Raw genomic sequence first — 62,236 nt, 5'->3', positions numbered from 1 at the left:
AGCTGAAGGCAGAATGGAGCAGGAAGGAGAATTCCAGAAGCAGAGGCTGGCAGTAAGCCTGGAAAGGAGGATCTCTGACAGCTAAAGGGAGGTACCAAGAGGGATGAGCTGGCGGTATGTATGAGGCGGGGCACCTGCTCGTTTGTGTGCACATACATTCCTGCAGATGTGTGTATCTGTGTGTGTGTGTGCACGTGCATGTGCCTGGTGTCTCTCCATAGACACCTGGCAGACCTGGTATTAAAAGATAAACTGAGGCATACTAAAGATTTTAAAAGTTTATACGAGCGAAATCAATTCAAATTGGGCAGTGCCAAACCAGAAGCACTTAGAACCACTCCACTGATAGAGCTAGGAGCAAGACTTTTGTAGAGAAGACCTGGAAGCAAAGCAAGGACATGATTTGATTGGTAATAGCTGAAGTGGTTGCCTTATTTGGGAAAACCCAGTTGTTTGTGATTGGTTTTCCTTAGGTTTCAATTTTTTAACCCTGAGGCATTTGCAGGCTGGTTTTGGTTTTCCTGTGTAAGCTACTAAGGCATTTGAACCACCTGAGTCTGATGACTTCCATGCTTACATCATTTAAGATAGGCACTTCTGAGTCCCCATGACCCCTGTGCACAAATGCAAAGGGCCAGGTGTCAATGTAAAGAATGTGCCCACAGCCCACCTGACGTGGTCACTGACCAATCAGAATGGACACTGTCCAGCACTGCAGTGTTAAGGGGAGGCCCACGGCCCCCTGGAAGGGGCTACGATGACTGGGGCAGGGGAGGGGACATGTGGGGGGGCTTGGGCCAGTGGCTGTGTACCAACTGGTTCAGATATATTTCAATATTTTAATAACTGGTATAGCTTTCTTTGTGCTCATGGGAAGAACATCAGTTTTGCTGTCCCTCCAAATCAAGGTAGGTGAGTGATTAGGGAAATATGTTCTGGTCACCGTGAGTTTGATTTTCACTAAAGGGAGTGACAGGATCAGATTTCCATGTTCGAAAGGACACTGTTGGCTCTAGATAAGTTATTTAGCCCCCTCGGAAAATTGGGATGACCACGACCATACCTACCTTTACGTCAAGTTGGTATAAAGACAAAACGAGATAACATTCGTACAGGGTGCTGGGCATGGAGGAGTTGTTAATACCACTGGTGTCATCATTGCTATTATAAAAATGACATAGTATATGTTACCAGGTATGGTTTTGGAGGCTACACAGATCTGAATTTTAAGATAACTTAAATAACTTTGCTGTCGATAACTTGTTTAAGTGAAGCTACTCAGCCTCTCTGAATCTCAGTTTCCCCATCTGTGGTCCTCACTAAGGCCATAATATTTTACCATGGGCTTGATCTAATCCTATTAACTATGCCCTACACAAAGGAAGTAATTATAGGTGAGTCCTGTTATTATTGGGAACGGAGGGATGCATCCACTGTTTGTCAGAACCTGAAGGCCTTTAGGAATCACTGGGTTCAACCATTTCATTGTACAGATCGGACAGTCGTGGTCTGGAGAAGTGTGACATGGGACTCACCTCAGGCCTCCTTGGGGGCAGCAGCCTGAGGAACCCACTGAGGCATCAGGCCTGTGGGCCTCTAGCGGGAACAGCCTTCTTCACTTTGCTGAGCCTGCGTTCAAAGCTGTCCTTTGGACTTTGTGAGACGTTGGTGCCATTTACACTTTCATTATTTCAATAAATGTGTGGATCATTGTTCCCATTCTCTACGTACCCTCCCTGGAACCCAGGCTTCTAGTGACTTTACAGGGAGGGGAGGACGGAGGAAGTCATCACTGGGCTCCTTTTCTGGTGGGTGCAGCAGTGGCCTGGCTGGCTTGTGCAGGTCCGTTGGCTACACTGGTCCCATCACCTGCAAAACCTCCTCTCCACATTATGAGACCTGCATAGATGCTGCTGCCTTTAAGTTAGTGGCAGAGGAAGAAACTGAGGCAAGACAAGGCCTCCCTGGATTCTGGGTTTTCGAGGGAAAACCTTTTGAGGGTTGGTGAAGGAGGTAGAGGCCAATGGCCCATGAAGTGTTGAGTTGGTTCTCAAGGAATAACGAGTTTCTAAATTTAGATCATTGGATAATAAAAATAGCAAGAATGTATATAGCATTTCATTGTGTCAGACACTACTCTGAGCAGCTGACACGTATCCTTTTCATGAGAATTCTCTAAGGTGGGTACTATTATCATCCCTATTTTACATATGAGGAATGGAGATACAGTGCCCTCGAAAGGCCAGGAGGGAGCCAGAATGAGATCCAGGTGGCTGGGCTCTGGACCCTTTTTATTCTGTGGCCTCCATTGGAAGATAGGGTTCAAGGACAAAGTGCTTCTTTCCCCTGGGGACATTGGGGCTGAATGCTGAGAAATTCTAACAGTGGACATTTCTCCCAGCAAAGAGAGAAGCCCTCGAGCTTCACGGCGTGGCTGGGCCACTTGGAAAGGCACTTGCTCTGCATTCCATGGTGGCCATGTGCAGTTGCTGGGAGAGCCTCTGGGGAACGTCATTAATCACTATATGGCCCCTTGTGGGGACCGGCTGCACCTCACACAGCCTCTCCCCTCTCACTGGCTAAATCTTTACCGAGAAAGGGACCACGGCTTTCCTTTGGTGGGTAGGCTCCTGGCAATCTTGAGGTGTGTAGTTGGGACCAATTCTGCCCCAAAGTCATCTATAAGGTTTTGCTCCCACTCCCCCATCACCCCTATTACCCTCATTAAGAGCCTGAGCTCCAGTAGTGGGCTATAGGGGGGATCAGGTGTGTGAAACCCAGGCCTGGCCACACAGCCAGAGAGGGCTGATGCCTCAGAGGACAGGCTGCAGGTTCAAGACTTCCCAGAGGAAGGGGATAGACATGATATGGCATGTTGCTGGGACACAGGGGCAGAGAGGGGTGCTGCTGGCAAAGCAGGAGGGCTGAACCGCACCCTCTGGCACAGGTTTATTCTTATTTTTTCATCTCGTGTGCTCAGTTCACCCTGGCCTCTCTGGTACCCCATGAGGCAGGGCCCCCCAAAGCACATGGTAGGCACTTGAAGGAACAAAAAAATTAAAGACAAGTAACCAGCTGGCTCCCTACCCTGACCTTAGTGCCCCAGCAGAGCACCTGGAGCAGAAGGCTGGCCAAGCCTGGATGACTCTGGGGTGGGCTTCACTTTGTGTTAGGTGTGTATGTCCTCAGCAAGCACTCTCTGGATTGGTATCTGAGGGAAGCTGGCCTGCTCGGGTGATGCTGCATTGTCCTCCAGCATCCCGCACCCCCAGCCTAGGGGCCTGGTCTGAGGCCCTGGAGGGCCCTCAGCCCCCTCCCCCCCACATCCTATCACACCCCCAGGCAGGAAGGGGGAGGTGCAGGCAAGTGTCAGCTGGAGGTCTCAGCCCTGACCACACTGACCTCAAAGCAAACGCATGGCCGGGCATTTCCTGGGAGCCTGACCATGGAAGGAAGAGGGCCTCTCCCTTTTCCCCAAGGAAAGACCACAGAAAATTCAGGGTGCCATCTGTCCTCTTCCCCTTCAGGGCCTGGAGGCATCTGGAGGAGGGGCACCATTAGGATTTGTGTATCCTGAGGAATTTTCACTTTGATTTTCTACCTGTGGGCAGCCGGGAGAGCCGGTGAGGAGTCCCTGTGCCAGTGGGCCCTGGGTTCCTTCCATCCTGGCCCTGGGCAAGCCTGAGTCCACCCTCACAGGGCCTGCCCCAGCCAAGGCGGTGGCAGGGGGAGGGAGCGGCTGGGTTCTCAGGGGTCCACGGGCTTGAATTGCAGCCTCTCCTGGGGCTGTCATGTATTCTCACCTCCAGGTCTTTATTTTGTTGAGAACGGCTCACATTTAGCACTTAATTCAACAGCCATGGAAAATATACTCTTTTTTTTTTTTCCTTTTTTCATCTTTTTGACCTAAGATCATGTTGGTGCCAATTTCCTTTAAAATAATTCATTACCTGCAGGCCATTGGCGTGAAATCCCAGCGGTAGCCCCCACCGACCCTCTGTCTGTAATTCCAAGGCCTCCCCTCGCTCACCCTCCCCTCGGGGAGCCTTGGCCTCTGTGTTTATACACTAATGTTTTTTCTCACACATTCATTGTGCGGCTTTCCTTAATTTGGTGTCTCACCGGGCGCCAGCGGGAGGCCACTCAAACATTATGTCAGTGATCTCAAAATTGAACCCCAGGGCTTTCTTCTGCCAGCGGCCCGAGCAGATGTGTGGCACACTTTATTAACTCAAGTACCCGCGAGTTGAAAATTTCATTAGTTTGAGGGGAGGGCTAAGTCCCATCCAGAGACCTGGTCTGGACAGATTCTTTGTGTCAACCTGACCCCTAGCAAAACGGATTATTGTTCTAAGTGAGACAAGTGACCTAATGTTCTGCCTATTACGCACACATGGTCTGTAACCTTTTAAAATATGAGTGTGGGAAAACAGCGCCTTCTGCACATCCCTGACCACAAATTCCTGACAGGTGGCAGCCAGGCTCTTAGCAACCCACAAGGGGCCTGGAATCATCCCGGGGCCACTGCGGTCCCCTTAGGCCAGGTACGGGCCAGGTCAGGAGCCTGCCGGCTGCGGGAAGGAGCCCTCGGAGGCAGAGCCTCGGCCTTCAGTGCCACCCTGCGACCGGCCGGGGCGCAGCCTCAGCCTGGCGGTGAGCTGGGAAGGGCTCGAGGGCAGCCCACCTCCCCTGCCCTCACGACGTGGGTCTTAGGCTTTCCAGCAGCCCCGGGCCCGTAGGGAGAGGGGGAAGGCTTTGCCATGGATACTGGAGATGAACGCGAAACACTGGTTTGTTTGTTATAAGAGGAGAGGTCACCGAGGCTCCCTGATGAGTGTTGGGTGCAGCCACATCTCTGCCGAGAACACTCTGGACAAACCCACCTGCTCCCCTGGTCCCCCTTCTCTCCCGCTGTTCTGAGCCACCTCATGTTTTGCCTGCTGGGCACACATGGTCTGTAACTTTAAAACATGAGGGAAGAAGGATAGCACCTTTGGTCACATCCCTAACCACAGATTCCTGTCCTGTAGCAGCCGGGCTCTGTGGGGGTGAAGGAAGGACAATGCTCAGCTGAATTCGGTGACCTCCTGCGGCCTCCCCAGCAAGGTCTCAAGCTGGGACCTAGGGAAGAGAGAGGTGCTCTGACTGTGGCCTGGGCGTATGCAACGGTAGGGGGCAAGTGGGTGGATATATCGCCAGGTTGGCCCGGGAGGTACCATGTCCATGGAACGTGTGGCTGGAAGTGAAAAGCATTTATAACCAAGGCACTTGGGTAGAGCCCTCAGGGGAGAAGGGCCATAGCAAGGCTTTAACAGACCAGAAGAATGTGCCGAGGAGGGTCCTGAGTAGGAAGGGGAGAAGGTGTGGGTCTTGACTGAGTTTTGGTGGTGCTAAGTGATGGCTGTGATTATCCATAGCATATTTGCTCTGGACTGTGCTTGGGGCTCAGACACAGCACAGTTAGTTCTTAGGCTCAGAGAGATCTCCACTTAGGTCTCCACTGGGGCCATTCATGGAGATGCGCCCTTTGAGGATCCCAGCTCCTGTAGCTGCACAGCAATGCCTAGAGACCTAGGGACACGGCCCCCAGGCCTGGGCTCCGCTCTCCCCAGAGTCTCTGTGACCTGGCCTCCCAGAGAGCTGAGGAGAGGGCTGCCCTGGCCCCTACCTTCTGACAGACACAAAGCAGAGCTGGTTGTAAAAACTTAATTAAATGAAATATTTTAACAAGAAATTCCAAGAACAGAATGCCCTGCTCGTAAGCAAGCCCTCACAGAAATAAAAGCTGACAGGAAGCGTGTGTTCTGTCTGACAAGAGAAAGTTTCTGCAAGAATCAACATGGTGCAGAGAGTTGGCCTGAGCTGGACGAGCAAGTGAGCCAGGATGGTTCCTGAAGTGAGAACCTAGAAGGGGAAGACTCTGGAGAGGTATGGACTCCTGACCATCCCTCATCCATTCAGCGCATCTTCGTTGAGCATCTATCATGTGGCAGGTTGTATGCAAGCCTGAGTGTGCGATGCTATAAACATTCACTAGATGTTTCTGTGCTCCTGTGAGAGGGATATTACAAGATGAAGAATGGGAATCTCAGGGAGGTGATATGACTTCCTAGCCTGAGGTCGGACCTGGGACTGGAACCTAGTCCTTTTGGTTCCCAGGTCCAGGCTCACTCTTTCTTTTTTTCTCCTTTATAAGATTCTTTAAAAATTTCTTTATTCATGAGAGACATGCAGAGAGGCAGAGACAGGCAGAGGGAGAAGCAGGCTCCCTACAGGGAACCCAATGCGGGACTTGATCCCAGGACCCAGGGATCATGACCTGAGCCTAAGGCAGACGCTCAACCACTGAGCCACCCAGGTGTCCCTCCAGGCTCTTTCTAACCCAGAGTGCCCTTTCCACCACAATGGAATTGCTGGCTGGCCAGAAGCAGGGCCACATCTAGGGCTGGAGGATGCCACCGTACCTTCCCTTGGAGGAAGGCACAACCAAAACTTCCTAGAGGTAGGCTGAGGTTCCCTGCACCCCCACTCTGAGGAGAGGGCCCTCAGGCTGTGTCCGGCAAGGAGGGAGCATCAGACCTGGTAGAGAACAGTGGGCCTCCAATGTGGGCACACAGATGATCAAGGCAAGGATGGTCCGGTCATGGAAGACTTCTGAAGGAGGTGGGACTTGAAAAGGCCTTGACTAGTTCCATAGTCAGTGAGGGTGCTCTAGGCACAGGAAGGGAGTGAAAAAAGCTTGGAGGTGTATGGCAAAGCATGACGTGTAGCCAAGGGGCAGGAGGCATCATGGGTGGTGAAAGTGGATCAGCTGACTGACTCTCCAAGGAAACCTTGCTCTCATGTTTGTGTCAGTGATGATGAGGTGACAGGAAGCATCTCTCACTCCCATATCAGCATAGGGCCTCTGTGAAGACAATGCACAAGGCTTGCAAACCAACTCACTTGATTTCTCTTAATCGATTATCCCCTGGCCTAGTATTTCTGTAACAATAGAACCAAATCCTTCTTGCTACGAAGATGGGTTTACTGCATAGTCTTCTAGTGGCCTCAGCAGTACCTGACTGAACCACACTCCATAAAAATCTTGAAATCTACAATGAACATTCATTTTAGGGACAACGGGTCACAGGATAAGAGGAAACTGCTTTACCAGAATATTCGCCATCAGGTTCTCATACATGATAAATTTTAAATATTCTTTGACTTATCAAAGTGAATACCCAAATTTAATTAAACCTAGTAAATGTGCATGTAAGCTGAGACAGGGCTGTGATTGGCTCAGAAATCAGCTTACAACCTAAGTGATTCTTAGAGTAGAAAATTGCCTGCAAATTCTGTCCCCTACCATCCCCCGCCTGTTTCCTTCCTTTAGAACCAGAAAGGGGATAGGCAGAGAATGTTCTATCAGGGGCTTATATCCACAGGACCCATCTCTTACAACAAAACCAAAGACTTTACTAATTTCCCCCGAGCAAGGCTTTCATCTTGACCTTTTAGGTGAAGGCCAGCACATGTGGGCCTCCCGTTACCAATCTACCTTGTCTCAGGAAAATTGTACACAGAGTTTTTGATAAATGGATTCTTTTAAAAACATGGAAGGAGGAGGCATTGCCCTGTTTTATTTGTGAAAGGTGAAAAAAAAAGTTTTTTTTAAAGCTGGCTGCATGCAGTTGGAGTCTGGAGCCTAAAAGGAAGGCACAAGGTTTCCTAGTAAGAAGACAGCTTGTTTTTTCTTAAATGAAAAAAGGTCAATGGACCTGTTGGTGATAAAACATGAGACCTCACCCTGGCCCTAGATAAAACCATGGAAGAGTCTAATCCTCACTCTACAGTGAGAAGAGTTGTCCTCTGTTGGTGAGGCGGACAGGGTTTGGGGACGTGGGGAAGGTTGACTGGGGTCACGCAGAGAGATAGACCTAGACAGACAAGAGCACATGGTTCCCAGGACATTCGTGTGTTAGGGGGCCCAAGGAAGGCATGTGGGATGGAGCTCAACTGGTTTATTCAGATATCAAAGAGGAGGAAGATCTTGAAGGCTGGATAATGTGGGCATATCCAAGCAGCCAACACTTGGTTGCAGAGGGAGTTTTAGGCTTACATTCGGTGTATGTAGGATTTGCTTACAATAGGGCACACTGTGGTCATACTTAGCCCACAGGCTGTCAGTATTGGGAAGAATATAAGAATAGAGACTCAGCGAATACCATCAGGACACGTCTCCAGTTCACAGAGGCAGTGAGGTCAGCAACACAGATGGAGCAGAAGCCAGGCCTCCTGACAGCCAGGGCAGAGCTTCTGAGTAGAGACCTCTGCAGAAACTTCCAGCTGTTCTGCGGGCTGCATGGAGGACTGGGAGGCCAGATTTCCACTGCAGTTTCCCAGGACTCAGTGGGGAATCAGGAGGGAGGATGCCAGTTCTTGGGGGGATGCCGGGAGTTCCAGGGCTGAGAGCAGTTGTTGAGGAAGTGACAGGGGAGATCTCACCACCACCACCCTGAGCAGCCACTGGCAGCTCAGGCTCCTTGGAGGACATGGATAGCTTCTCTTTGAAAGACCAAAGTCAGCCTCATGGACCCTCAGCTCCTTCCTCCTCCCATCCAAATGCTTTTGTGAGAGGAGAGCCTTCAAGTACCACTTCTGTGAGATGGTTAGTCAGTCAACACACAGCACGTGTCATGTTGAGTGAATTATCTGACAGGACTTCATAAAGGGAATGGTTGTTTCAGCAAACTCAGTGAACCCCCAGGAAGGGCTGGGCCCATCATCTTCCCAGCTGTCAGGTAAAACTTGGAAGAAAACTGAAAAGGCCCTAGATGAAGCCCATTGCAAATGGCCTGGTTGACTTCAGGGTTTGGTCTGGGGCAGCAAAAAGAGACCAGTGCAAGCACATGGCCTGGGTGTGCTCTGGAGATGCTCAGAGAAGCCTTTGAGGACTGAGACATTTTTTGCTGGGCCTTGTGTTGAAATATTTCTCTTGTGAGGACAAAAGAGAGCCAGTCATGGAGATAAGAAAGTACCGATAGTGCAGGAGGACCCAGACTAATTCAGTACATCTGAAGTGCATTACTGGGGATCCCTGGGTGGCGCAGTGGTTTGGCGCCTGCCTTTGGCCCAGGGCACGATCCTGGAGACCTGGGATCGAATCCCACGTCGGGCTCCCGGTGCATGGAGCCTGCTTCTCCCTCTGCCTGTGTCTCTGCCTCTCTCTCTCTCTCTCTGTGACTATCATAAATAAATAAAATAAAATAAAATGAAGTGCATTACTGTGGAATTCCCATTTTGCAGAAGAAGAGACTGAGGATCAGAGAGGTAAAGTGACTCTCCACTCTAGCTAGTCTCCCTTTCTCCCTCCCTGTCCCCATGGTGCCCTGCCCCTGGATTTCTCAGGGTACCTGTTAGTCCTCCTCATTTGGCCCCCTCCCAGATTGAGGGCCTCCCCCAGACTCCCCCAACAGTGTCCTGAGTGCCTAGGAGAGTGCCTGGCCCAGTGAAGTGGCTTAATAAATAGCTACTAAAGATATGATTTTTCTCTTGAAAAGGGGGAATTTGTCCACACCCAAAATCCCAGGTTGATGCCATGAAGAGGAAAGAGAAACAAAAAATAAAGTGCTTAATATGTCCCAGGCACTTAAATGTTTGTCTTTTCTATCTTTTACATAAATAAATCATTAACAACACAATAAAATCAACTAATAACATAATAAACACCCCCAAACTCATCAGCTGGCGCAAGAATAAGAATAATGGGACAATTCACATCTATCACAATGTCCTCACCCATTGGGATGGCTAATGGTAGGTGTCAGCTTGACTGGGCCAGTGGGTGCCCAGATATCTGGTCAAGCATTGGTTCTGAGTGTGTTTACAAGGGTGTTTCCAGAAAAGATTAGCATTCGAATCAGCAGACTGAGTAAAGTAGATGGCCTTCCCCAGTAAGAACTGGCACCATCCTATCTGTTGAGGTCTGAATAAAACAAGGAAGGATGAATTTGCTCCCTTTGCTTGAGTTGGGACATCTGTCTTCTCCCGCCCTTGGACACCAGTTCTCCTTTCTCAGGCCTTTGGACTCTGACCAGGACTTACACCATCAGCCCCTGGATTCTCAGGCCTTCCGACTTGGACATGACTAGCTGGACAACACCAGCCTTCCTGGTTTTCCAGCTTGCACATGGCAGATCCTGGGACTTCTTATCCTCTGTTTTTTAGTCAATTCCCATAATAAATCTTTCATATCCTATTGGTTCAATTTTCCTGGAATACTCCAATTAATACACCCATCCTTTCCCCTGCCTATCTCCCCCAGGTATAACCTATCCTGAATCTTGAGTTTATCATTCCCTGTCTTTAAAACTATAATTCTAGAAAACAAATGTTTGCTTTTAGTTGATTTTAGCTTTATTAAAAGTGTACTGTGCTGCGTTTAATCTTCTGGGACTTACTTTTTCACTCCATATTCTATCTGTGAAATCCCTTTACATAGTTGTGTGTAATCATAATTGTACATCATTCATTTTTACTTCTGTCAGTATGACACTCTTAATTTTTCCACTCTCCATGTGCCAGGCACTTGATATACATTCCCTCATTTTCATCTTATTTTTATTTTTATTTATTTTATTTTATTTTATTTTATTTTATTTTATTTTATTTTAGAGAGAAAGAGGGTGAGAGTGAGAGCGAGCAGGAGGGAGGAGGGGCAGAGGGAGAGGAAGAAGCAGACTCCCCACTGAGCAGGGAGCCTGTTGTGGGGCTCCATCCCAGGACCCTGAGATCATGACCTGAATACGATCATAACCAAATGAGCGACCCAGGTGCCCCTACATTCTCACACTTAATGTTCATTACAACCCTATGAATAAGAGGAAACCATTTTCTACACTGCTCAGAGTGGCTCAATCTATTCTTTCATGATATCTATCTATCTATCTATCTATCTATCTATCTATCTATCTATCTATTATCTATCTATCTATCTATCTATCTATCTATCTATCTATCATCTACCTATTTATTTATGAGAGACACAGAAAGAGAGGCTGAGACATAGGCAGAGAGAGAGAAGCAGACTTCCTGCAGAGAGCCCAATGCTGGACTCGACCCTAGGGCCTCGGGACCACACCTCGTGCCAAAGGCAGACACTCAATCACTGAGCCACCCAAGTGTCCCCATGATTCCCATTTTAAAGATGGAATTAGAAAAGCTAAGTAACTTTCCTGAGGTTACAGAACCCACAAACAGTGAAGCCTGAATTTGACCCCGATGTTTAGGCATTCTTCTGAAAAGAGGGAAATACCAGCTGCCCCAGGATTCCCTACTTCAGCTAAGGAGAGCTACAGGTAGTACTCTGCCCTATTCTTACTGTTGTTTCTATGATATTCTAGTACATCATGCAATTCCAGAAGTGCTGTAATGACCACAGGTCCCATCAAGCTAGCTCAGCCCCGCTATAAGTCTCCCGGAGCTGTCCTGGCTGCCCCTTGCTCTATAGGGACTAACATGACAACTTGAATGGTTCCCACTTGAAGCAAGAGTGGAGAAGGGATGGAGTGCACTTGCAGAGCCAGGAGGAGTTGGTGGAGCTGGCTTATTCACTGATTACCCTTCCTTCAAACTACTCCCTAGGTTGAGTCTCAACTCTGAATGCCTCTGTTCAGCATAGCTTAGAGCTGGTCCAGCACAGCCACAGCCCTACCCATAGCTTAAAAACAAGGGTGGGAACATGAACCTACGGCTCAGGGGCAAGGCTACCTCCAAGGCCTGAGTTATCCCTCTCTCCTGAAACTGGGCCTCACAGGGCTGGTCAAAGGTGTAAAATTTTTGATGCAGAGATCAGAGCTTAGTGCCTCATGTCCCAGGCATCACTAACCTGAAGTACTGCTCAGAACTGAAGAGGGCATGAGCCAGCTTGTATAGGAGCAGATGTGCAGGGCCCTTTCCTCTTAGAAACATGTGTACCTACCCCACTAACTTTTATGAGGAATAGGAATGTTATTTGTTGGTGACCACCCAACCATTGCACCAACAAATGGAGTACTCTGAGGGGAGTCGTAGCTGACCTCTTAATGTGAAACAACAAGATGAGGAGATGAGCTAAGAGGTAGGGTCTGTTTCTTCACATTTATCTCTGGTTATTAGACACTTTTAGAGGGAACATCTGTTTGTCCCCTCTGGCTCCCATATTGCAGGTCCTATTTGAGGGCCAGCTTGGCCCTTTCTCTGACTGGATGGGGACTAAATCATAAATTAGAGCCAGAAGGGGGACCTAGAATAAGAAGTCAGAGGGGGCTTTGCTTATATCACCAGTAAAGAGTCATTGGGCTCCTGAACTAGCCAGCCTTCCAGTGAAAAGCAAAGAAGAGGGAATTTGCTCTAAGTGCATCTGGTGGTGCTCACACCCAGTGAACCCATTTATTACAAGGCTTATTCTGGGGACAGCACCACTACTCCAGGCAGGAACTGAGATTAAAACTAAAGCACACAGCTTGATCATGCTTCCAAAGCTCCAGGGACCTGGGCTGGGCTCCATTATTTCATTTCTCCTTTGGTTTGAAATGCTGGTCATTTGTTTTATAGAAAGAATATCTGCATTTATTGTAGGCTTTTCCACATCACCTTACAGTATGTTTTTTTTTTAAAGATTTATTTATTTATTTATGATAGACACAGAGAGGGAGAGAGAGAGAGGCAGAGACACAGGAGGAGGGAGAAGCAGGCTCCATGCCGGGAGCCCGACGCGGGACTCGATCCGGGACTCCAGGATTGCGCCCTGGACCAAAGGCAGGCGCCAAACCACTGAGCCAACCAGGGATCCCCTCACAGTATGTTTTTAAAAGATGTATATATTGGCTCGATCTCAAGATAATGTCTAATTAACTGTAGAAGAAAAAAAACCCTCCTTGTTTTCTTGTTAAGTTTCTAAATATACTTATAAGGTAAAAAAATTAATGCAATGTTTAGGTAAAATTCTCCTTTGTCCCTATTCCTTTGAATATTGTCTCTCTAGCCCAAGTCTCCAGCTTAATAGCCTGCTAGTAATTTCTGCTTGGACACATCACTGCAACTTGAAAGTTACTATAGTCCTTTTTTTTTTTTTTTTACTATAGTCCTTTTCCAGCTGTGATAGTCTATGAGTCCATGCCTTACATTAATAATCTGCCCCCAACACATTCCTCCTGTTTCTATGGATGCCCCATAACTCTTCCCATTGTACAGGTTCAAAATTTTTTAACTTTCAAGTCAGCTTTGCTCATTCTTCTTTCTTGTTCTTCTGGTGTCTCTTGTACCCTCTCCAGTTCTTGGTTCTAGTGATTTACCAAAGCAGCTCCCTTTCTAATAGCGTTTACATGCATCCCTTCTTTTCTAAACAATTATCCCCTTTTTTCTGTCAAATATGCCTTCATGATGCTTCTTATATCTCTGATCCCTCCTCACCATCCCCAGTCACTACGACTTGGTTATGGCACTTAGCATCTTTTATTTGGAAGCTGGCACAGCTTTGTATACATATTAATCCCATTACAATTTATCCTACATGAGTTGCCATATCAGTTTTCTTAAACCACAACTTCTATCACCCTTCCTGCTTCAAAACTTTCATTGGATGCCCTTCTCCAGCAAAGAAGGCACCTTTCACTCTGACCTTTGAGATTTGTGCAATTCTGTCAAATCAGTCTTTCCAATTGTGTCTCCCCTTACTTTTCCTGTCTCTGGCCACTAGATGATCGAGTGTCTCTCATACCCACCCACCCATCTTCCTTTCCGTATGTTTTTCTTCATCTAAAATGCCCTTCCTCCTTTATCACTTGTCAATGTGTCTTCAAGATTCATTCCAATGTTCTCCATGAAAACTTCTTGATTCTCATTCTTTCCTGTTATAAACATTCATAGTACTTTGTTTATACCCATCACCAGACAACACATTCCACCTCTGATAGACAAAATGGACAAGTATCTATGAACTGCATCTTATTGATCTTCGTCTCTTTTTTTTTTAAATTTTTATTTATTTATGATAGTCACACACACAGAGAGAGAGAGGCAGAGACACAGGCAGAGGGAGAAGCAGGCTCCATGCACCGGGAGCCCGACGTGGGATTCGATCCAGGGTCTCCCGGATCGTGCCCTGGGCCAAAGGCAGGCGCCAAACCGCTGTGCCACCCAGGGATCCCCGATCTTTGTCTCCTCTATAGAGCCTTTGTGCTTAGCATATAGAAGCATTTAATGAATGTTCATTGAACTAGATAGGTCTCCCTGCTTCCATTCCCCTTCCTCGCCATAAACTCTTTTAAATTGTCTCCTAAAAATCATGGCACTTTTTTTTCTTTTTTTTTTTTTAAGATTTTATTTATTTATTCATGAGAGACAGAGAGAGAGAGAGAGAGGCAGAGACACAGGCAGAGGGAGAAGCAGGCTCCCTGCAGGGAGCCTGACGTGGGACTCGATCCCAGGTCTCCAGAATCAGGCCCTGGGCTGAAGGCGGCCCTAAACCGCTGAGCCATCTGGGCTGCCCCCACGGCACTTTTTTTCTATACAACATTAAAGGTTGCAAAGCTCTTTCAGATCTATTATTTCAACTGATTTTTTATTAACATCCCTTCAAAGGCAGACAGTATAGATATTAGCCTCACTTCATAGTTAAGAAAACAGGCTCACTGAGGAGAAATAAGTAGTCCAAAGTTACAAGCGAGTAAGGAATGTAGCTGGTAATCGAACCCAGGGAAGTATCCTGATTTGTGGTAGAAGACCAAAGAAGAAATCAAGCAATGTTGAAGCCCTCCCAAGTATCCCTTTTCCAACTTTATTGAGCATAATGAAGGTATTCTAAACCATCCAGGAGTGCCTTATAAAGTGATACCAGCGAGGGAACTGGACAGGTGGGCACTGTGTGATTACATGATCATTTCAGATTTAGGTCTTTTTATTCTTCCTTTCATGCCCCAGATACAGTTATCATTTCATGAACACCAGAAACCTTGGACTCCTCCTTCCCCTCCAAATTAAGCCATCACTCCAGGCTTCCTTTCCACTTGAACACTTAGTACAGTCTTGCTACTCAGAGCTCATCAGGGAAACTCTTCTAGTGCTATGCCTAGAACCACGCATGTGATGCCCTGGGAACTGGGCCTAATTTTCCTCCTTCTATCACATTTGGAACTGACCATTCATTTACCTACTCGCTCATTGACTCAACTATCTGTCCATTCATCTATCCATCCAACTGTCCATCTATCCATCTATTGATTCATTATCTAAGAGACTTTCTTTCAGAAAGAGATCCATACACTGCCATGTAATCCACTTCCCTATGACTATTGCTGGCTCCTTAGTTCCAAAGAATCCTGCTAAGGATTCAATAAGCTAACGTGTTTTTCTTTTCCAGGTAATGCTTGTGTTGTTTTGTTTGTTTTTTTTTGGGGGGGGTTTTGTTTTTGTTTTTAATAGTGGCTTCACCAAGGGAATGTGAGGCTTTAGGAAATAATGGTGGAGGTTGAAGGCATTTTTGGATAAGAAGAGTCATTTCCAAACAGACTTCATATAGGACTTGGAGGGTGTGGTAATCTCTAATTTCCTATTCCCCAGAGGTTACACCTTTTGTTTTGTTTTGTTTTGTTGTTATTCAGTGCCATTGAAAGAAAAAGTAGAGCTCACTTTCCCCAAGATATTAGTGATGTCTGTGCTGCACATGTTCTTTGCAGCCTTCCCTTACTAGAGGTCACCTCAGATGCTCTGACTGGAAGCTGCCAATGTTTAAAAATACAGCTTGAGGTGAGTGGCAGGGGAAACCCTTGGGTTTTGATTATACTTGGGCTTGTTAGATATTAAATTTGGAGGAATAAGGAAGCCCAAGAACACAAATGCATGCTTGGCCTCAGAAATGTTAGAATATATGTCCCCATGCTCCCTCTTTAACTCTTATTTTCTGTGCCTTGAATGGATCCTGGCTAAGCTGCAAGGAGACATCTGAGGTCCCTATTATCATGAAGCCCTTGAGGCCAGGACTTGCTAGCCATCTCTTCTTCATTCCTGGTAGGCTGAGTGAAATAAAGAGTCTGTTGGTTTATCTCAGAGCCCAGTAGAGAGCCTTGCTTAGAGAGGGCAGACTGGTGGGCGAGGAAGAGTATGTGGCACATGAAGACAAATGAGTTCTTCTTTGGGATCAAATTATGTGAAAGCCTTTGCAAATAGTTCTTCCTTTACACTTTTTTTTTTCTTTACACTTGAATACAATCCCTGATATCAGTTACCTTTTATTTTTTTAGGTGGCAAAATATTTCCCTCCTCAATTTCCCCCTTTCTTCTTTTATTCTATTATCCTAAACTCAGTGTGTATTCTTCTAAAAGTGTTGAAATGCCAGAGAGTTGAATCAATACCTTCATTTTGCTACCTTTCAATATGAATGAACCAAACTGAGAGCTATGATACACAATAAAGAATTCATTTATTTGTTCTCCCTCCCCAAGTTTAGTAAAAGAACTCAGATCCTGATTTTCTTTAACTTGCAAAAAAAAAAAAAAAAGTTATTTCCCAGAGTTGAGAGACCTTTAGAGATCTTATTCCAGCTTTAGTGCAGATCCAGTTCATACATGCTTCTGCCTATAGTTAGCTGCTTGCCATAAGGCTGGCTCAGTGTATGGTTTTATCAATACATACAGTTTGAATTTTCTCCTACTGTATGAAAGTTTAATTGGAACAGAAGAATAAATGAAATTGCTATAAGAATTATAAGGTGATAGTAAATTCTCCTGGAGAAACTTTTATGTAGGGGATCATGTTATTGACTGTGGCCGATTGTAGCTCTTTCAGTAATTCAGTGATATATCTCAGAAACATGTGGTAATTTTGAATGGACAGGTCAATCAATCTTTTGGACTCAGTAATGAATTTTTCATAGTAATCAGAGAGTTGGTCTAAAAAATCCTGTAGTTTATATCTGAACTGCTGGTGGTAGTCAGAAATGATTTCCTTCATTGCATTGGCCCAGCTTTTAATTATTTCCTGAGTGCTAGTAGAAAGCTCTGCAATCTTCTCTTTCCCCTTTCCATCTGCATCAATAAGGATGCTAAGGTATTCCTGAATATCTTTTTGCACAAACTGCTCAACTTTACTTGAGAGTTGGGAAACCAAGTCAGCAGTACTGACAGTGTATTTGGAGTGGAAGTCCTTAAGGACATCCACGAGGTTCTTGATCAAGCTGATGATTTCTTCTTCAAGTTCATAGTACCTCAATGTCCAGCTGACCACATTTGAATCAACATATTCTTTGCGAAGATCTTTTATGATCTGATGGAGCTGCTGTAACTGTTGAGAAGCTTCCTGAAGTTGGTTTTGAACAAGTTCATTAAACTTGCCAAAGTTAAGGTATAGGTTTCTTTTCAGGAATTCAAAAACATATGGAATATATTTGTTGAAGATTATGTTGATCTTGTGTTGAATATGATTAATGAGATAAGTAAATTTCTTCTCCTTTAAGCGTTGAATTTCTTCTTCTATCTTTTGGAAAGCTCTTTGTAAATATCTCTGAAGATCACTTAGCATCTCTGTAGTATTGATAGACTGAAGGTTATTAAATGCATCCTGTGGCTTTTGTGATAAAGATTTCAACACTCTCCCAAACTCCAAGATTACATCTATTAGTTTATAGCTCTTTGAATCAAAAGGGATTTTAATCTCTAGGTCCTTGATTAATTCAGATTTCTCCATCAGGTCTTGGAAATAGGAAAACAATATTTCGAACCCACTATAGATTTTTGAATATACCTGGGACAGCACCTGCCCTACTTCTTTCATGACCATAGTGCAGAGTTCATCTTTAGTGTATGTCCCAGGTTTTCCTGGAAGCTGGAATTTAGTGAACTTCAGGAAATCAATCAACGAGTCAATCTGATGACTGACTGTGACTTTGTATTCTTGAGTAACTCCCATTAATCTGTCAAACATGTCTTTCTGGAGTCCCTGGAAATCACCTTGGTCTCTGTGAGCTAATAACATTTCTTGGTACAGATCCTGGGCCTTGTCCTTCCACTGCTGGTAGGTTCTAGTGGTACCTTTGGCTATGCTCTGGAACCCTAAATCTGCCTTATCAATCTTCTCCAAGACACTGTGATAGGCCCAGTCAGCGCTGTTCTGCAGACTTCTTCTCAGTTTTGAAGAAGCATCCGTCAGGTCGAGTCCTGTGTGCTCCTGGTGGTACTTGTTAGCATAGTCATAAAGGGCCCCTGTGGCCTTGGGCACATTGTCTTTGAGAGAGGTTAGTAGTTTAGATACTGCCTCTTCTTCCCAGCTGACTTTGATCTGATTTTTCTCATCAGATTCCCGGTACCTCCACTCAGTTTTGAATATGTTGAGTTTTTTATCTAGAGAGGACTAAAACCAGCAAACAAAACAAAACACACATACACACACAAAAACCAGATGAAAAGAGCATGTTTTTCAATTATCCTGATTACATAATATACTACATTAAAACTTCATTAGCTGTTAAAAGTCAAGATCAGAGGATCTTTCATATTCTGAAGGGATTTATCTTTCATATGTCAGTTCATGTGTTTGTCTTATGGTTAAACCAGTTCACTGTTGTTAATTTCTCTTTATCCTTCGCCCCAGAAAGGATAAAATTATGCATGCCATTTACATAGTAACACTTAACATTAAGGCCTTGTTAGGACTGAAGATTAGAAGAGGAGGAAGAGGAGGGAGAGCGGTAGGGGGAGGAGAAAGTGGAGAAAAAGACAGGAGAAGACTAATTCAGAGAAAAGAGAAGTAGCAAAAAGGAATAAGTCCAGACCCATTGAGCAGAGACCTAGAATACCACTATGAGGAGCCATTCATTCTCAGATTTTAGCAATAGAACCTGCTTGCTTCTTCTCTACTAATGGCATCTTTGATTTGGCCTGACAGAGCTTGTAAAGTACATGAGAGAAATCTGGCATCTCAGTTAATGCTTCTTTTGCAGAGAAGAATTTTGAAGCCTCGAATACTCCAGAAGCCCCTATCTGAAAAGTGTACTCAGCATATGGCAGAGTTTGCTCATGATTTAGGTGATGAGGCATAACTCTCACCATTCTAAATTTGCCATAAAGTAAAAAAAAAAAAAAAGAAAGAAATAATAATAGTGGAAATAGGATGTTATGGGTCCGGCAATACTTAAAATCAATAAAATCATGGTAGTACATTCTGGAGAGTAGTTTCTCAGACAAAAAGTTCAACCTGTTCATTGCTTGGTTTCATCTACTTTGGGAAAGGCTCGAGAGAGTACTTTGCATTAAATTGAATTGATCTGCCCAAATTCTCTTTTCGCTCTTGGGATGTGTAACCCATTAGATGGGACTCACCTGAGGGCGATAGTACAGGTTCAATTTTAAGGTACGGTTATTGTCTTCCATGTCGAAGGCCACAGTGCCTACAGCTGGGGAGGCCACCAAATAGGAGAGGTAATTCTTATTTACTTGGTAGTGCAGATGGGCATCAGTGAATGTTGGGCTGGTGATGTCCAGGCGAATCTCTTTTTTCCAGTCCCTGAAAGCAGAAAAGCAGATGAACCATCATGAAAGGGGTATCAAGATGGGAAAAATGACAATGATTTGAAAAGAGATGAGATTTCCATAAAAGTTCCATACTGAAGTCCTTGATATTTGTTATCTTCTTTATATTCTGCACTGATGTCACGGTGTGCAAATGTTCCCTTTGTCCTACAGACTAACATGCCATCTTCAATTTTGTGTGTTCCCACAACTGTAGAGGAGAAATGTTATATTTTATTAGATTAATAACTGCAGGACATAAATATTTTCATTGTAAAAACCAGGAGAATTCCATCTTAACTACATGCTTCACATGTTTGAAACATGCAGTCCCTGTTTAACAAAAATAAATAGTTAGAAAGAGACATTATTAGCCCTACTATCATCACAGAAAAAAAAATTTTTTTTCTTTAAATCTATTCCTCTGGAATGTCAGTAAATTTTCTACAGGGTGATTTTTACAGGCGGGGTATATATCCTTCTCTTTCTCTCTTTTTAAAATTTTGCTATGGAGAGTAATTATGCTTCCATTCTTACAAAAATATGTAATTATTTATTCACAACTCTCATTGCAAATATAGAGCATATAGAAGAGGAGTCAGGACAATTTCTTACCATTTAGATCATATTCCAGGAACTGAATGGTTGAACTGCATGTGGAATTCAGGAACGTTTCAACATATTCTACTTTGTTTTTCAAACCAGCACTCCAAGTAGCATTATACAGAGGAGAGACCACTCCAAAATGTGCAGTCAGTGCTCCAAAGGATGGAATGAAGATTCCAGCAGGCACAGAGAACTTAATGGAAGGAATCTCAATAGTCTGCTCAGGTATGGTAATAGCTGGCAACTCAAAGTCTGCAAATTTGCTAGCCACCTCATTTAGATACTCAACAGCACTGTCACCTGAACTACTTTGTAGAAGAGTGAACTGGGACACAGTTAATTGAGATGCAGGAACAATTATCTCAAAAAAGGGAACTGAGGAGTCTTCTGGTTCAGAATATTTTGTTAACACATCAATTTTGGGGAACTTCACTTTGGGTAGCATTGGTATATTGAGGGAAAATGGCAAAGTGCTTAGCTTCTTGTAGAGTTTTATTTCACTGAAATCAATTGTGTAGGATGGAACCTGAAGATCTGTAAATGGGACTTGGAATGTAGGTATGACAAAACTTGAATTTAAGTCACTTAGTTTCAGCCTGGGAATAATGAATTTATCAGCCAATTCTTGCACAGGGACAGAGAAATGATAGCCTTTGGGGTTTTTGGTGTATACAAGGGCAGTTGCAGCATGAAGATACTGTCTCTTATCGATGCTGGTGGTGACATCCAGCTTGAGGAGGTCCCATAAGCTCTTGTCATAAATTGGAAGGATGATATCTTTGAGGAACCATAGGGACACTTTTAAGGAACTTCCAACGTCAAGGCGTGCTTCTTCTTGGTCATTGGAAAGCTGTATGTTGTTTTGGAAGAACTCAGAATGAACCTGGACCTCACTTTTCCAGCTGACCTTCTGGTTCTCAGTGTTAGCATTCAGAGACATCTCCTGGTCAAGGTAATTGATTTCAAGGAAGGAATTTGGCTGACTTGCATGGACCCGAACAAGGGCTGACATTTTCCATGGGGAGAGTTCCAGGGTAGCTTTGCTTGTATGCTCTCCAGATGATGAAAACAAGTCCTCTAGCTGTAAGGAATTCTTCATATTGTGTTCCCAGATGGCATAGATGCGTTGCAGAGTGGTTTCTCCAGCAAAATTTTCTTTTACATCAAGGTTCCAGATACCATCAACTTTGGAAGCCCCTTGCAGCTTCACTGAAGTCCGAGTACTCTTGGAATTCAAGTAAGTGCTGGCCTCACTGGCAATAGATCCTGAATATTCCCGTGAAAGGACTGAACCCTTGACATCTCCTTTGGTAGATGACTCAATGGAAAAGTAAGAGGTGAGGCTCTCTAAGCTGAGTTTGTGGTTGACTCTCCCTGTAGCAGTAGAGTAGAGTTTGGGGGAATTGAGATCATATATTAATTCAATGGATGAAGAGACAGTAGGCTTTGACTTGGTATTCCCATTAAGTTCTTGCTTGAAATTCATTCTCAAAATGGGAATTTGGACTTTTGCAGAGGTTGTCACTGATGCCTCCATGTTTTTCTTGGTCAAACTAATAGTACTGTCATGATTGCCCTCCACAAATTTATTACTCAGAGACAAAGCTGTAGCTAGCTTCAAGCCTCTTTTCCTCGTCAAACTTGAGGTGCCCTCTAATTTGTACTGCAGTCCATCAATGACAGAAGAAGAGGATGTTAGGAAATGAGCAACAATATCTGACTGGTTATATAGTCCAACATTGGTATTTAGTGTGATGAGGCCTGATTTAAAGGAAAAGTCATAGGTAATGTTGCCCATGGCTGGAATGAAAATATCACCTGGGGTACTCAATACCTGGAAATCTTTCATGTAAAAATGAATTGGGATGATATGCTTATCTTTGTTTTTCTTATACTGAGACTTTACACTTAAATCAAATGACTGCCTTGTCGTCTTCAAGAATTCCTTCAAGCCTGTTTTTTCCCATAAGGAGAAATCTTTCACGTGGGGAGTTGTGAGTGTTGTGTAAGGTAGAGTCATTTCAGGAATTGTCAAAGGAATGTTGAGGAAATCCAGGTTGGCTTCTCCATTTATTCCTATGTGGGCCTCAACACTGTTCTCATTGTTTCCAGCAGAGAAATTATGATGGTACTTATACTGATTGAACCTGGCACTTGCTTGCCAACCTGCTTGCTGGGTGCTAGGGCTCAAAAGCAGTATATAATTGTTCAAGAAGTCTACCTTCCCAATCAATTTTAATGGAAAACTAACTTTCAAATTCCCTTCATTGTTTGTGGATGCAGTAAGCTCAAATGGCTGTGCTGTAAAGAAAAGAGAATTTTTCAAAGTTCCAATAATTTTTCCATTTAAATGAGCATTATGGTTGCCAGTTATCTCTGCCTTCCTTTCTCCAAGCAGTGCTGTGCCTTTAGCGGCTAGAACGCTGTGGCCTACATGCTGGGATTCAACCTGTGACTGGATTTCAAATTTAGAAAAGTCAGGGAAGCTAGATTCAAAAACCAAGTTTTGGCTTAATTTTAGGTGTTTGCTACTGATCTTATTAGACAATCCAAAGGAAGCCATGGCTTCTTTCATAGTAAAGCTAACTTGTGATTCATGTGCTCCTTCATCTGAGGATGTGTTGCAGGCCCATTTCCAAGACCCTAGTCCAGAAGAAGTCCATGTTATGTGTCCAGATTCCAACAGGGTCTTGATTTCATTACGTAGCTCAGCCTGGCTGGAGAAGTCCAGTTTGGGGATGTTCAATTTGTGGAAGTACTTTGTGCTGCTGTCCAAAGTGAGCTGATTGTTTATCGTGACGAGCACACCATTACTAAGCTCCAGTGTATTTTTTTCTGTGTGTAAACCTGCTACTGTGTTTGATTTTCCCTCAATGGCATTTCCAAAAAACAGCACTTCACTCTCATGCTCTGTTTTCAAGTACTTGCTGGAGAACCTCACAGATTGTTTCATAACCAGTGGACTAATCTTAGGGTCTGAAAGCTGTGCATTGGCTTGAAAATCAAAACTGAGAACTTCTAATTTGGACTCTCCTCTGGCGGTGATGGAAGCTGCGATCTCCGCCTTGTTCCCTGAAGTAGTTACATTCTGAATGTCAGCATTTGCATCTAACGTGAAAAGGGGAGACTGGATTTTCAAAATGCTATGCAGCTTGCCAAAAGTTGGGACTTCAACTGTGTGTGGCATGCGGGGAAGCTGGAATTCTGGTATGTGAAGGTCAGGAACTTGATAATCTTTAAAATCAAAATTTGGGATTATGAATTCTGGAATTGTGATTTCTGGCAAACAGAAGTCTGGCAGAGTGATGCTAGCAAGAATGGTGTCCACTCCCTCCAGGTCCCTCAGGTACATTTCTGGAACTGGCCACTGCAGCTCACTGGACAGCATCTGGTCAATGGTTCTGATGATCTTTGCTTTTAGTTCTACCAAGTCAATTGTAAAGGAGGGCACATGAAAGGTATTAAGGATGGTAAATTCTGGTGTGGTAAACTTGGGTGGAATCTCTATATCTTTCAACTTTTTGAAGTTGATCTGAACTGATGGAACCTTCAAATCTGTCAGGGGCACTATGAAGTCTGGAGTCTGAAATGTAGCTTCCTGAAGAGCACGGAGACTGACTTCAAAGGCAGGCATGGTTCCGAAGGTGGTCTGGATTTCAGGAACAGTGAACCCTTGTTCTACTAAGGCTTTCAAGTTCTCAGCCCAGTATTGGATAGAGTACTGTTCTGCAAAGTCAGTAAGGTTCTTAGCGGCGAGACTCCACCAGTCAGAAATGTAAGTGACAAGTGTGCCGTAAACCTGGCCAACCAGGGACAGGTACCGCTTAACTTCCCGCTGAATGTCCATTTGATACACTCGCTCTCGTATATCCTCTAGGGTCTCTTGGAATTTCTCTTTTATGTAGGTTAAAGATGTTGAATTTAAAGGCTCCTGCAACCAATCGAAGAATAGACTTATTTGGGTGCCCTTAAGGTTTTCCAGATGGACTGAGACCGTGGCTTTGATGTCTTCTATAAATAGTCTCAGTGCTTTAGCTTTCTGTGGAAGTTCCAGGGCCTGGATTTCACCATTGAGTCTCTGGGTCACCTCATGGATTTTGTTATTGGCTTCATCTACAAACTGGTGATAATCAAATGATCTTAATTTCTTTACCAACATGTCAAGGAATCTGTTTACTCCTTCAATGATTTTCTTAAAAGAGAATGCTTTAAGCTGCTTGATAGCATCATCAATACACTTAACTAATTTCTCAAAGTGATCTTTTATTTTAACTTGTTGTAGGACACTGCTTAGCTTCTGAACAGTCTCCTTCAACTTATATTGGTGGGCCAACTGTACCAATTTATCCATTAGAACCTGGATGTGTCGGTCTATTCCATACATCTTAATTAACTTATGGGACATGGTTCCAAACACATTGATTTTCTCAGCTACTTCAAAATCTTTCATAAGATTTACAACATAGTTTCTGACATGCTCAATAATTTCCTTTATTCTTTGAAATGGAATTGTAATTCTCAACTTATCTAAAAGAACTCTGACATCAAGAGCCTCCACCTGTTGTTTTAACTGGTCAGCAAGGTGCTGGATGTCTATATTCTGAATGTGTGTCTTGAGTTGTTGCAATTTCTCTTGTATCTGGATTTTGATTTGATACTTAGTGTCCACATTTTGAATCCAAAATGCAGTGCTATTTCCAATTCTGTTAAAATCAGTCTTTTCAATAAACAAACACACATCATGGATTGTTTTTACTAAATTTACATGGATATGATAATGTTCATCAAGAATTTTCAGTTTTTCAATGATTTGATCAATAATCTTAGCAACTGCTATTTTAAAATCACGTAAATCATAATTATCTTTAATATACTGATCAAATTGTATCACATATGTTTTTAGTTGAGACAGTTTGTCATTAAGGCTGATTTTGGTATTGTTCAGTGCAATTTGTACATCATTTTCTGTAATTCTATAATTTTCTATGAGAGTAATTAGTTTCTCCTTGGCACTTGAAACTTGTCTCTCCCAATTGAGTGAATTCAGATAACCATAGGTTTGCTGTGGGAGTTTGTCCAAGGCTGTTCTGTATTTCTTCACAAATTGATCAATATTGATGAGTTTCAATTCTCTCTGTATGGTTTCCAGTGCTGTTATAATTACCATTCGTTTCTCCTCAAAATATTCTGGCAGGCTTTCAAAGAATGGGAGGTTAATGGTGTGGACATTTTGATTCTTGTCATATTTTACAGAAGCAACAACACTGAATTCTTGGGGTTGGGCAACAGCATCCCTCATCCCTAAAACATCAATTATGTTTATGTATTCACTGAGCAAAAATGGCACTGGAATCGAGAAGTCTATCATGGTGGGTTCAGCCAGGGCTCGTCCTCTAAGCTCCACACCAACTTTGTCTTTATCATTGTAAGCATCGAAGTCTTGGCTGTATTCATTTTCATTCAGCTGGGTCTTGACCTTCCAGGTGCCTGTCTGCTCAGCCGGAGTAAGCAGGGCACTGACTTTGTGATCAAGGCCAGTAGTGATGCTGCTCTTCAAAGGGAGATGGTGACTTGTGGATCCTTTGTAATCATGGGAGAAAGTAAGGGCCAGAGGTTCTGCTTTCAATAGGAATTTGCTATACAGCTGCCCAGTATGCTCTCCCCAGAAACTCAGTTTCCCATTGCTATTTGTAAGTGCATCGATGGTCATTGTAAAAGGGGCCATTGCAGAGTGAACAATGTTGCTGAAATGGAGCGAGTCCGAGTTGTAGCTTGTACTGATGTCAATGGCTGAAGCCAGCCCAGCGATATTTGTGTTGAGCCGATGGCTGAACTCTGTACCTTGAACTTTAGCTACAGTATCTGTTTTATAACTTGCTGATAAGTCAGCATAAGAAATGGTGTAGATGTGTTTTATTTCATTGTTTTGGTAGACTCCTTTTATGTTTCCACCCACATTCAGCTTCAGGGGTTCTAGCCGTAATTTCCCACTGTTGGTCAGATCCAGAGCATTGAATTGCAGGTCATTGCTTAAAGTTGTTACGAGAGAATAGGGCTGTAGCTGTACATTAAAATTTTGCTTATAAAACTTGTCAGAGCTATAAATGTTGTCCAGTTTTGAAGAGAAGTCCAGTGACAACCCTGCAATATTCAGGTTGTTCGTGTAGTCAAGCTTCATCTCAGCATAGGATCCCATCATGTCATTTGAAAGTTTAAGGCCCTCCCGGCTGATTTTGAAGTTGAAGACATTTTTGCTGTCAAAGCCCAAAATCATGGCCTGATAAGCACTTCCCAATGATACTTCTGTGAGGGCGGCTTTTCCGTCTAGACTGAATTTTGCATTGTGTTCCCTGAAGCGGCCGTTCGTTGTTAATCTCACAGATGCCCCAGAGAGGCTAAGTGCTGCATTCAGCTCGTTCTCCAGCACCAGAGGGTTATACTTCAAGTTGGTAGTTGCACTGGTAGACATTCCATCTTGGGCAATCCTTAGTGTTGCTTTGTGAGCACCACTATTAATTTTGTCAGTGCCCAAAACATCAGCATTTAATTCAAGGCCATGGGAATTTAGTGATCCAGAAAGCAGTGTGAAGAATCTTAATGACTTGTAATCAGCCTGATATTCAGAACGTACCAATGCATTCTGCTTAGAGAAGGTCATATCTACTTTGTTATAAGTGGCGAAGTCTTCATGCTTCCCACTGGTGTCAGATTTCAGAGTCAGCTCGTAGTTCTCATATCTCAGGAAAGCAGTATTTTTAATGATGCCATCTTGCAGATCCGAGGTGGAGGTTAGGGAGACAGTTCCATCCTCATATCTTCCTGTTATCTGGTTGGTGCCCTGCAGGTAGGAGGAGTTAAACCTCAGGTTGGACTCTCCTCTTAACTGGCCTGTAGTAGAATCCCTCTGGTAAGACAGGTCATATATGCCTTTGGCATAGAACGAAGAGACCGTAAACTGCCCATCAATCTTGGCTTCCTTGACATACAAATGATGTTTCTTTTTTGAGTCCAAATGTAATGAAGCAGACATCTGAGGTCCCCAGGCAGTAGAGGTGTTAAATGTTAGCACACTTTTGGAGGCTGGATTATTTCTAATTTTTTCTACATGACTGAATTTCATATTTGAATCCAGTAATTTGTGGTGAAGATACCCATCGCATGATAATGTGAATGTATTCCTGTGGTCATAGGTTGTTTCTCCAGATCCTGATATAGAAATGAAAACACATTAGTTAAATTAAATAGTAAACTCCCAGATAAATTGCTATGTTAAATGTCATTCAATAATAAAGTACCCCCCACTCCCAAATAGAGCCCCACTGATCTCGGTTAGTCATGTAACTCTCTCCTCCATCCATAACACAAGCATAAAATCTGACAACAAAATGCTTCCCTGACCACCACAGATCTTGTTGAGTCCCCTTATCAAGTGCTCCTTTGTCCCTTATACTTATCCACTAGACCCTATCATAGCACCTCCTATCTTGGATTTTCATTGCTATTTTAGTGGTCTGCTTCTTCTGTTACTGCCTCAGTAGAATGCTTGGTACGTATTATACGTTTAATAAATATTTCTATTAGCTGAATGAATGAATGGATGAATTGGCTTCCGAATAGCAAGGAAAATATCTGTACAAAAGCCCAAGTCCCTTCCTTCCCAGAGGAGACTATCCCACCAGAGCCTGCAATGGATTAACCCTGTGTACTCTCTACCCAACCATGGCTCACCTTGCACACTGTAGGACAGCAAGTCAACCACAGAGTCAGCCTTCATGTGGTATTGAGCCTGAAGGCTCCAGTGGTTGTTGGTGGTGTTGCCACCAGTGTAGGAGGCAGACCAGTTGTATAGATTGTTGTAGATATTTGCAGAGAGGTCTAGAACACCCAAGAGAGGCACCTGGAGTTGATACAACTTGGGAATGGTAAAAGTGGGGACCTGGAATTCCCGAGATGGTAGGTAGAATCCTATGGACTTGAAGTTGAGGTCTGGTGTTTGAATAGTCTCTGACATCTTCAGCTCTTTGGAGGATTTTCCACCAAAAGGCAAAGGAATCTCAATTTTCACACTGTTCTTGTTCAATGTGTATTTGACTCGGCCATCACTAAAATGAACAACAAAGACAACATCTCCATGGTCAGACATCGAGAACTCAAAGTTCCCTGCTATCTGACCTTCCAAGCAATTGTGCGTGTGCCCCATTCCCAAACCCATCCTGTGCTTTTCCTCACACTGCTCCCTGTGTTTGCAATTGTGCTTTTCACCTCCATCCATTCAACACTCAAATCCATTCAAAGCCCTTCAAGGACCGGTCCCTTACATCTACCTCAAATTTGCTTACATAATTAGCACGTGCTTGTTCATTTGCCAGTCAGTGTCTACAAGCTCTTCCTGGGAGGAAGGATGACACCTTACTGGTTTTTATCTTCTCACTACACCTAGTCTAGCATCTTACACACATGTGACACTTGGTACTTCATATTTTCTAAACTGAAATGAGACAACTGGGTATGTGAAAAGAGTGCCGGTGTGGGAGGCAGTAATCTCAGGCTATAGTTTTAGCTTCCAGAGTGGTGATGCTATGTGTGTGTGTGTGTGCCTCTCTGAGTCTCAGTCATGTTATCTATATAGTGGGGATAACAGTACCATTTCTGCTGACCTCACAGAGCTGGTCTTGGCTACCTAAAAGTCCTTTGTAATCTTTTCAATACTATGTACATACAGTGGACTACTATGAAAACTTATCATAAAGTAGAACAGCAAGATTTAGATGTTACGCAAATAAATTGTTGATTGCATGACTCCAATAAGCTACTGCCTATCCAGGACCACAACACTCAATGAGAGGATGCACAATTAAGCCTTGTCCAATTCTAAGATCTGTCTCCCCTATAGCACAAAGAACACCATTGGTCAGAAATCTTAGCAGTGAGGGAAGAGGGTCCTGGATCATCTGAGGATGACATTTTTCCCTCTTATCATCAGTAGGCTTTGTCCATGTCAGTACATTGGTGGACTTCAGTCCTTTCACATTTACTTGGTCTATTAAACTTTGCTGCTCAGCCATAGACTATGGAAAGGCCAATAAGACACAGGCTACTTGTTTTCTTAATCTTGAAGATAATACAGACAATAGTCAATCTAGAAAAGACTATACTTTTTTCAGTATTTGATTTTTTAATTTTCATGATATAAAGCAAAGCATCCCATGTATCTTTGTAACTGGAGGAGTGGACTGAGTGGTTTGGAACTTGACTTCCCCACAAGGATGAGGCCATGTTGCTAAAGGGAAATGCCCTCTCAGGATGCTGCCTTCCTGCAATGCTCCTGAGGTTTTCCGACGCTCTTGAGCTCCACAGCCAGCCTGAAGTTAGCAATTTCTCTAGTCATTCTCAAATTCTCACAAACCAGTTATGTCTGCATCCTGATCCCAAACAAATGGGGAGTTCACTTATAATGGAGAAAACTATATGGCTTCCAAATTCAGGTTGCGGTGCATAAAACCTCTTTGTGTGAATGTATCAAAATCCCCCAATTACTTTCTTAGGTTCCTTCTGACTGCATCGCTGTTCACATTCAGACCCCATGTCCAATAATGCAAAAATGCCATTGTGTTTATGTGACAGTTTTCAATCTCATTAAGATGCTTCAATTACTTCCTTCCTTTGAAAATGTAAATTTAAAGAGTTTTAAAGAGTCTAAATTATGCTAACTAAATCTTTCCATTTACTTTTCATGGTTCAAGATTTTTTTTTTTTTTTTTTTTTTTTTTTTTACCTTTTTAAGAAGATGTTTTCTGGGACATGGAAGTCTGGCAATCCCATTTTCTGGAGGTACAATTCTTTTAGGCCACTGAGGTGATCTTGCAAATTCTGGGCATAAGGAAGACTCCTAGATGCCTTCTGAAGCCATGTATCTGTTGCCTGCAAAGTAATAGAAACTTCTTTAGAGCAATGAGTATGGAGGGGCCTTGAAGCACAATTAACATCAGGTGATAATCTGTATTTGACAGATCAATCACTAAGCACAATGATACACTGAAAGTTAAAAACAAATCATAGAAAATTATGAATTTGGTTGCTAGTCATGGATCTCTTCCTGTATTTTATAAAAGAATATATAATGTAGTCGAACTCTTAGCCAGGGTCCTGAAGCTTCCTTTGATATTATAGGCACAGTAAACTCTTCTGCTTAGCAGTATTCATTAGGTATTTATCACACACGGCCTTGTGTAACAGGGTGACTAAGCATACATGAATGTTTGTTTGCTCCCCAGGAATTCCCTGGGATAGGAAGCATACCTTATCGAGCTTTGGATGCTCTTTTACCTAACTCAGGGTTGAGTATGTAATTAGTTGTTATAACCCTGTATTTATTGACTCACTGATTTGTACTTACAACCATTAATTTGGAGCCCACGTGCCGGAAAGTCATGTCTGTTTGAGGAACTCTGTGATCCAAGAGACTATTGGCATACATATGCAAGCTTTTAGGATAATCAGAGAAATCCATGGGGAAATTAGAAGCTGCTTTTTTGGTATCCACATTGGTGCCTGTGTTCCATTCAAATTCAATCTTCTCTTCATCTGAAAATGCACATGTGAAATCATCATCAACCGCACCAGGTCAGCCCCTAAGCCATGACTCTCAACACTGTCCTTAAGCCCATAGTGCTCTTGGAAGCACTCACAGGGAGAGGAGGTACATACCATAACGCCATCCCAGCTTCTTGGAAATCGTTAAGCCATAAGCTGTAGCGGATGAGTCCATGTGGACTAGCAGTTTTGTGGGAGACCACTGGGTGAGGATTTCACTTCTGGCTTCTGCTTGCAGACGGGGTATGGAAATAACACCTTTGATTTTTCCTTCTTCCCTCTTGTCGTAGCTATTGAGAAGAAAATCATTTGAGATCAATGACCGTCCATTCCAAGGAGATATGTAGGCTCAAATAGAAGTATCATTTGCGGTGATAAAAATGAGATACATGAATGGCTCCGAAAATGAGCTCATTAACTTTGGAAGCCGACTTCAGCATCAATTCAAGACTTTCCAGGGAGTCATGGGAGAAAGAAGTGATTTTCAAAAACCGTATGAATCCTGCTGTTCCCTTTACTAGGTCTATTGCTTTGGTCAAATTATTTAATCCTCATGAGGTACCATTTTCTTATCTATAAAACAGGGAAACTCATATCTATGTTGCAGTTTATTATGAGAATGAGATAATTCCTCTAGGGCACCCAGCACAGTGTCTGATGAATAGTAAATGCCCAGTGAATGGTAGGAAGGTCCAACTGGACATGTGCAGAGGGTCAGATTACTGAAGGCTCTATCTGCCCTTTGGACTACAGATGGGGGATGCCCCTGGTTTGGTCAGCCTTAAAGCTAAAAGAGGAAGAAAGGAGAGAGTCACAGAGGCTTGTAGTTCAGGTCAGGTTACCCCGAGCCTTCTGTACCTTACGTGGCCAGTGAGAGTGACCTCAGTGATTTTCTTGTTCTGAATGTCCAAAGTGAGTCTGTAAGACTTTTTTTCCATAGCAGATTCATCACTAACTCTGAGGATTGTCCCAAGGTCAACATCAAAATCTGGAATTTGGATTTCACTAGACAAAGTTGTACTTTGCCGGTTATATTTGAACATCATAGCAGCCTCAGTTTGCTTCAGACCTGGAAAGAGGGTACAAGAGAATCAAGACGTGTCTTCAGAAGCTATGTTTAGGAAGGAAGGAGAGGAAAAGGCAGAGAAATCCTAAGCATTCAATGTGCTCATATGAGGACAAAGTTTAGGATTTTACCTTAAATTTCTAACTCAGGGGTGCTCATACATTTGTTCAGTCTGTACCTGCTTTCTTGTGGGTTTTGTTTTTCTCATTTAATTTCGTGATATACTGGGTGCCTGGGTGGGTCAGTCAGTTAAGCATCTGCCTTCAGCTCAGGTAATGATCCTGGGGTCCTGGGATCGAGCCCTGTGTTGGGCTCCCTGCTCAGTGGTGAGTCTGCTTCTTCCTCTCTCTCTGCCTCTCCCCCTGCTCATGCTCTCTCTCTCTTTCAAATAAGTAAATAAAATCTTTAAGAAATAATTTTGTGACATCCTATCCCTACATTAAAATATCTTCCAAAGTTAACATCTAAGGTTGCCCCATCCCCTATAACCTGCTTCTCCACAAGCCTTTTCTATCTCGGTAAATGGCACCTCCACTCTTCAGTGGCTCAGGCCAAAAAACTTAGTCATTCTGATTCCATTTTCTCTCTTACATTCAATACCTACCTTAACAGCAAATCCCGAGAAGCCTAATCTTGAAAATATGTGCAGAATCAAACTACTTCTTAGATCTCTTCTGCCACTGTCCTAATCCAAAGTGCCCATGTCTCTGGCTTGGATTACTGCAATAGCCTATATACTAGTTTCTCTGTCCTTGACCCCTAAAGTCTTTCCTCACTATAAACATAGATCAGTTCATGAGAACTCTCCAATGGCTTCCTATTTCACTCACAGTAAAAACCAATGTCCTTGCCACAGCCTATAAGCCTCCTTCCTCTACCTCCCCCTATCTCTGTGAACCTACCTTCTACTACTTTCCTTCCTGATCTCTCTGCTTCAGTCATACCAGCTTCCTTCCTTTTCCTCAAACATGGCAGCCATACAGCTGCCTCAGGGCCTTTGCACCTGCTAGCCCCGCAGCCTGTAACACCCTTTCCATATGGCTCCTGCCCTTATTTCCTTCAGGTCTCTTTTTTACGCTCTTTTACCAGTGACACTTTCCCTTACCATTTCAAATAGCACTGTCTTCCTCCCCCTTCCTTATTCCTGCCACTCCAGACATTCCTCAGATTCCTGTAGCCTCTGTTTTTCTCCCCAGCTCCAATCTGACATTCTGAATATTTACTTGTTGGGCTGTTTGCTGTAAACAGCATGAAGGCAGAAAGTTTTTCACCACTGTTTTTGTTCTAGCCTCAGGTCTTAGAAGTGGCCTGACACTTTTCAGGCATTCAGTAAATATTTGTAAAATACATTAAATTATTAAGTCCCCCTTGTGAGTCCTGGACCTGAGACTGAGGCAGAGACGGGAGGAGCCCTCTCTAGATACTTGCCTTCAGTCTGAGTTATAAACGTCAGTGTGTCCACCGAGGCTCCGCCCTCTCTCTGCAGTTCATAGGATACACTGGCGGAATATTGCTCTACTTCTCCGGTGGGCTTCAGTTCCAGCTCAAATCTAAAGATATCACAGTGTATATGGTGCATAATGTTAGAGCTTTCAGTGATGATGTTTACCGCCCCAAAACAACTCAGCCTCCATGGCAATAAAAATATGGTCCTTATTTTAATATTGGCTTTTGTCCCTAACTAATGATGACCTTTCTGATCCCTTTCAGTCCCTCTAAGAGCTCACGGGAAAAGGGAGACTCCAGGGTGTTTGGACAAACAGAGCAGGAGTTGGCAGGTTGTGTCAGCAAAGCTGAGAACAAGCAGTGGAAGTGGCGAGAGTTGAAGACAAGGAGCCCTGAAGCATGGCCGGGGCTTCAAACACATCAGTAGGCTCTAGGAAAAGTCAAGCTAATGTGTCTGGAGGCTCAGAAGCCTGGACCCTGAATTAGGAACAAATTGGAATCTGTGCTGTGATGACACCACCTATAAAGAGATGCTTTTAAAGGAATATCTCTCACTGGTAATGGCTTCAGCTCCCTTGAGGGAGGGTGCTAGAATTACCTTGGCTGTTTATTTTTTGAGCTAAGACCTCTCTTAGGGGTCATGACTCCTTACCTTCCAGCCCTGCCCCACCCTTTCTCACCTATGGGGAAACCCAGTCCTACCCTCAAAGTTTAGGTAGGAATATAAGTACCCTTCAGGTGTGTTGGACAGAGGACCGCTATTTTAAGTAATTAAAGGATGGTGCAAAGGCCTAAGGCTGGTGGCACAGGCCTCTTACAACACAGAGCAGTTTTTTCTTTGCCCTGCCTACTGGCCATTATGTAGAAGGTGAGCAGATGCCGGGCGGGACACTGCACAACTCTGACCTGGTGTCCCGGGACAGCGGATAGTAGGAGGCAGATTCTGGAGAGTTGGCGGTGGAGTAAGCGCCCGAGGAACAGTAATCCAGGCCAGTAAAGAGAGGCTTGCAAGTCGACCAGGACTTGCGGCTCTCATTTAGAGGTGCAACCTCTTCTGTTTTGGTGGTAGAGACCAAATGCAATGTATTACTGGTGAAGAAAGAAAAAACCTGAGTTACCTTCAAGTTAAGAACTGAAGTGAACAACACTGATTGTCGCCTGTCGCAGGGCCGATATTTGCCCCCTTACCCTGCTCTTTATCCCCCTTCTGTCCACACCCACCTCAAATTATTTATTTACTCAGAGACGACTAATAGTACAAACATCAACAAGGCTAAGAAACACAGTGACTCTTCTGTTTCAGACATTGCACTATGTTGTCTGCTTCCGTTTGCTGTGATCCCCACAACAGCAGGCATTAGGAGGCTCCTTGTTTTACTGAGGAAACAGAGACGCAGAGATGTTGCATAAGGATCACTGGGACCTGAACTCAGGTGTGCCCCTTCCCTCGTGTGAAAGGAAGCCTAAGGGTAACTCTTACTTTATGCTTCTTTCCACTTCTTTCCCACATTAAATGAGTCCAAGTCACCTTTCCCACTCACACCTCTCCCACTGCACCTGTGCGCGCACACACCGCACACACACACACACACACACACACACACACACACACATATCCTTTTCTTTCCATGCTCAGTCCCTCTTGTGTCCCTCACAATCAAGAAACTTGTCTGCCTGGTGGTCTTCACTCTTTCAACACGCTTCTCATGAACTATGATCCGAACGCCACACCATCGAGCTTCTGGGACTGCCTCCATCGGCATCTCCAATCACCTTCTTGCTCCCAACTCCCAAGGACATTCTTAGGCATCGTATTCCTTGATCTCCCAGAAGCATTAGGTAGAGCTGCTCACTTCTGGCCGGATTAAGACTTTAGAGTCCCTAACCTCTGAAAGGATTATGGAATCCTCCTTCCAAGTACGTACTTAAAAAAAATTGGTGAGTACAACAAAATTCAACAATGTTCTGATTTCATTGAAAGATGCTTTCTTTGAAATACTATGTTCTTTTCTCAGTATTATTTCATCCTTTAAAGGGTGCCCTAAAAGCCTTGCTGGTAGGCTGGAACTCTAAGTGCCTGCCCACGGGGCAATCCACCCTGGTGGCCTCTGTTGGGCTTCTATGACCTATTACGGCTTTGGCTCTTCTTCCGCCTCTCCAGCCACTCCTTCCTTACTCCGTGCTGCTTCTCTTCTGATTCACACATTCACATTTTCCACATTTCTGTCCTAGTGTTACATTTACCTGACACCGATTGCTGTTTGACTTCAACGACCTCTATCTGCAGATGACGCCCAAATCAGTATTTGTAGCTCCAGCCTGTTTACTGAGCTTAGACCCATTGGTCCTGCTGACAGCTGGGTATCCCAACCAGTTGTTTTATAGGACTTCAAAGGTGGCATATCCCAAACTGAGTTTGTCAGCTTCCCTGTTTCAGCGAGAGGCACTCCCCACTGCTCTTCCTCTTCTTTCTCACCTCCCATCAATTGCCAAGGGCTCATGTTTCCATCCACAAAAAATTTCTAGGGTAGCCTCACTCTTCCATGGACCCTCCTTGGACCCCATCTGGTACAGGCTGCGAGCATTTCTCATGCACATGGTGGGTGTGACGGACTCCAGCCAGTCTCCCTGTCTCCAGTCACATTTGTCCATCTGCACCCCGCTCTGGTGTCAGAATACACCCTCTAAAACACCAACCTTGCTTTATTTATGGTCCCATTTTAAACTCTTCTGCCTTCAGAAGAGTCCGACATCTTTCAGATGGCTCAGAAGGCTGACCCTTGCCAGCCTTTGTCACCTCCCTCCACGACCCCTGTGCCCTATACCACACTGAGTTTCGACTTTCTTATAGCTCCTAAACCCTATTCTTTTTCCTTCAAGCCATTCTTTTCTCTTGGCCTGGGAACACTCATTCCTTTCTCTTTGGTCTGCATAACTCTGACAGCCTTCAGGTATCAGGTGCTTCCTCTCCTTGAGCACTTGGCACTTATAGCTTTACTGTACATCCTTCCTGTGAACTGTGGGCACTAGAAGGTCAGGTGTATCTTATTCCATGGGCTTCGTATATATTAGGCACTTAAATACTATTTTTACTATTTTTAAATCAATAAATTAAGGTGTCCAACATAGAGAAACTAAGGTAAATCAATGTTTAAGGATATCATTGAAAATGGAGCTCTCCGTAAATGCTGCATCCTATAATCATGAGATTAGGACTCTCATGCTCTATCCACTGAGCTAGCTACCACAGATCAGTATGTTCTCTGGTGTTCTTCCTATGAAAAAAATGTTCATTTTCCAAGGATGATTTCTCTAGAGTTTGTGTTTCTTCATTCTCAAAACAAACGAATAAACAACAACAACAACAACAAAAAACCTAATATCGAGTGATTAATTAGTAAGTCCTAAATGTCAGTTTGTAAAATGTGGACAGTCAAGGAAATTGTAATGTTTAGGTGAGTCTAAGCTAGGTTAACCTTCTCTCACCCCCCCACCCCCCAGGTACATGGGGCCCTGAATTATCTCAGGCAGTCAAGTCCCATGGATCCAGTCTCAACTGTCCCTCTCACACTGGCTGGTGATCTGATGGACAGAATTACCTGCCACTGAACAGCTTGACTGGCCTTGTCGGAGAAGGAATGACAAACTTGAGCCTTCCAGCTTTGAAGGCAATTTGCATCTCCAGACCTGTCTCGTGGAAGAAGTTGGTGTTCATTTGGATCCCAGTCTTTGAAAAATCCGGGATGATGATGCCCATATTTGTCACAAACTCCATGGACACAGAAGGCTTTGCTACCAGCTCCGTGAGCAACTGTAAATCAGAAAATGACCTGTTCAACTTCAATACCTCAGCCCCTGTGCAGTCAGATCAACCACCCTTCCCCATCCCTGGGCAAACATCTCTGGATCACTCACAGCTCAGGAAACATTACTGTGATATCTTAGGAGGAAGAAAAGCCATGTTCCCAGTTCCCCAGAACCAGACCATGTTGAGACCCAGCACTAGGAAGTGCCCAAGTTAACTTTAAGCATAACAGGATGAAAAAAAGGAATCTTCATTTATTGAGAATTAGTGTCTCCTTATTGCTTGCTAGGAGCTAGCCAGGTGGCGCCTCCTAGTGGAATCCTACAGCTTTTCCATAAAAATGAGTAAGGAGATGATGATGATGTACTTCGTCTTGAACTGCACACATTTTAAAATTGTACAAGAAACTCACCATGGAGGAAATGAACAATCTAAGGAATGAGAAAGTGAGCAGGGTCTTACATTGGCCATTTCCACCTTCATTCCGGCCTTCATTCCAGGAGTGATGACTCCAGAGGAGGAGACTTGCAATTGTAACCCAAGTCCAGTGGGGAGTTCAAAGGCATTGTCCATGAAGATGTAGTGAAGAAATAAGTCATTCTTTAGGCCTTTTCTGATGGCCTCTCCAATCTGTAGATCAACAGGGGACAGTAGCTATAAGAAAGCCTCATCAAAGCAGAATTTGTGAAATGTACCCTCCCACATATGAGACAATAGTTATTCTCTATCTAGAAAGGAACAGACTAGGATATTTTGACTAGCTGAGTATTTGATAAAAATCAATGATTATTGGTTTCAACAGATTGGGATTTAAGAAATTGCTCTAGACAGATACCATGTCATTTTGAACTAGTGGTTCAGTCACTTAAGAATATTGCTGTGCCTCAGAGCTTTATGAGCTATACGTCGCCCTGAATGGCATGGCTTAATTCTAGTTATTTGGAGTCTAAATGGAAATGAGGGTTTACGTAAGCATAATCTATTATGATAAAATCACTTTTTTTAAGGATTATTTTAGAAAGGGGGGAGGGGCAGAGGGAGAGGGACAAGCAGACTCACTGTTGAATGCCAGAACCTGACTCAGGGCTCAACTCTAGGACCTGAGCTGAAACTAAGAGTCAGCTGCTTAATCGACTGAGCTACCTGGACACCCCAAAACCATTTTTTTAAACTAATGAGCTATCGAGATGATGTACATATTACTATGCATTGCTTTTGGGTTTTTTAAATGACATTTCTAGAAAATAACTTGAAATCTGGTTTCTTAAAGCCAACATTATTATTAATCAAATATCAGGGAATATATTTAGATATTTTCTCCCTTATTAATAAATTAATAATGATGAAAACTATAGCTCATATTTAGATAGTACACTATGGTTTGTCAAATACATCCTTTCATAATCATTGTAGCATAGATCTAGGGAACTTGTAGCATAGAGGGAGATACACTTAATATTATTTTCCAGATAAATAAATGAATACCTTTAAAAGATATATCTCACATTATGAATGGTCTAATTTCTAAATGTTACCAATTCTTTGCAACCCAAGAATCTTCCTCTCTGAAATTCAAGGCAAACCTGCTTCTTTGGAAGAAGCACAAGTACTTTCTCTGGTTTGTGGGACAGATCTTAAGGAATCTGGGAGATCTAAGAAAAGCATGGGCTAATCTCATTGTCTGTGATGGGGCCTGACCCACTTACCATCTGGGGGATACCAGCAAGAGTGTGAACACCATTCAGCAGCATCTTTCCCAGGAGCTGGAGGTCATGGAGCCTGACAAAGCCAAGCTCCTCTCCCAGGATGTGGAGGTAGGCTCTGGCTTCTGGGAATTCTTTGGATTTCAAATCTTTGATCAACCTCTCAACATTGAGCATAATTCCATTGACCATATCCTAGGATTTTTAATGACAAAATTTCTAATGAGATGTCAGCATTGTCAAACACCTTTAGAGTCTTGATGTGGGGCCCATCTGCTTCAGCCATTACGGGCTAAACAGAAGTACACAGGTGGGGATGTAGGGAAGCCACTGAAATCACTCCCACCTTTTACTGAAAGATAGATAACTCCAAATTGAGATGAAAAAAGAACCTGAGGTCTTATCAGGGATAGCAGGTGCTTCCATGCTATTCTTGACTTGGATGTAGGCATATTAAGAAGGACCTCTGTCCTTCAGGATACCAGAATTCCTAGGGCTCACCAGGAGTGGAAGATTGTCCCTCACCCCTCCCCTGATTGCCCTTTTTGCCTTTGATGAGGGACGAATACTATGGGTATCTGGAGAAAATGTACCTGCTATATAAATTGACCAAAGCTTGAAAAATGCCCTATCCTAGACAAGTCCTTCTTTGATATAAGAAGAACTCCATAGACTGATGTTTAGATATGTGAAAGAAGAGTGATTGACAGACACAAACAGAGCAAAGGCCTTCAGCCTCCAGTGGAGGTAAGTAAATTAGAAGGTGTAGGTGGGGCCATCATGAGCATCTAGGAGTAAATTATTGCCCTGCTTCTCAATCTGAAGTGTACATACAAGTCAATTTAGGGAATGTCATTAAGATGCAGGTTCTGATTCAGTAGATCCCAGTGGGGCTACATCTAAACTCTGATGTGAGCCAATGACTAAATAACACTTAGGGTAGCAAAAAATTAAAGAAAAAGCAGCTCCAGATTATACAATCTATTTTCTACTCCTGAAGTGGGGGCTTATGCTAGCTTCAAAGGAGATTTTGCTCCCACTAGCTAGCACACTGATATGAATAAGAGCCAAAGAAAGCAGTTAATGAAAATATGAATTCAAAAATTATAATATCTGCTTATTGAATAATCAGTACCAGTCAGGCACTCTGCTTAGCATTTTACATACTTTATTCTATTTATTCTTTAAGTAACCTGGTGAAGTATGGATTATTAGCACTCTGGAGATGTAGAAACAGATATAATATCAAGGAAATTTCCCACGTGTGCACAGTTTGAAGATAGTAGAGTCAGAATTCAAACCCATGCCTCCTAGTTTACACTGTTAATAATTATGTAACAGGGCCTTGAATGAGTCTGGCTCTTGGGTATGTTGAATCTCCAGGAGGCTTATAACTGCAGAGGACACTAGTCCTTACCCCCACAGGACTGGTTAATAATAGCCATAATTATCACTTCAGCTAGATAGCTGCTCGATGACTTCTAGGCTTGGAGAAAAATGTTTTTGTCCTGAGATCTGAAGCTTTTATTAACAAAAACATACCTGCTCACGTTTACCATCTTTGGTGTAGCCAAAGTGGTCAACTAAGACCTTGGAGACATGATCAGGAACTTGGTCATCAACCCAGTACAGAGCTTTGTTGACACTGTCTGGGAAAAAGCCTTGCTTTCCAAAAAGAGCTTCCAGTGTGGGCTCAAAGCCTTTTCCTTCCAAACCAATCTGAGAAAGAGAATCAGGCAAGAAAATGCCATCAGCTTTCTTTGTTGTATGTCAGTCTCCAATTCCTCTCTTTATGTCCATTCAATTAAACAAGCATTTAATGAATAATATGGGGTATGAGCTGAGATTAGCAACCATGGGAGTTGTTTTATTTAGATCTTACTAGAATCTTAAAAGGTAGAATTTATTATTTATCCTTTTCCAGAAGTCACTAAGGTCAGAGAGGATAAACAAACAAAAGATTCAGACTGGGAATGAATTTGGGGTTTGAACCAGATCAGTCTGATTGCACAGCCTATGCATTTTGTTGGATTTTGGTTTTCAGGGCTTCCCTGAGACATCTCCATTTCCATCAATACTACAGAGTCCCACTTTGAGTAACCATTAGCTGGAAGGAAAGAAGGTGAGAGGAAAGAAACGCTCAAACTGATGGTATGAACCAACTGCCTGATTGGATTTCCTCCCCAGGCTGACTCACGGCTCTCTTGACTTGCTATTTACGGTGTTGTACATACAGAACAGGAGAAAGGATGTAAGCCTCTTCTTTTTCATCTCATACATACCTCAAAGAGGTCAGCAGGAGCAAGTCCAAAGACGGTGAGGGTTGTTTTCAGCATGCTTTCTTTAGGAAGGTAATTATTTGGATCAAATATAAGATTTCCCTCGATTTTGCCTGAGATGGGGTCAAGCGATGGAAGGGAAACAGATTTGGATAGGTGATAGTTCCGGGAAAATTTTGAGAAGTCCATGATGGTTGGGAGCTGAGATCCTTTCAGAGCTCCTTCTACTAACTTTTTCAAGCTAGATGGAAAATGGAAAGAAGGAGTGGATTTTTAGCATACATATCCTGTTAAAAATCCATTGTCTTTCTCACCCCAAGGAAATATGGATTACAGTTACTACCAAATGGTCTGGATTTCCTTTGCCCAAGAGCGTGGCTCAATTTTGTTACACTTTTTCATGAATGTTGCCCAGAAGAAAGAACACTCCGTAAAGGGCAGGCAGTGGCCTTTAGGAATGAGATTTAGGATTCTTTCCCTTTGTGGCAGACAGGGGAAAATGACTCTTACTTACTCTTTGATATACAATTCTTCTGAGTTTAAGATGTTGGCGATGTGGGAAGCCACAAAGTTCTTCACTTGCTCATTCTGTTCCCGTGGCAGAAGCTGGGTGATTTGGTTTATATCTGACTGGGAAGGGCTTCTCATCAGCATGAGATAGGCAGCCAGTCGCTTTTCCCCTGGAGAGGCATCATCGAGGAAAACCTGAAGAAGGACTTCCCGGACCTATAGCCAAAAAACGAGGCTGTTCGCACTGTCCTTTGATCAGAACACAGATGTGGCTGGCAAACACTGATGTGCTTTGCTGATGGTTTACTACGTGCAAGTCAAACATCTTTCTAATAACTTTTCACATGCTGGTATGGAATCTTCTTGCCGGAGTCCCTCAGAACAACCATCTCAAGGAAGGGTCTCAGAAGATTCCTATCATATGCATGTTGCATTCAACTGCATTAATGTACTCAAGTGATGACTTGAGGAAGATCTGCTACTATAAGTGGAAATAAACTTATTTTAACATAAATTATTTCAATGTGAGAATAAAGGTAGAAAGGGACAGTAAGAGTTTGGGGTGATTAAATAAGGCATTTTCCAAAGCTCTGAAGTCATTTTCACCCAAAGTAGGGGCAGGTTTACTATCCCACTTTGGGAAGACTGGGGGAAATCAGGCATGTCTTTCTGAGAGGGATGATTGATCTGGTAGGGGGACAGCATGAAGCTAAAATCTCATATTTTGAGGCTAGAGTAGCAGTTTGGTACAGTATTTCTCTCTTGCCCACATACTACCAGGCAGTCAAGTCAATAGGGTTTTTGAAATTGGCAATTAGAAATCAGGAGAATGATGGGATTTAGAATCTTATTCCACCTCCTCGCTAATCTAAATAAACCTTTTTTACATTTAGACTTCCTCTTTGGACCTCACCTCATCTTTAAGTTCCATTTTCCGCAGGGCCTGGATGGCAGCCTTCTGAATCAGCAGTGATGGCTCTGTGCTCTGGATACATTTCAGGATGGAAGACGTGAGTCTTGGGGCTACTGTCTCCATGGTTCTGCCCATATTTCCAATGACCTGCATTGAAAAGAAACAAAGGCAAATCAAGTGCCGAAGGAGAAGTAGGGAGCGTCCAGGAAAATGCTTCTGAAGCAATGCATATCATACAGAAGATTGGAAGTACCCTCAGAATCAAGTAGGTGTGATCTTCGTTCCCAGTGCAGCTGTCTTGAAGCTGTTCCAACAGGTAATCAGCAATATTCAGCAGGTCCTGGGTCACCACGGGATTTGCCTTATGATAGCTACAGAATAAGAGTTAGGACTCAGCAAGCATAGCTAGGTTTATCTTAAAATACAAACTTGTGTGTGCAGATTTCTCAAGTCTTTGCTCTCAAAATGGCCAGTGGAAAAACAAAAGAGGATGCCGGGGGTGGGGGGGGGGTCTGAAAGTGGAGGGAGGGGTCCCATCTTAATACAAGGATGTGGGGTCTTAGCTCCTTGGAGGAGAACCAGTGTGAAACTCACTTGTTGACCACGTGACTCAGAGCATATAAAGTGGCCCGGCTCTGCTGCTCCTGTGCCGTGCTGAAGATCTCCTGCAGTCTCTCGGCCGAGGGCTCTGGTGTCAGGGCCACCAGGTAGGTTACAACATCTATCAAGAGGGGATTGGCCTTCTCACTTCTCAGCCACTGGAGGATGTGAGTGTAACACTGGGATTGTCCGCACTGAATCAAGGCTTGTAAGGTGATGGGGCTGAGAAGGAAAGAGCAGAGAAGGTTACACAGATCACCTTCAGGCAGCTCGGATATCCTTGGCCCATGATGCTCCCTCTGTCAGGAGTATCCCAATTTCTTGTGTTCACTCTCCAAATCCGACCATCTTCCAAAATCCAACTCAAATCCCATGAACAGGAAGCCTTCCCTATAAGTACTGTCCACTGGAGAAGAACCTTGGAGGAAAGTCTTAGATTTATCGCCAAAAGAAGACTGTTATTACTGCCCTTCATTCAGAACATAGCATGTGCCAGGCAAATACTGGCATGGCCTCATTTTGGTCCTTATTCCCTCCTCTGACCTCAGCAGTTAGAGCGAGAGCCTTGAAGTCTAGAGAAATCACAATATTACTTGGTTTGCCTGAGTTCTTTTTCCACTAGCCTAGGCTTCCAGAGGGCATAGACTTCTTTTTCTCTCAAACTTTCCAAGGTACTCACAATAGAATGAAGAATTAGAAGATACTCATCAAAATGTGTGAAATATTTTCCTCCCATTTTGACACACAAATGCATGTCTGCCTTGAATGCAGTGTGTGTGTGTGTGTGTGTGTGTGTGTGTTGCCCATGGAACTCTAAGCACGTTAGTTGATATGTTGATATTTCTCTATCCAGCAAACATTAACTGACCGACTAGTGAAAAAACTGGATTGATATTTTCTGCTTGGCTAGGGTTTGAAAGTTCAGCCATCTACCATAGGTGACACAAGAGATATAGCTGTAACCATTAAAGAAATACCTGGACACCTCCATCAGCTTTGGCAAGAGGGTTGTGAGTGCCTCATTGTTGAGACCTCTCAGCTCAGTAACCAGTTTATTGAAGAGGTTAGCCCTCTGGGCATTCTGCTCTGAGACATGCAGTGTTTGCAGCTCCTGGATAGTCTTCACAATGGCCTCTGCTTGCTTTGGAGGTGATGTGGATTTGGTACTCTCAAAGGCAAGACCCACTTCCTTGGCACCTGGAAGGCGGAAAGTGTCAAAGGGATTTTTGCCTAACCCTACATTTCAACCATCTCATGGTCTACTGAAAACTGGAAATTAGGGAGTTATCAGCAGAGAAGAAAAGAAAACTATGCTATACTCAATGCCTATTATGTATCTGGCTCCATGCTAGGTGTTTGACTTCAGTGTTTTTACTGACTCATCATACTATGCTCATGGGTTGCTATTATTCCTCAATTTAAAGATTAGGGAACTGAGACCCAGAGACGAGCAATTCACCTTGCCAAAGACATCTCAGTGTAAGAGGCAGAGCTGCAATTGAATCCAGGCTTGTCTGACTTTGCTATCAGATTACCTCTTTGCCAGAAGGAACTAGAGGAAGTGCTGCCACTGACGTGGCTGTGGCTGAGGCTAGACACATTGATGCTCACCTGCCATCTTTTCCAATGCGATCTATAAGCAGCTTATGGGGGAAAGACCCTTCTGTATCTCTTCCATCATCCTGCTCTGACCTCTGCCAGGACAGAGGTTAATGTGGGAAATGTGAGGGAATAATGGGGGAAATGTTGTACAATGTATAGAGTACTGGCTTAGATTAGACCTGAGGGCTGGTTTTGCACTACTTCCAATATTCAGAGATGTTGGATACATCACAAGCCTCTCCATGTATCTTTTTCCCCTCTGTAGAATGGGTATAAAAGCACACATGTGTCTACCACCTGATATCATAGGTTGCTGAGAACAATGAATGCATAAGACAGATTTAAATACAAGACAAATACAGGGTTAGGATTGGACTAGAGATTGCTAAGGTTTCTTCCTGCTCTAAAGACCAATTCCTGATCCCAAAAGCCCTCTCCCACTTGTCTCACCTCGCCCAGGTCCTAGGCTTATTACAGTCAGATCTACCAAATTAAAAAGAGGCCAATTTCATCTTTTTAAAAACTCAGGTAGCTTTGAGACACTTCTCCTTTTCCTTTATCGCATTGACACTTGACATTCTGAAAGGGACGTGCTTTCTCATTAGAGCAGCCCATAGCCAGAATGTCAAAACCCACATGACTCATCAGTCAGCAGACATTTCCCAGCCGTGATACATGGTGTGTCTTGGGCAGATTTCCCAGCCGTGGCAACTATGTGCATATAAAATCTTACCTTCATCAAAGAAGCGGCTGTTGATCTTAGGCGTGTCTTCAAGTTTCAAAGTCTGTGTAACCTGTGTCATAATCCCATACTTATTCCTGAACAAATAAAGCACATCATGTCATGGATGGTCAGCTCCCTAAAGTGTAATTATTCTTTTCATGTCGAATGTCTCTCTCTCCACTTCTACTCAAATCCTGCCTATCATTCAAACCATTAAGTCCAGCCTCCTTGGCCTCCTCCCCTGCTAATGAACACCATCCACCTCCTCTTGGTCATGCTAGCTGTCCTTCCATTGGAGAGACATTTGTACCTTACACCTTTTACCAGTCTGGAGTGCCCAGAGAGTAGGGACCAACACTGTGCCTAGAAATTCCTGTGTATCTCCCTTAGCAGAACGTCAAGAATAGAACGATTAATCAATAAACACTAGTTAATGGATTCGGTTTAAAAAATGGATTGGGATGTATAAGTTCTCTACAAAGTCTTTTTAACCAGGGCAGCCTGCAATGATCCCTGGCTTTTTCTGATCCATAATCCTTAAAATATGGGTCTCAGATATATTGTGTTGGTCTCAAATTGTTTTGTGTACCTAAGATTTTCCTTCTGAATTGCCTGTTAGATTGAAAATGGAGACATGGATGGGCTCTGCTTTGTACCTCCTCATAGGCTCCTCCAGGCAGAGCCTCGCCTAGAACAGGGCATTGAGAAACATTTGTCTCATATCAACTCTATAAATGATGAATCAGGGTGCAGAGGGTGACCTACTCATAGGAGAAAGGCAGGAACAGGTGCTGCTCCTTGCAGATGGCTTCTGACACATGTTTCTTCTTGGGGTCCAGAGTGTACTGGCAGGACTGGTTGCTGCTAATCAGAGTTGACAAGGGGCGGACCTGTGAATGAGATTGGAAAAAGCATTTTGATCAATTCCTGGGGCTTCAACCTGATTCTTCTGCCATGGGCATTTGCCTTCGAGGGAGGTGGGCGATGGGAGTTCTGTACCACTAGATAAACTCAGTTAAAGAAGGGAACTTGGTACTTGACATTTAGACCAAGGGATGCAATAACTCAGCATCCCCAAAGCTTAGTCAAGCTGTAGACTCTTCTTATTCCATGCCAGTGGACCTCTCTCATCCTGCGCAAAATGTATATAACCTGGTATTGTCCACATCCCCACCCACCACACATTAACACTTCACACACTGCTTCTTGAGTTTTCTTTGCCTAGAAGCCTGTCCTTATCTCTCTCTTTCACTCTTGTGTCTTTTGTATCTTTCATGTTTATGCTCCATATCCTCTATAAACATTTGAGGCTAGACTGATTGATGCTCTCCCACCATTCCTTCTAAGCAGATCTACCACCAGCTTTGCCCAGTGAATTATGTGAAGAGTGCTTTCTCCTTCCTGGTCAGGCCTAGGAATGCTTGTCTGCACTGCTCAGTTTAGATCTTTATCAAGTATGTCATTTATTGTCCTTTATTGGCAAGTGTAGGAACCTTGTTCCTGGATTAGACTGTAAGTACAAGGGGAAGGTCCATGGTTCATCTGCCACTGTCTCTGCCCCTCAGTGCTGCCCATAGTGGGGCTGAGCACACAAGTATTAAAAAAAAAGACACATAAGCAAGTGCCTTGGCCTATTCTGATTATGGACTTTATAGTCATCAGACACCATCTTTTTGGCTTCAAGGACAATAACCAGAACATTGCCAAGTATGGCAGTGATTGCACAAGTCCTTCCTGTTTATTGAGATAAGCTGTGATTCATGTCCCAGAAGATTATAAGGCATTGGGCAAGCTCTGGTGCTACATGACCCCTGTAGAAGTGATAGCAGAGAAGGTTAATACAAGGGGGTCACCTACACAGGAGGTTCTACAGGAGGTAGAACATAGGTCAGGGGACTTCCTCAGAGGTCAGATGCCTAGAACTGGGTACATCCGGCCCTCCTATAGGAAACAGCAGTAGGTGGCTAAGCCCCAGAACCTTCTCAGGAATGGATAGTCATTACTCTCCAGTGATGGTGGAAGGTTTGATTCCAGTGACAGAATGACAGCAAGAAGGACAGAGCTCTGGACCAAGGAGTCAGGACCCTGATTCTAGTCTTGGCTCAATTAACTACAGGCCGTGTGGCCTTGGGCAGTCCTTTCCTGGTCTGGTCCGCAGTTTCCTGCTATAGTCTATATGAAGATGAGGCTGGGTTCATTCTTCCCTAAAATCCCTACCAGCTCTAATATTCCAGAATTTTAACAACCAAGAGGACAATACTCAGTGCAAGGAGCGGTGTGTACATGAAACTTACCATGCCTTTGATCAAAGCAAGTGGGCTAACTCCTGTGCTGATGGGCTTGAAGTGGTCACACTTCTCCAGGTTCCTTTCAATGGATATTTCTGTTGCCACATTTGCCTTCCTTGCGTTAACAGTCAAGTCACTGGAACAGTTTCCATACACAGTATCCTATGAGAATAGAAGATACAGCAGGTGTATCTGACATGGGAAAACAGCTGTAGGTGCTTTAGAGAGGCTGGGAAAGGAGTCTGGGAGGCAGGAGCAACATGGGCTGGGAAGGGACTTTCTTCCTCCAAGGCAGAGTGTGGGCGTTGCTGCTGCCTGGCTGGCCAGAGGTGGAGTGAGAAGGCCAGTTACAGGGGATTCTGGTTCTGAGGCCCACCAGCTGGCCTCCTAGGACCCAGCCACCTCTGCGCTTGTATTCGGTGCTCTCAGAGGTTTTTCTCTACTGCTCATTTACAGCATGTATTCTAGTCTGCCTTATGTTTTGGTTCTCTCCCCCGGTCCTGAGAACTCCTTGAGGAAGGGTCTCTGCATGATGCATCTCTGTTTTCTCCAAGTGTTGTATCCTATAGCACTCAGAACACAGTAAAGACTCAAGAAATATTCATGGGACTCAAATAAATCGGATTCTTTCTCAGATCGAAACTTGACATTCTTAAGAGAGGCTGGCAACAGATATAATTATTTTCTGTGTTTAAAATACACACAGGTTTTACTGTGTTAAACCTTGTGGGGATACAGAAAAAAAAAAAAATCAAACAAGAGTAGCGTGGTCAGGACCTCTTAAGTATTGTTTTAAAATCAGGCTAACCTGGTAAGCCTGCTCAGGAAGATCCATTCCTGAGCCTAGGGGACAAGAAAAGGCTTGGGTCTTGCCGCCTCACCCCAGTACAGGGCCGCCTGCATAACTAGCCACGTAGTCAAGAACCCACTTTATGTACACAGTGGGACCTGGCTCAAATCTGTGAAGAGGAGCTCAAAGGGCCACTGTTACCAACTTTCTGAATTCTTACCAGAAACAACACTTGTTTATCTGCTTCTGTCTCTGGGGGAACCAGGAGGGCCGAAATGAGGCCCCGCTTGATGTTCAGGATATGTGTAGGCTCTTCCTTCTCCGGGTAGAGTAAAACTTGCTTCCCTTCAGGAATGGCCAGTCTGAGCTCATACCTGTTGCAGAGAGAATAAGCTCACAGAAGTGTCCTTTCTCCACCGTGAGCTTGGTGGATGTAAGTGACGGAACTTTGTGGCCTCCCCAACTTGTTTTTTTTTCTCTCCCAATCTTTTCTTTATAAATGTACATTTTCCAAAAGTATGCAAATTTGTGTATGTTTTTGGCATTCTTTTACTTCTTTACCTGTTTTTCTTGCCTCATGCATCCCTACTCTGTTTTCCACCCACACCAGTCTCTGCTGTCATGCTCCTCACGGAACAACCCACCGGGTATTCCATTTCTATCTCCACACTCAGGCGATCCCATCTAGAGGTGTGGGGGTGGAAACATTTGCACATAAAGATTTCTTTCGTTTCTTGTTTCATATAGATGACATTGTATTTTCCACATTTTTTTCTATCTTGCTTTTCTCAATTATATGCCACAGAAATCCTTTGACTCATTTAGTATAGCTCTAACAGATTTTTTTTTTAAAGCTATAGAACTTTCTCATTTTATGGTTGCAATTTATTCAGGCCTTCTCCTATTTGATGGGATTCACTTTCTGGATTTTTTTCTCCCCCACATGAACAACACTGAAATAAACACCCTCATGCATAGATCTTCACACATTACTGCTTTTCTTTTCATGGGCTAGAGTCCCAGAATATTGAAATTGCTGTGTCAAAGGCAGTAAGTATTTCTAATTATAATAGATATTGACTGTTGGCTCTCATTTCCACCAGCAATGCATACGAGTACACTTTTCCTCAGAGGCCCACCAGCAACAGGCTCTTAGCTGTTTTAAATTTCTGTAATCTTATGGGTATAATGTGATAAATATCTTGTTGTAACATTAATTACACTTCCTGACTATTTGTGAATTTGAGCTTCTTTTCATACATTTGGGTAATCACTCTTTTATATAGTCTGAGACCATGTCTGAAGCCTATATCAACTATGATCTTAGGGACCTCCCTTTGGGGACTTCCTTTTGGAAATTAAGGCTGCATCTGCTCTAGTTAAGTCAGAAGGAGGAGAAGGAGACCAGACATATCTCCTACAGCTCTACATCCTCGCAGAAAGTTCCAGACACTGCAGTGTAGGCCTGGGCAGTCTTGTGGTGGTCAAGAGCAGGAATCCCTTTTGTTTGGAGAAAGGTAAATACCCCAAAGTAACTACCAGTCCCTCCTGTCACCACATCCCTGTCCCCCATACATGTTCAGGTCTCAGGTAAAATATTGGTGAGAGACAAGCACCAAGGCTTACTCTGCAGAGAGAGGATTTGCTTTCATGTCTAATGTTTAACAAATCAAAAGATGGGCTGAGTTTCTGATGCTCCCAGATCAACAAACCGATTACTGCCTGTATTTGCACACTCTTAGGACACTACCAACTGTGATTTGGACTTGAGGCAGGGGTGATGTTCATAATATTTACAACAGGTGCAATACAGACACTGGTCAGTCAGAAGGCATGCCAGCCGTAAACACCAGGATGGCCGTGTCACTGTGCACTGGCAGAACACTGGCCCTGGGTGGGGACCTGGCACTCGCTGGACTCTTTGAGGCTGGGCCTTGCCACCCCATGTGTAGGCCACACCCGCAAGTCCTGCTGGACCCTCCCTGAAGACCATGGGCTACCTGTCTTGTTTAGTTCTTTAAACAAGAGTTCACTTGTTTAAATAAACCTTCTTAGCTTTATTGTCTCAAGGAGTTTTAAAGCATGGGAATTTTTAGAAACACATTTAAATGATAATTAGGGGCACTTCACTAGGGGAGGGTAAATACTTCCCTCTTTTTTTGATTTTTGTGACAACTTAGCAATTCCCTAACCCACGATGAATACAGAATAAAATACTTATCCTCACACACATGCCTCATATGAACACATGCATTCATCCGTCCCTGGGTGCACGTGCACATGTGCACAAGTGCACACGCACATGCGCACACACATGCACAACACATCCAGTGATTCCCAGAGCTCAAAAGATTACACAGGCCCATGCCTTACTTGGACATGGCGGCGGCAAACTCCTCAGAGTTCTTGGTCTTATGCAGGGAGGGCCTGCCCTTTGGGTTGAAGCCATTCCCCTCCTTCAGGGTACACTGGCTTGTCCTGACGATGAAGTTGCAGAGCTGAGGGACCTCCAGCTCAACCTGGGAAGAGGGTAGCAGTACATGAAGACCGTCCCTCAAGAACAGGAGACCCCTCACAGCCCAAGGCTTACTCCCTAATCAGGACACCAAAGGAAATACAGTTGGGGACCACTGGTTAGACGGAATGCAGTCTAGGAGCTAGAGGAAGAACAACGGGAAGCAGGAAGAAGGCTATCATTGGTTTCAACAGCAAATGTCTCCTTCATGTCACCAAACAACCCAACCAATCCAACTGTCTGTAACTATTGGGGCCTATTCAGAGCTTCATGTATTGCAGGAGCTTATGGAGATCCCTAGTGATTATCTAACACTGTTCAGGAACTTTCTGCAAAAACTGAAATCTTCTACATTTGCCCTGTCTGATATGAGAGTCATTAGCCATGGGCACTTGAAATGTGGCTGGTATGATCAAGAAGCTGAATTTTAAGTTTTACTCAATTGAAATAGCCACATGTGGTCAATGGCTACCTCATTTAACATAGACTATGGGGCCCTAGAAAGAAGAGGTCAGTTTCCCAGCTTGACTTCTCTTTCCCACATGACCCCCAGTAGTGGCCCTTAGTTTTTTTTCAATTAGCAATAATCGCGCCTCGGATAAACCTCATTGGCTACGATACTGCCACTGCGCAAAGCTAGTAGTGGCCCTTAGATCCATCCCTTATGAACATGCACGTGAGTACAATCATTCCAGCAATAGATAAAGTTTTATTTGAGAACAAACTACATATTTAAATTTTTCTTTCTTTCTTTTTTTTTCTTCTGTTTGGCTGCAAATATAAACACTGCACCCCAGAATGCTTTCCTGAGATGCCCATCTCCCTTGGCTTACCACCCATTGTGTTTCTCTCATCTTGTTAAATCTACCGTTCTACAATGCTGATATTTTAGATCATGTATTCCAGTTACATCTTGGAAGCTAATGGAAAAATAAATCTGGCTGGCAAAATTTTTTGTAGCAGAAAACTCAGCAGAGTGGCTAACTTTCAAACGTAGGGACAGTTCCTTGCTTTGTGATTATAGCAGTCCTGCTGTGACCTGGGTTTGCAAGGCCAGAAGCCCCAGCTTCCTTTAGTGGCTCTTCCTCTCCCCTCATACCTTGCAGTTGATCCTGGTGGCACTTCTTGAATCAGTGGTCCCAGGGATACTGCTGGAACTCTCAGCCTCATAGTTGTATACATACTTCCTGAGGTGCTTGAAGCGAGTTGCACCTTCTAAAATGGGGACAAATAAGTCAGCTACATAGCAGATAACTCCCCCAAGGATAGTCTATTCTAGGAAGCGAGGGGTAGTGACAAAGACCATAAAAAGTGGTAACTAAACTCCAATTGTTATTGTCATTACTTTAAAAAGATTTTATTTATTCATGAGAGACAGAGAGGCACAGACATAAGCAGAGGGAGAAGCAGGCTCCCTGCGGGGACCCCGATGTGGGACTCGATCCCAGGACCCCAGGATCACGACCTGAGCTGAAGGCAGATGCTTAACTACTGAGCCACTCAGGTGTCACTCCAATTATTATTTCTAAAAAAAAATTTTTCCCAATTATTTTTAATTGACTTTGCATTATCCTTAATTTCCCTTTACAGATTTAACTTCTCTGCTATGGTTTGTTGAGGATGTTTAAATTTGCCAGTAATTTTTGAATGTATCATGGGGTGCAAGGAGGGGAGTAGTAAACAGTGGAGCCCAGAAAGTCTATGGAGAGACGGTGGATTAACAGTTGGCCTCGTAAAGCAAATACCTCTAACACCTGTTCCGCTCGAAAATACCACGATTCTGTGGCTCCTTTTTTTTTTTTTTTTTGGTTCTACCAAATCCCTGAGGCGAGGTTCATTAAGTTTTCGGGGTAGCTGACTGTCTTAAGAAAAATTCCGAGAAGGAATTTCCGGAGTTTCTCACCGTGCTTGAGAATTTGTCGAACAGTTTGAGGAAAAAAAAGAAAAAAAAAAAAGAACATTTGGGGCCCGAGCACCGGTGCAGTGACGCCAGACGGCCACGCGATGGCAGTGCTGCCCCACCAGAGGCCACGGCCTCCCGCTCTCAGGACACTGGGTACCACCAGACGGCCGGCTCCTTGACCCGTGGAGGTCAGGTAAATACTTAGGAGCGGGGTCTGGATTTGTGCGCAAAGGTTAAAGTCAGCATTTCCTCACCCTCATGTGCTTCGAATCAATGATTAGCCACGGATAAACAGACGGTAACGTGATGTCTCTTTAAAGTGTCCCTGGGCCCACTGGGTGACAGTCCCTTCCCTACCCTGCCCCCAGGCCAAGCTCTAGGGACTGAACATTAATGCAGGGAGGAGAGAGTCGAGATCCCCGGGGGGTGGGCAGAGTCTCAGGGGACTGGCCTCTTGGGGCTCAGAGGGGTGCACACTCATCAGACCATCGCGGCGCCCGCGGGCGGGAGGAGGGCGGGGGCCGGGCCGGGCCGGGCGGGGGCGGGGGCGGGGGCGGGGGCGCCCTCCCAGCGCGGCGGGAAGGGCCTTACTTGCGCAGCCGGGGCTCGCACTCTCCGGCACCTCGTCTTCTGCAAGAAAAGGGGAAAGGGCGCGTGGGCTTCCCGCGTCTCCCCGCGGGCCCAGGGTCTCCCGGGGCGGGGAGGGCGCCGCGGAGGGCGGGCACCTGGCGCTCTGCAGGGAAGGCGGTTCCGGGGGGCCGGGCCGCGGGGCGTCCACCCCCACCCCCCGGGGCTCAGCGCCCCCCCCAGGCTCAGCGCCCCCCAGGCTCAGCCCCCCGCCCCCCGGGCTCAGCGCCCCGCACTCACGAGCCCAGGCGCGGGGGGCGGCCAGCAGCAGAGGCAGCAGCAGCAGCGCGGGCCCGGGCCGGCCCATGCCGACGGGGGGCTCGGGGGGCGCCGGGGGCGCGGGGGCGGCTGGCCGGACGGCTCGCGGGAGGCTCAGGGGCCGCACCCGCAGGCGGCCGCCCCGCACGAGGAGGGAATGCGCCGCCCGCGCCCGCGCCCGCTTTATACCAGGCCGCCCGGGGCGCAGCGCCCGGCTCGGGGCGCGCAGGCCAGTTGCAAAAGGTCCAAAGGGCAGCCGGCTGTTTGCTTTCGCAGCTCGAGGAGGGGCCGGCGAGGGGGCGAGCGCGGGCCGCCGGGCCGTGGGGGCGCCCGGAGCCCCGCCCGCGGAGGCTGGGGCCGGGGGGGGCCCCCCGAGGTGCCCGCGCACCCCACGGCACCCCCACCGCCGCTCCCCTCCGCCTTTGTAGCCGTTTCCAGAACCGGCCCTTAACAGCCGCTCGGTTGAGACCTTTTCCGTTCTGTTCGGGTCTGGGGGACTGTGGGGTGGGAGGGGCCCCCACCCCTCACCCCTCACCCCTCGCCGGGATGGCGCCCCTGGCCTGGGGTCGCGGCCTGCACGCCCGCCCGCCCGGAGGGAGCAGAGGGGCACTGGCTGGGGGTCCTGGACCAGTCCCAGGCCCGGCCGAGCCGAGCGCCCACATGGTCCACATGGTCCACATGGTCAGGAAACCCCAGCGAGGTGCCCCTCCCCCGTCATCGTGGGAAACTGGGGAGAGGAGGCCTTTCTCTGCCTGCCCCAGCTCCTGGGTTGCGTCCAGGAACGGGAGGACGGTGGGGGCCGCCGCGTGGTGCATGGACACCTGGACACCGCATGCTCCTCCGCAACAGCCAGGGCCTCCTCCACACTCCACAGACCCCCCCTTCCTCTACGGGGGACATTTGCCAAGCACCCCCCCCCCCCCCAGCTGTGGGGAATCCCGCACAGCGCAGACATTGCAGCTTCATTGACTTTACTGACCCAGTGGCCGTCCAGAGTGTGAGAGATGGGACGGAGCCACATCCGGCACTGGCCTGTCGCCAGGCACCTCCAGTCTGCCTGGTGACAGATGCCATAGACAGGAAGCTGCAGGCAGGCATCGAAGGTAGGCCTCGGGAGTGCTAACGGGGTGAGGTGTTACAGCAACTGCTGGAGAGGTCCAGGGCAGGGGTGGGGTGCGGAGCCCCGAGCAGGGGTGCAGGGCAGGGGCGAGGAGCCCCCAGTGATGAAGAGGGGACGGCGACTACCCGATGTACAAAAACGCCTATTGCACAGGCCAGTGCTTATTTGTCACAGGCTGGTGCTTCTGTATCCGGGTGGAATAAAGTTCCTGTGTTCGGGTCTTCTGGGGGTGAGGAGGAAGGTTCCAGAAGGGTTCCTTCCCGGTCTCTCAACGGGGACACCTTCTACATTTGCCTTGTTCCTGGCACTTGCATCCACATTTCTCTTTAGCCAGGAACTCCTGGGGTGCCTGAACTCCCCGCGGTGATCAGCTGCTTTGCATCCACACTGGTTGGCCTTACCTGCATCACTGAATTGTGAAAGGTCTGGAGAAAGTATCCACCCCCGAGCCCCAGTTCTCTGAGCATTTTATTAGAATGGCTTTAGGACTGACTTCCCGCAGGAGGAGCTGCTGTTCCTATTTTGGGACATGCATGTTCAATTTAAAGTGAATGGGTGAAAATTTTAGGTATTCAGAACCAAAAGGAGATGAGGAATGAGGTCTCTGTGCTATTGTCAGTCAACAGAGAGCATAGTTTTTGTGATGGGGGTATCAAAAATGAATATGGCAACTTGGATGCAGGGAAAACTGAGGGGGTCTCTGGATGCTTCTGAGCTGTCACCATCTCTAAAAGAGAAAGCCCAAGACTTGGAAGTATGGGGGTCAGCTTCTCTGTTTCCCTCATTTCCTCTCAAAAGTCACCCTCTGCTGGTCTTCCTCCCCTGACAGGGTCCAGGACAGGAGCACCACGGGGCCAATGTTGAATCGTTGAGTTGACCTGAGTACACTCACAGCAATACTGGGAGGATTAATGCAAAGAAACTTCTTAAATTTCAAATCCATTTAGACCCTTTGTCAAAAGCTATTTGAAAACATAGTGTTACTTGTGACCACAGGTATCACCCTTCATCCCTTTCTTTTGAGTAAAACATTTCTCCTCAACAACTTCTAAGTTCCAAGGATATCGACTAGTTTTCATGGAGACATCAAATAGAATTAAGATTCAGGAAATCTTAAGGTATAAGCTACTCATTGAACAGAAAAAGATACTCATCCAGAGAGGTTCTCTGGTATAAAGGAAACCAGTGTGAATATTAGACTCAAAAAGACCAGAGCTATAGTCCTGGCTTTCTTGGGAAGTTTGTAACCTTGAGCAAGTGACTCTACCTTCCTAAGCTTCTGTGCAGTCATCCCTAAAATAGGATTAAAAATATCTACCTTCCTCTGAGGTATTTTTGTAAATGAAACAATTATGTAAATAATTGCACTGATAGCATGACACCTGTCCCCCTTCCCCCCCCCAAAAAAAAAGAAAAAGAAAGTAATTTACTTGTTATGTGTGTATTAGAGCGGAAGTATTTTGTAGCGTACCTACTGAACTAGTTAACCCTGCTGTATACAGAGGCAGAGATAAATTGAACAAAAATAGGAAATCAGAGCTAAGGAAAAGCAGAAGCAGAACAGAGCATCCAGGAGGGCTGTGCATAGATGTGGCTGAGCATCCATTCGTCTCTTGATGATTCCTTACATTTCTGAGTATTTGAAACCACTGCCTTTTCTGAGGCAAATGGGGGCCTTCCTATAGCAGGCAGACTAGTGACTCTAGCAGAGATGCATTCTGGTGTCATGAAGATTAATCCCAGCCAGTAGTTGTGATTTATCAGCTCGTGGATGCAAAGTCCCATTGGGTGAACCATCAGTCTGAGTCAACACGGCTCTGGGTCCCCATTAGAAAGCCATCTGACCAGTGGGATTTCAAGGAATTAGATAATGTTGAATATTCCAGATGCCGTCTCTAGAAGTGAAACTCTGCCTTGTGTTTATCTGCAGGTGACCAGAAGGGTCCTGGCCAAATTCAGGGAACTATGGAAGTTATTAAAGGCCCCTCAGAAGCCTGATATTTTGGGTTCAGTGCAGTTCACATACTGATATAGATGTTCAGTATGGAATTTGCTGAATACTAATGAATGAATCCGTGCCATTCATTTATACCCCATTGCTTCCAGGATATTTATGTACAGTGACCATGATGCCAAATAAATCGTCTCAGTGACATAAAACAAGGAAATACAATCTGATACAAATTATTGCCAGCTATGCTGTTCAAAAAACTCATCTGGCAAATAGGGAGCAGTACTGACAATGACTAATTAGCCTATCTCTTTTCTGCCCATGACTGCATCGTAATTGTAAACGATGCCCAGAAGCTGGAAAGTAAACCTCAAGCATTGTGGATGGAACCACCCATGCCCAATGTCGTCTGTACATGTAAGTGCGCACATACCGTGTACACACACACCACACACGCACACACACACAAATGAGAAATGTCGAGAAAAAAAATGGTGCAATTAGGTGGATGGAGGGCCAGTGTCAACCAAATAAAAGCATTACTGATGATAAATGATTAATCTCCTGTGAGGAAGCAAAAAAGAAATTTTCTTACTCCCTCATTCTGCTATCCAAGAGATAAGGTCAGAGTGTGGAGCAGCAGTTTTTACCAAGGGAGGGAACCCAGAAGTCAGCGCTGGTCTATGTGCAGTGAGGTTCTATGCGTGTGAAGTACCATTTCCTTGATTATGCACGTCTCATCCATTCACCTTCCAGGGCAGGCTGTGGCCCCACCTACTTCAAGGAACCTTTCTCTGGGTCCAGCCCAGGTGGACCTCAAGGCTTCTGGCCCTTATCTCTTCTCAGTTTCTTTTAGAACAACTGGTCATGAACGGCCTTCATACAAACCTTCTACTGCTGCCCTGAACTTTAATTTTTCTCTGGTAATATGATTTAATTTTTCATGTGTTTACATATTACCTTGCCAACTAGAGAGATAAGCTAGGAGGGCAAAAATTGTGCGTGGTTTCCACCTTTGTATCCCTCGTCCCTCTTGCTCACCAACACCTTGTATTAGGCTGGGCAGATGATAGCCTGGGTATACTGACTATGGTTATAATGTGAGATGGTACTTGTGAGACAGGTATTTTTTTATACATGCACTTCATTTTTACTCCTGGGTGCTGCCTGTGTGTGTCTATATCTTTAAAAAAATTTTATTATATTTATTCATTTTTTTAAAAGATTTTATTTATTTATTCATGAGAGACACACACAGAGAGAGAGGCAGAGACACAGGCAGAGGGAGAAGCAGGTCCATGCAGGGAGCCCGACATGGGCTCGATCCGGGGTCTCCAGGATCACACCCCGGGCTGAAGGCAGCGCTAAACCTCTGAGCCACTCAGGCTGCCCAAATTTTATTATATTTAAATTCAGTTAATCAACATACAGTGTTATCATTAGTTTCAAAGGTAGAGAGTTTAGTTATTCATCCATTGCATATAACACCCAGTGCTCATTATATCACGTACCTTCTTTAATGCCCAACACCCAGTTACCTCATCCCCCCACTCCCCTGCACTCCAGGGACCCTCAGTCTTAATTTAGAATGTGTGGTGGATTTGAATCTGTATGAGAGAGAATTGCTGCTATGAAGCACCATCATGGGACAGTCTCCAAAACTCTGAGTGTCCATCACTCACCTGTGTGATGAGTGGACAGGACTAGGTGACCTCTTAGGCCCACCACAGCTCTGACTAGTTTGATTCTATGAAGACTTTGCAACTTAAAAAAAAAAAAACAACAATTTATAAATCACACTGGGCTCCAACCTCATGGTAATAACCATGGGGCTGGGGCTGAGGATTTGGAATCATTGAGAAGGATGGGTTTTCTGGGAGTCACGTACCTCCATAAAAACTTGCATTCTTTCGTCTAAGAAATAGACCACTCTACTTATTTTAAACAGATTTCCAGATAAGGAGAGGGCATGCCTTCTTGGGGGTACTGGGGAACCCTCAGGGAGCTTTTCCTTGTGTGTAACTTTAGTCTTTGTCTTTGCCTTGACCTCAGATAAGCTTTCTTAGATATACCATAGCTTTTCTTTGAAAGGCTTTTTGCTGACTTTTGTCAACTACTCTTTACTGACTTTTTTTTCCTTCAGTTTTATGTTCTCACAGCACTAAGGACTGGAATACACTACTCTCAAAAAGCTGAGACCAGTGCTGATGGTTAACAGATGGCTGGTTGGCTAAACAAACCTCACCATTCCCACACAACTACTGGTTCTCAAGTATTTTAGGGAGGCTGTAAGCACTCTGTGCTCTGAGAACTTAGAGATGAGAAGGGCGTGAATACATATCACAGCTAGTAGCCAGTGTAAATAGAGTGCCCAACGTGTGGTCTATGCAGGGTGCACTGGGCCGGTGTGGGTCTCAGAGGTCCTGACTTGAGCTGCATCTTGGATGATGGGCTTGATTTGGGTAATTGGACTTGGTGGCACCACTGGAAGAGCCGTGGTGAGAAGCAGAGCCTGTGATATGCTCGAGAGTCTGTAATCCAGCCAGCTAGCCGAATCCATGGAGAAGGCTGGAGAGAAAGTGGGCTGGGGGATCAGGAGGGAGCATGGTTCGCTGTGACCCAGCCAGGGACTGAGCTTTCTGGCTAATTCCATCTCTGATTTAACTGAGAGTTACTATATAAAATGCACAGTATATATTTGGCATTAAATTGGTTGTGTAGAAGGCCATGAGTATTGGGCTGAGTTTTCCTTGTGCAGATCTGTAAAGGGACATGGAGGAGCAGGGATTCATAGAGTGTTAGACAAAAAGATCTTAAGAGATTGATTCTAAATACGTAGAGAAACGTAGGCCCAGACAGCATGTGGTGGTGGTTGTAGTGTCCAAGACAAGGGTAGAGGCAGGGCAAGAACTTGGGTCTCCTAGATTATAAATCTAGATTATTCATCCTACTCTAATTGCATTAACTCTATGTTGACTACATAAAATTGCATGGAGACTGTTTTATGAAGATGACTCCTTGATATTGGTGTGTTTCCTTGTAATCTACTGCTCGTTAAAAGTGAAAAGCTTATTTTTTTTTTTTTTGTGGATTTGGGTTCAGAATAAATATTCCTTTGTAACTAATTATATAAAATCAGAGATTTGGGACCTCAAAGGGCCATTAAGGTCATTGAATCCTACTTGTTTCCCAATATAGGTGTCCCATCAGTCAGAGAATCCCTGGGCACCCATTAGCAGACTGCCTAAATGGTGCAATTTTGTGAAATTAGATAATGTTCCAGTCAGCATAGCAATTGAAAGTCCCTAAAAAGGAAGCTTCCTGGCCTGTTCATCTGCAGGTAGACAGATGGTCCTTTGCATCAGGTCTTTTTTTTTTTCTTCTAAAAATTGTATTTATTTATTTTAGAGAGAAAGAGAAGAAAGAGAGCAAACAGCAGGAGGACCAGAGGGAGAGGGACAAACAGACTCCATGCTGAGCACAGAGCCAACATGGGGCTGCACCTTACAACTCTGGGATCATGACCTGAGCTGAAATCAAGAGACAGATGCTTAACCAGCTGAGCCACCCAGGTGCCCCATCAGGTCTCTCCTGTTTCTGTCCATCTTCCAGATCACACTGGAAGGGAAAACTGCAGGGAAAGCTGAAAAAGATGCTAGTCTGGGAATAGAAGTTTCTCTGACAGGTCTTACCTTTTTTAAAAAATATTTTAGTTATATGATAGACAGTACAAACAAGGGGAGTGGCAGGCAGAGGGTGAAGGGGAAGCAGGCTCCCCAGTCAACAGAGATCATGATGGGGGCTCGATCTCAGGTTCCTGGGATCATGACCCTAGCCAAGGCAGATGCCTAACTGACTGAGCCACCCAAGTGCCCCCCTTACTGATATTCTGAAGTCAAAACCAAGAAATTACCAGATTGCCTGATGGTTTCACCTTACCTCCTTCCTCTCTATTAGCATAGAGGGTGGCAGTGTGGGGTCAGGCCAGCCCCACAACACGGTCTATTTTGATTTCTTGGTCTCCAAACAGAAAGTTGGTAGAAACATGTGCCATTTAGTATCTGGGGACCCCTGCCTTTCTTTTTTTTTAAATGGTGACACTCAGCCTTAGTAAGGTTACTTTAAAAAATATTGGCCATCTTCAGTGTTCTGAGACCTGCCCTCAAAAGGGACTTCTTCTTTAACAGCTTTATTAAGAGAAAATTTATACCATAGGGTAACTGCGTTTAATCATTTGAGGAACATCCAAGCTTCAGACTTTCCAAAGTGGCTGCACCATTTCACATTCCCACCACCAGTGTATGAATATTCTAGTTTCTCTGCATCCTTGTCAACATTTTTATCTGTCTTTTTGATTATAGCCATCCTGGTGGGTGTGAAGAGGTATCTCATTGTGGTTTCAACTGATATTTCCATGATGGCTAATGACATTGGGCCTTTTGCATGTTCTTATTGGCAATTTGAGAAATGTCCCTTAGAGGAGTGTCTATTCAAATCCTTTGGGTTTTGAACTTTTTAATTGAGCTGTTTTGACTTTTTGTTATTTAGTTGCAAGGGTTCTTTTTTTTAAATTTATTTTTTTATTCATGAGAGACACAGAGAGAGGCAGAGACATAGGCAGAGGGAGAAGTAGTCTCCCTGTGGGGAGCCAGATGTAGAACTCGATCCCAGGACCAGAAGCCAAAGGCAGATGCTCAACCACTGAGTCACCCAGGTGCCCCAACAAGGGTTCTTTATATTTTCTGGATATGAGTGTCTTATCAGGTATAGGATTTGCAAATATTTTCTCTCATTCTGTGGATTCTTTTCCCTTCTTTGCTGGTGTTTTTTGAAGCACAAAATTTTTAAATTCTGATGAAGTCTAATTATTTTTTCTTTTGTTGCTTGTCATTTGGCATCATACCTAAAAAACATTTAAAACTAGGTCAAGAAAATCAAATTTTATGTTTTCTCCTAAAAAGTTTATAGTTTTAGATTTTGTGTTTATGTCTATGATCCATTTAGAGGTTTTAATATTTATAGAAAACTCTTTTTGAGCCTTAGTTTTAGAAATGTCTAAGTTCTGTAAGCCTGTACATGGCCCTGAGTAACCTCTCCTCCCTCCCACTAATAGGGCATGACCTGTTCCCCATGAGGATGACATCAGCCCTATTGCTCAAGGAGCGGGATCAGTCCCTTATCAGGGTGCTGCTCCTCCCTGGTGCTTTCCAAGCAGTGACCAATCATCTAGGACTGAGAGTCACAATCTCTGAGGGGACAGGCCCTGAGCCCTTGTCTTTTCAGAATGAAAAAAGATATTTTGGCCTCTCAAGCTGAATTCCAAAGCTCCTTGTAGAGTCCAAAATGCCATAATGCTGTGGCATTCTTCCTTTTTCTTCAGAAAGTATCTAGTGGTTAGAGAAATGAAGTTTTT

General features: G+C 44.5%; 1 protein-coding gene, 1 long non-coding RNA gene and 1 pseudogene across 3 annotated transcripts; 1 reads left to right on the top strand and 2 right to left on the bottom strand.

Moving 5' to 3' along the window:
• Nucleotides 1–16,418: 16,418 nt before the first annotated feature.
• On the bottom strand, nt 16,419–53,813 carry APOB (apolipoprotein B). 2 transcript variants are annotated; one of them, XM_072770943.1, is made up of 29 exons: nt 53,735–53,813; nt 53,459–53,497; nt 52,064–52,179; nt 50,823–50,968; nt 48,670–48,823; nt 47,666–47,821; nt 46,137–46,261; nt 45,381–45,466; nt 44,023–44,242; nt 43,040–43,267; nt 42,699–42,816; nt 42,446–42,592; nt 41,537–41,748; nt 41,026–41,263; nt 40,286–40,462; nt 38,747–38,938; nt 37,503–37,670; nt 36,835–37,046; nt 34,142–34,324; nt 33,218–33,339; nt 31,582–31,792; nt 30,838–31,013; nt 30,527–30,714; nt 29,906–30,051; nt 27,859–28,232; nt 20,140–27,336; nt 19,621–19,735; nt 19,336–19,519; nt 16,419–18,367 (listed from the first exon to the last, which is right to left on the bottom strand). In XM_072770943.1, the coding sequence occupies exons 1-29, from the start codon at nt 53,799–53,801 to the stop codon at nt 16,724–16,726; spliced, it is 13,341 nt and encodes a 4,446-aa protein (XP_072627044.1). In that variant the 5' UTR covers nt 53,802–53,813; the 3' UTR covers nt 16,419–16,723. The 2 variants fall into 2 exon arrangements, with proteins under 2 accessions (XP_072627044.1, XP_072627045.1); XM_072770944.1 differs by lacking the exons at nt 16,419–18,367; nt 19,621–19,735.
• LOC140601667 (uncharacterized) lies at nt 29,933–42,939 on the top strand. Its single transcript, XR_012004672.1, has 4 exons — nt 29,933–38,854; nt 39,381–39,490; nt 40,788–41,059; nt 42,473–42,939. It is a non-coding gene; the product is annotated as an uncharacterized lncRNA (long non-coding RNA).
• LOC140602036 (U4 spliceosomal RNA) lies at nt 51,526–51,602 on the bottom strand (annotated as a pseudogene).
• Nucleotides 53,814–62,236: the final 8,423 nt, after the last annotated feature.

The sequence above is a fragment of the Canis lupus genome, chromosome 12 (assembly GCF_048164855.1).
Source record: "Canis lupus baileyi chromosome 12, mCanLup2.hap1, whole genome shotgun sequence".
In the NCBI taxonomy this organism is placed as follows: domain Eukaryota; kingdom Metazoa; phylum Chordata; class Mammalia; order Carnivora; family Canidae; genus Canis; species Canis lupus.
Note: the sequence above shows the minus strand (reverse complement) of the source record. Positions and strands in the feature narration are given on the sequence as shown.

Coding starts and splice junctions, on each gene's coding strand:
- APOB (XM_072770943.1), bottom strand. CDS start 53,801: ATGGGCCGGCCCGGGCCCGCGCTGCTGCTGCTGCCTCTGCTGCTGGCC. Junction 31,793..33,217: donor GTTTATAACTCAGACTGAAG/GCAAGTATCTAG, acceptor CCCTCTTTCCAG/GTCTGAAGCAAACTGAGGCT. Junction 19,520..19,620: donor AACAAATATCAAGGACTTCA/GTATGGAACTTT, acceptor TTCTGCTTTCAG/GGACTGGAAAAAAGAGATTC.